This window comes from Pistacia vera, unplaced genomic scaffold (genome assembly GCF_008641045.1).
Source record: "Pistacia vera cultivar Batoury unplaced genomic scaffold, PisVer_v2 Contig587, whole genome shotgun sequence".
In the NCBI taxonomy this organism is placed as follows: domain Eukaryota; kingdom Viridiplantae; phylum Streptophyta; class Magnoliopsida; order Sapindales; family Anacardiaceae; genus Pistacia; species Pistacia vera.
The window spans coordinates 486010-558098 of NW_022196431.1; the positions used below are offsets into that span (position 1 = coordinate 486010).

The 72089-nt window shown below is 35.1% G+C and overlaps 2 protein-coding genes across 3 annotated transcripts; both read right to left on the minus strand.

Annotated features, from left to right (window-relative positions):
* Positions 1–4401: 4401 nt before the first annotated feature.
* Positions 4402–9897, minus strand: LOC116109668 (S-sulfo-L-cysteine synthase (O-acetyl-L-serine-dependent), chloroplastic-like). The gene is made up of 10 exons (XM_031395890.1): positions 9619–9897; positions 8838–8947; positions 8510–8567; positions 8080–8343; positions 7848–7985; positions 6659–6710; positions 6500–6549; positions 5492–5551; positions 5160–5240; positions 4402–4498 (listed from the first exon to the last, which is right to left on the minus strand). The coding sequence occupies exons 1-10, from the start codon at positions 9868–9870 to the stop codon at positions 4409–4411; spliced, it is 1155 nt and encodes a 384-aa protein (XP_031251750.1). The 5' UTR covers positions 9871–9897; the 3' UTR covers positions 4402–4408.
* Positions 9898–20842: 10945 nt separating this feature from the next.
* LOC116109667 (probable arabinosyltransferase ARAD1) lies at positions 20843–39891 on the minus strand. 2 transcript variants are annotated; one of them, XM_031395889.1, is made up of 3 exons: positions 39633–39891; positions 38553–38895; positions 20843–21671 (listed from the first exon to the last, which is right to left on the minus strand). In XM_031395889.1, the coding sequence occupies exons 1-3, from the start codon at positions 39659–39661 to the stop codon at positions 21117–21119; spliced, it is 927 nt and encodes a 308-aa protein (XP_031251749.1). In that variant the 5' UTR covers positions 39662–39891; the 3' UTR covers positions 20843–21116. The 2 variants fall into 2 exon arrangements, with proteins under 2 accessions (XP_031251749.1, XP_031251748.1); XM_031395888.1 differs by having other exon boundaries at positions 38553–39891.
* Positions 39892–72089: the final 32198 nt, after the last annotated feature.

Below are 72089 nucleotides of genomic sequence, written 5' to 3' on the forward strand. Positions count from 1 at the left end.
TTATTATTTACATTTAGTAATATTTGTAGTTGATCATTGTTTTGTAGATGATGAGGTGAAAGATGATTCGGATGATGATTGATGTGCCATGACTGATCTCGAGACCGTGGAATCAGAGACTCTATCACGCCACTGTGGAATAAACATTTTCTTTCTAAGAATGTTTTTTGTTGAATATGGATTATGTATTTGTTTATTTTAATTGGTATTTATAGTTTATTGACTTATTTGGTTTGTTTATGGGTAATTGTGTATTAGTGATTTTGTATTTGTTTGTTTGGTTGGTATTTGTATTTGTATATATGTTATGTTTGTTTATGTGTTATTTGTTTATTTTGGTTCATATTTGTTTATATTCTTAATTGAATTGAATTTAGAGTAGTTGATTTAGGGGGTGTAAATGTAAAAAATTAAAACTGCAGGAATTTTGGGGGTGTAATTGTCATAATTGAAAACTTTTAGGGTTGAAACTTTTAAAACTTAAATCTGGAGAGAGAAAAAACGGGTCCACCCGTACCCGTATAGGGTAGGGCACGGGTCCAAAATATTGGACCCGTATATATCGACCTGTATAAGGCCCGTACCCGTTTTACCCGTATCCGTTTTACCCGGCCCACCCACCCGTTTTGCCAGGTCTAACAGTGTTATGAAATTTTAGAGTTTAGAGGGTACAATTACCATAATGCCCTTAACCCTAAATTAATTAAAATTATGTTTTAACCCCTAAAATAGTAGAATTACAAAACTTACCATTTTATTTTCAAATTATATCAAAAACACCCTCGGTCACTATACACCCTCACCGGAAACAGCCCGATCTGGGCTGTTTTCGACGACGTCGAACCCCCTGGTCACCTCCATCACCTTCCCCATAGTCCGTCGTCCAAAACCCCTCTGGTTCCCAACTCATTTGCCCCTCCAATCGCCGACACCATTAGGCTTAGGGTTTCGGTGTTCTTCATCGGATTCTGGTCGATTCCGACGGTGAAAATCCAATTGGACACCACCAATGCAACCACCGTCTCCAAATCTATAAAACCCCTATGTCCCCAGCAACCGTTTCGTCGTCATTCGCAGGCCGAGAGTTCGTGTTCATCGGCCGTTTTTTGTTGCCGTGGCCGGAGATTGGCGAGTGATGAGGGGTTGTTAATGGTATGGTTTTGTAGAGGGGAGGATGGGGGTTCAAATGGTGGTGACTAGGGTGATTTTGGGTGGAAGAATCGCCGGAAAAGAGCGAAAAACGTCGGGAACGACGGCTGCTAACGTGCGCCGGAGGACTGTTAGAGGCGGTGGTCTGCTAACGTGCGTTGTACATGTAAAATGACCAATTTACCCCTTTACCGTTACATCAAACGTTTTTCCCTCACTTTAAGGGTGGGAATCTGGAATAAATAAAACCAGTGGTACTAACTTGGGATTTCGTCAAACCTTGGGTGGGAACATGTCGTTTACTCTTATTTAAAAGATTATACTATGTTTGGTACAATGTAGTATAAAACAAGATTATATATAAAATTGTTAAACTCAAATTTGACTAATTAATTTTTTTATTATTATTATAATACTTATGTTTCTTTTACTCGTATCTAATAGAATTTCTTTATGTAAAACATGTTTGGTTTAGATAAAGAGAATCATACAATTTTACCAAAGCATGTATCAAATTATGTAGTTTAATTTCTTTTTCTTTTTTTGTATTAATAATTTTTAATATATCTAAATTTTTACTAAATTATTTAATTAAAGATTCATTACTTATATGTGGGAAACTTTGAGTAAACCCCTATGTGTTTCATGATTTTAGTGAGCCCCAGCTAGTTTCACAAATAGGACCCTAGCCCCTATTTCATGCAAGTTTGTTAGGGAAAATCCATTAATCATTTGCCCCTTTTCAACCCCAACGAACCCCAAATAGTTAGAAAAATGACACTTTGGCCCTTGTTCAACCTAAACACCAAACTTTTATGGCATAGCCATTGTTGTCTTCATTGCCAGCGACTCTCTCAACCTTAAAGCAGTCGCTAGAGGCCTTGAGGGCCTTGCGGAAGCAGTCGGAGGCCACCAAAAGCCTTGCAGCTACCACAAAGGGCTTGAAGCTGGCATGGAAAGAGGTCATTATCTTGCCTCTCAACACCGGTAAAGGTCAACGAAAGGCCCAAGAGTTTTAGAATAGAATAATAAGATTCGTTAGCAATTAGCAGTGTCAATGACAAACACATTTATATTTCCAAAATTTAGAAAGAAAAAAAATTGGGTTTGTAGTAATTTTCATTTAAGAATCAGTGATTAATAATCAAATTAGATAGATTCATTACTTCTAACAAAGGACTTTTTCATTATCTCAAAAAAGAATATTACTTGATCACATATTAGAGTGGTGCTATTTAAGCCTCACTAATTTTCTTTCTAAGCCCCAATAATATTTTTTTAGAAAAATATAATTTTTTTTTTTAAGTAGTAATTACCATAAGTGTGTGTTTTTTTTTTTCTTTTAGTACACCCCTAAAATTAAAAAAAAAAAAAAAAAACTCTATCTTTCCAAACCCTAAATCCTCTCTCCTTTTTTTTTTTTTTTTTTTTTTTTTTTTTTTTTTTTTTTTTTTTTTTTTTCTAAAACATAGTTTGAAATTATAAAGAGGAGAAGATGGAATCAAACAATGAAAATAATACAGTGGAAATGTGTCTTATATTAGGGTTGCTTTAGAAATTCAATTTAAAACATCAAACTTTCTATATTTTTCTTACGTACGAGAACAATGAAAACAAGAAAGAAGAAAAAATATTTATCTAAAACTTCTCCATTGCCGATCGATGTCTGGTCACCGTCTTTATTTTTTAGTTCTCTTAGAAGTTGAAGTTAATTGGAATAAGATACTGATGTAAGAAATTGAAGAGAAAACAAACTGTTAATGATATTGAACGGAATAGATTATGTACAATGCAAGATTAGATTTTACCAAAAAAAAAAAAAAAAAAAAAAAGGATACTTAGATTTAAAGTAGATGAAAAACGGAGATGATGAGGTTACCAAGATATTAAGAAGAAAAGACGATATTAAAGAAGGATAATTTTGTAATTAAATAAAGAGTAGACGACTTTTTCTCACCCAAGGTTTGCCTTAATAACACTTTTCCACCTAAAGTTTATATTTCGTTAATACTCAAAATACACTTCACTTTCTTAAATGACATTAAGCGAGTTATCAAAAGCCAAGGTAAAAAAAGTTTCGTAGAGTAGAGGTCGATGAATCGAATAGTGGTAACTAATTGAATATTCGCTGTTAGAAACGGTTGAAAATCAACTAAGAACATAAAAGTTTAGCTTTGCGATAACCAATAATCAACAAAAAATTAAGTGTCGGAGTTAGAGAGACTTTGTAAAGAGGGGACCAGATATTCAAGGTGTGGTGACGAAAAGAACTTCCGCCATCAAAATCAGTTGGAATTGACTTTGAATAATAACGAAATATTAACTTTAGATCGAAAATGGTATTTTAAAATTTTTTGGATACGAAAGTGTCATGAAGCAAACCTTGGGGGGGGAAAAGTCATTTACTCTTAAATAAAATATATTTGTAAATTAAAAATTAAAAATTAAAAATAATTTATTATTATTAGGGTTTAGAAAGAGATTGAGACTCTAATTTGTATCTTAATTAATATCAGATTGAAAAATGAGTTAAAAGCTGTGAAAGAACCAGAGTTGCAGATAGCCCATTATATAAAAGAACAAGTGTGAGAAGGGAACAGTGTTATGAAAGGCCCATTAGATATCTAGTCGCATCAATAATAATTTGTGGGCAGCCCATTATGTTTCTTGAAGAGGTCCACAATTGCATCACACCATCACCATCATGTAGTATTCATCTACAAACAACAATGCTTAGTCCAAGGAACCATTATATTTGTATCCACATGAAGAGCATATAATAAGAAGAAACAAACACTAAATATTTGGTCAAAAAAATGTACATGAACCAACAAAATTCTTACAATTTGCAAGTAAACACCAAATTTTGCTAAACATTGACAACTTCTCCATCTTAATTAGTTTCTTAAGCTTCAAGATAAATTTACAAATGAAACAACACATTGCCTTTGACCTCCAAATATCGGACCTTAAAAGAATTATCAAGAAAAAATGAATGCCTAAACTAATGATTAAGTACAAAATCTCATAAAAACTAATTTTCTGCTAAAAAAATTCTGCAACTAGATGCAATCTGACCTCTGATATGAAAACTAGCACCTGGGACAAAAGATGAACAACTAATTCGGGAAGAGTGACTAAGGATTTGTCGAATTGGTTACCTACCTATATGTAACATGTAAATCCACTCTTTAGGGATGAAAGCAACTCAATTCTGCGGAAAACTTGATCGTCTCAAATGGAAGGAAATGAAATCACCCTATCTTTGTTGCACATTCTTGACCTCTTCGTATATGGAATTAAAAAGAACTGTGGGAATGTACCTCTCACCAAAGCTTGGAAATATAACCTTCAGTATTAACAACCATAAAACAGACAAGTTAGAAACTGCAATAATGTTTAGTACAATGTCCTGATAAGAAAGGGTCAAGTTTGGAACTTGCAATAAGAAGACAAGAGTAGTATTCTTAGGTACAATTCCCTACAATTCAAAGAGCAGAAAATGGTTATCATCAGTATCTTGTTCATAAAGATTCCCACAGAAGAACTTAAATTTTTGTTTAGTGTCTAGATATTTACACAATGCAGAAACAATAGGTCATCCATGTCTAACAGGTTTTATGTAAAACTGAATCACACCAAATCTTCATTAAAGATTGTGGATTTTAAATTTATTGACTAGCCCTAAATTACTCGTGAAACGGAATGACTGTTACTGTGTAGCATGACTGAATTGAAAAGTCAAGTAAAATGAATTGTCCATTTCTAAAACTGATTAATAAGTCGTTGTAGCACTCATTTGAAATATCATTCATTTACTTTTTCAGCTTCCGTGATTCCATCTTAGTCTGTATTTCCAATCATTATACCAGAAACCTGATCACTAGATTCCAAGTATGAGACATCAAAAACAGTCCAATATATTTTCACAAGAAGTTTCCCATAAGTTGGTTATGTTGCCAGTCAATCGTATTAAATATAACTGGGAACTTTAAAATAAGATTCCTCACCGAAATAAGTTTTCCAGCATTCTCAGGTCTTCTTGCTAAGCTGATTGCTGCAGCTGCAGCAGCTCCCGATGAAATTCCAACCTAAATACAAAGAGTGGACACTAAATTAGAGAAACTACCTCAAAAAAGGTTTCTTCCATCAAGTAACACAGCTATATCTAGAAATTGTCAAAATGGAAATGGAGTTGCTTTCATCCAAGATAATAATAGTTTTACAAAAGACAACTTCCTAGCTGAAGCTTTGATATTGAATTCCTAATGATAATGATAGACAAATAGGGGAAAGACAATAGAACTTTTGATTTCTATGTTGAAAATTATTTGTAAATTACCAGCAAACCTTCCTCACGTGCTAATCTCCTCGCCAGTTCAACAGCTTCTTCATTGGTAACCTGCAAATTTTATGACAGCCAATTTGATATTACAAGTTTGTCAAATCACAAGATCACGCAAAAAGTCATTAGAAACCTAGGAAGCAAAGTTTTACCAAATGCATTACTCTTCGAGCCTATTAAATAATAAAAGTTCATAGAGATCACAAGAAGCACACAAAAAGTTATTAGAGGAAGCAAATTTTGACCAAATGCCCATCCGAGAGAATTACTTATTCAAAAAATTAGCCCAAAATAGGATTCGACAATCAGGTAAAGGGAAACTAAATGGATCATTAACCTAGGAGCTGGAAACAGAACCACAAAAAACTGGAATTCATTTGGATATTGCAAAATTATCAATTTTCAGAAAAATACAGAACAATAGGAAATGAAAAAGAGCAAGATAGAACAGATTTGATACTCTAGTTTGGGAATACTATATAAATCACCCAATTGGAAATAATAAACCGTGGAATACACATTCTCATGCAATTTATGCATATGATAAGGAGATTTATGCTAATAAGCGGCTTGAAAGTAATAAACTGTATTTTGTGGAATAAAAAATTATTCAACTATTTATCTACACCCGGAAATTTATATATATATAACCTTACTATAGAGAAAAACCCATCAAGTAATATAGGAACCAGAGTTTCCAACTTATATGACAGATCTGTCTCCGATGAATCCCACTAGAGGTAAATTGGCCAATTACAGCAAAATTGACTCAAACACTTGGGCGGTTTACATTTAACAACTCAAAAGAGACTTACAAGAGAGAATAATTAAAATCACAATCTGAACTGCAGATATCTGATGCAAGCTAAACAATGCATATGAAACAGTTTTACGGGGAATAAAAGAGAGTTGGAACCTTAAAAGATTAACAAATCAAACAATTCTAAAATACTAGTAATTTTTGGAAAGAAATGGAAATGGAAGATAAGGTGAAATTTTCTTTACCTTGATAACCTCATCAAGCAGTTTAACATCCAAGATGCTTGGCACATAACCTGCATCAAAATGCTACAAACTCTAAGCAGATGTTATTGGAGCCAAGAAATTTCTTCAAGCAGAGTCAACATGAAAAAATTAAAGTAACCAAAATTAAATTGCTTTCACCTGGGTTTTCTCCAGATATCACACTCCTTTCTGCAGGTTCAACACCAACTACCTAAGTAAACAAAAGAAGACAAATTAGGAACTTAGCTGCTGTCGTCCAGAAAGGTTGACAATATTGATACAACACTGCAATGCAATCCAAAGATTGGCACACAGCACCATTGGTGGAGCTGAAGATAGACGAGTGCCCCAAAAATTTTCAGCAAAATGTCTACGTCATGTGTATAAGGTTTCAAAGTTACAAAAGAGAAATCATCCCTTCTCTTCCCTTTCGCTCCTTGTTCAACAAAAGTTTTAGTTCTCATTTGAGTAATGCTACACATCCCAAAATATATCCCCAAATTCACATCACTAGTGATGTGTCATCTTATTTGGCATTGCTATATCATTTACCAAATCACCATTCATTTAAATTTTAACACCACATAGGATTACACATCACTTGGGATAAGAATTTTGGGATGTGTAAAGCATTATTGTTCTAATTTCGCTTTTCTGAAATCTCAATCTCTTTGACTTAGTATAAACTAGTGTACAGATCTTAAGATTTAATTATACCTTAAAATGTCATCTTATTGTATCTAGAAGTATACATGTTGAGGTAGATTATTTGGTACAAGTAAAAAGTAAAATTTAATATTGTATACAAAGAAATAAAAGTATTATTGGATAAGATTTATACGAAATTATCATGATAATGCTTTCAAAATACAAAACACATTACTAACAGTATAAATAACTATTTAAATGAATATTAACATCTAAATTTTTATTAATTATTGTTTTAAAAAATAAATAAATTTTATTGTTGTTTGCATTTGCCACACCTATCTCAAATTCCTTGTTACGTCCATGAGCATAATGTCTTTAATGCCTGAACCCCACACATCCCTTTAGGGGCATGGAGTTAAAACAACTGAAATTTTAACTTAAAACTAATATATCATAATGTAACATATGCTGTCAATAACTTCGTAGGTTAGATAACAATTTTTTTCACTTACACTAGAAATAATATGTTCCACCTCATGGGAAAAGTGGCATACCAACTTTTCTACCCATTTTTGCTTACACGAGAAATCTAGGAATCTAAGCTCTAGGTAACATAACATAAATACACGAAAATTTTTGCAAAACTTAACATCTTGAAATGATTTGTTCAAGTTCTTCATCAAAATAAGATCTTTACCTTGATTTCTTTGTTCATCATTTTCAAGAATTTCCCAGTCCCAGTTACAGTACCACCAGTTCCAATTCCAGCAACAAATATGTCAACACAACCCAAAGTATCCTCCCATATTTCCGGTCCTGTAGTATCAAAATGGATCTGTATTCGTGGAATAAATATTAATAAATAATATTTTTAAGCATACAACCAACAGCCTTTATAAAATAAGATGTAGCATGACACAAAATGTAACCTTTACGTTAGCCATATTATCAAACTGCTGAAACATGAAGGCATTTGGTGTCCTCAGAACAATTTCTTCAGCTTTATCAACTGCTCCTTTCAGACCTTTCTCTGGGTCAGTCAGAACAATTTCTGCCCCAAATGCACGTAAAAGTATCCTTCTTTCAATGTTTATGGATGCAGGCATGGTGACTATAAGTTTGTATCTCCTGGCTGCTGCAACAAAAGCGATACCAAGTCCTGTATTCCCAGTAGTTGGTTCAACTAATACAGTCTGCAAACAAGGCACAACAGACATCATATATTACATAACTAAATTAAATATAGAATTCACAAAATAACAACACATTATCCAAAGAACTATTCTAAGAAGAATCAGATATTTAAGAGATATAAAGAGCATTTTCCTGACATAACTGTATGAAAACTTAGTGGCTAACCTTCCCCGGAGAAATCGCTCCACTTTCTTCAGCCTCAGATATCATACTATAACCAATTCTGGGTAGTTAAAAATTGATATACCATTAGTCACTTATAACATATCACTCAAAAAGCAGGACAGAAAATAAGTCGAAGCTTACAAAAAAACCAAGATGCTCCAGTCCTATTAATAAAGCCCGAATCATGTATCACAAAGGGCATTTACCATCATAAACTAATAAATACATGCTCCCTTTCCCAAAAGATAAAAAAAAGAGCAAAGATTGATAATGGGTTAAAGTTGATGAGAAATTCTACTTCTATCTATAGCAAAATGTAGGATGTTACCTATCCTTGACACTACGGCAAGGTTCCATAGATTCAAGTTTAGCGGCAACATTTGCGACACAACCCTCCGTAACTCTGTTGAGATATACCATTGGTGTTCTCCCAATCAACTAAATATCAATGTGTCACAACTGCTCAAATCAGTAAAGATTTCGAAATATAAGGATTGTTATTAAGAACTAAAGAAAAGTTACAAATAGAACACAATGACTTCCATCCAAATACAGCTGGCCTAAAATCAATACTGTAATTGGTGAATGTAATTCTCTTCTCCTCCCTACTCCCATAAAAGTGCTTTTACAAAAACATAAAAAAGCACTCTTTAAAAAACACACCCAAGTGCTTTTTTTATTGCATTATTAAAACTGGAAAATAAATACAAAAGCACTTTTTGGTAGGAAAGCACTTTTGGATATTTGAAAGCACTTCATAGAAAAACACTTCTCCTACAGGCATTCCTTTCTTTTATGCCTAAAGATGCTTTTATCTATCTACAGAATTAAAATAATAATAATAATAATAATAATAATAAAAGGAAGAAAAAAAAACGTTTGGGTATTTCAAAGTAATTTCAAAAAAACATTTTCCAGAAATCATCTATCAGTTCCTTCTCCAAATGCTGTTAATCAAGTCATCCAATTTCGCAAACATCACATAATCAATACAAAAACGCTTTGGGTACTCAAAAGCGCTTTGAAAAGCACTCCAAAACCACACCGTCAAATTACGAAACACACTATCAATCAATAAATTACGTCGGGTAAATGCGTAAAAGAAGAACCTGGGTTACGTCCTCCGCTATGTTGACACCATGGTGATATTCTTCCTGTTCTTGGATTTGTGTTGTTGTTGCCGTATAAAGCGAAGAAGAAGAAGCGGCTTTGGCCGAGACAGCCAAGGATGAAGCTCTTCTTCTAATGGAAAATGCGACATTAATAGATAAAGAGTTTGAAGCTCTGAAGGATGCAGAACGGTGAAGTTTCTGGGAAGTTATAATCAGGGGATGAGGAAGATGAAGAGTAGATAAAGTCATTTGATGAAGAGAGGTTTTTGGGAGGTTTTAGATAACATATGGAAGAAGCTGTAGCATGTTATATAGAAGGGATGAAATTGGTATTTCTTGAAAGTTTATGGGCTCAGTTAATGAGTTTATTGAAATATTGATAGAGAAAAGACAAAAATGTAAGGATTAATTTCTAAATCCCTATACAATTTTCTAAAAATACAAAAGCACCCCATCATTTCTAGGTAATTAAAAATCCCCTCATGTAAAATTATAAATAAATGGGCAATTATCACAAAACTACTCAGAGTTTTGCAAAATTTGGTACCTGCCAGATTTGGGGCTTTTCTCACACCGCACCTCATACTATTCCAAAAATATGTACAAACCACCCTTTATCCTAACTCCATACAAATGAAGCAACAACGTTTGGTAACAATTTAATTTCATATTCCCACTACACTCACAATGTAATAGTACATCCCCACTGTATTAGCTACCATTATCGCAATCAAACTCACCCACTACGTCATTATTGTTAGTTGTTACGAAATTTCACAACAATTAGAGATATCTAATTGACCTTGACAGAATTGGGTAGAATGGTGCATAATTATGAATAATCAACAAATGAAAATGAAACTAACGAAATTAAAATGCAAAAAAGGTTTTTAAAGTGGTTTGGCGAGCTAAATTTCAAGTCTACAACTCTACATCCACTATTATCTTATTAATGTATTTGATTACAAGATTAAGCTCTCTCCCTCTCTCTCTCTCTCTCTATAAAATTGCTAACCCCTTTACAATTAGCTTGAAGGGGTTTATATACTACTAAGTTGATAACGGTTACAAGAGTGATTCTTGGGATTATGGCTTGTGTTTTGGAAAGTTAATCTTATAATTTTCTGTGTAGTGATCATGTCAAGATTGTAGGGAGTCAATCTCGTGATCTTCTCCTTAATTTTAGGGGATAATGCATGTCTAAGGAGATAAGGCTCATCTACGATTTGAAAGATAACTGTTGAGTAGCTAGCTTTACTACTGATTGTAGCTCACTTCTATCTAATCATCGTCTCACAAATTACTCTGAACTACAATTCGCTCCAAGCTAATGCTTGCTCAAGTTGTCTACACATTCTCACAAAATATTTGCCTCTAGTTTTTGGAGGTCGTATCAAGCTTAAAAAACTATGAGCTTTTCCGAACATGCTGTCGATGTGGGAGTTACTACTGGATTAAACTTACTTGTGAATCTGGTCTAACCAAATATATCCGACGTGTATGTGCAAGCTTGTACCTAGCACCCTTTTGACGACCAACCAATGCATTGGGATTAGCTTTCCGTGTGCATCCAGCACGCTCCATCCAATCTAGGTACCAAAAACTTGGAAAAGTTTTGTGCTACTGGCTTTCATTTGAAAAATGCTTCCAAGGTCACATCCATGCATTTAATGCGGCGTCCAATGAATACACATGTCGGTTATGTAATTAATGCGGCTGCAAGTGAGTGGACGTGCCAGTTGAAACGATTGACTACGGCGTTTTGTTTTTCGAAACAGCGGTTACAATTTTTAGCTTGATCAACGCTACATGGCACAAATGAGCGGCCAAGATCGTTGGCAAAAATGGGCGATCAAGATTACTTGAAAAAATGGACAGTCAAATATTGAATCCCGCCCAAGGTAACTTGCCATAAAATGAATCCACAACTCACTTCAAGCTATTGTAGCTCGCTTCCGTCGGATCCTCATCTCACAAATTACTTCGAGCTACATCTCACTCCAAGCTATTGCTTGCTCTCAGCTACAGCTCATTCCAAACTATTACTTGTTCCAAATTGTCTGTACTATTTTTAGTAGTTTGCATTATTTTTAGTATACTGCTTGTAAATTTACAACTTATTTTTTATCTATTCCTTGTGAGAGGAGGAAATAAAAGTTTGGAGTGTAAGGTTACTGAGATTGACCCTACTAAGTACTACGTGGTTGCCCTAGATATTGAGATCTTTTGTGAAGCGAAGCCAATTAGAAGGGAGGATGAGAATAGATTTGATAGAGAAATAGACAGTGTGATGCTAGATGAAGTCGAGTGTGTTGAGGTTCTACATATTCAAACAAAGAACAAGCAGCTTTTTAACGAAGTAATGTCCAAACAATTTTTTTTTTTTCAATTTTCTACTTTCTAAAAATTGTCTCATGTAAATTTTGTGAAATGGTCTGGTTCGTACTATGCAAGTTAGTTTGGAAACAAATAGACAATGTCGATTGAGTTGTTTCATTATATAATGAAAATTTATTTTAGAAATTAATTTATTGTGCATTATAAAAATTAATGTCTTCCTCGATCTTTCAAATGAGTAACAAGTCGTTTATGTTTTAATTGAAGAAGAAATCATTACTGCAATTAGATAAGAAGAGGAAGGAGATAATCTTGAGGATGATAGTATGGAAATACAAAAAGTTTCATGCCAACAAACTTTAAACATGCCTGAGAACCGAGAAATATTTTGGCTTTAACAAAAAAGTGTCCACGCTGGTGAGTTATTTTGTACCTACAAGTTCAAAGATGTGATAATAACTCTAAAGCATAAATTATTGTCCCAAACAATTTTAGATAAATATTTTATTTCATCTTAAACCTTTAATGTAATATAACATATATTTTTTGTAATATATAGTAAAACTTCTCTATAGTGATATTATGTATAGGAATAACCTTTATGTAATCATAAAAAAATTCAGTCCCAACTTGGGATAGTTATAAATAAGAATAAACTCCACATTGTAATAAGTTATCATTTTTTTAATCCATGTCTTAAGAAAGTTGCTTCCATATAGTAATAATTGTATGTATATTGCAAAAAAACATATGACATGTTACATTAAAGGTTTAAGATGAAATAAAATATTTACCTAAAGTTGTTTGAGACAATGATTTATGTTTTAGAGATGTTATCTCATCTTTTAACTTATAGGGTATCTAATAACTCGCTAGCATGAACGCCTTCTTGTTGAAATCAAAATATTTCTAACTTTTCAAGCATGTTTAGAGATTTTTGGCACGGAACATTTTGTATTTTCATACTATGATCAGGATTATTTCATTTCTCTTATTGTCTAATTGCAGCAATGACTATTAAAACAATGACTTGAAATCTTAATGCATACTACTAAAACGTGAATTATAAAATAAGAAATCAAAACAATAATTTTTGTAACTACACTTCCATTAAGTTGTAATCTTTTTATAGTAATAAATTAGTTTGATCCCACCATTATAACTGTAGAGAGGTTTTACTATACAGATAATTATTACTATGTGAAAGCAAGTTCCTTAAAATGAGACCTAGAAAAATTATAACTTATTACAATATGAAGTTTATTTTTATTTATAACTAGCCCAAGTTGAGACTATAATTTTTTTTTTTTTTAATCACCACTAGAATTTTTTATATGAAAGTTATTCATATATAAAGTATCATTATAGATATGTCTATCAATCATAGTTTGATAAATGTCATAGAATCCATTTCATATTTTCATCACAGTTAGAAACTGTCATGAAATGCAATTTTTCTAGTAGTTACTAGTGTATGATTAATGTTGGTATTCTTTTAAGTCAGTCCAAGTATGCTTTGGATTTATTAGCCAATATAATAGTGTCAGGACCTAACCCTAGTTCATTTTCTATGGCTATTGGTTCTTGACGAAATATGGAATGCAACATTATTATTATTATTGATTTCCCTTGATCTTTGCTAGCTGAGATTAAGGAGTGATTAAGACTTCAATCAATCACCTTAATTTATGTGATTGATTGAATTACAGGGATTTGTATTTATTTCTTTCCTATTCTACATTTACAGAACTTGTACAAATTAGCCATTGTACATGCTTACAATACAATTTATAAAGAAATATATAGAAATTCTTCTCTCTTATTTTATCTCTTTGGCATACTCTGGCAATATCATTCTTTTGAACTGCTCCTCTTTGCCTCTCTTTCTTGATTCCTTACATGGTATTAGAGCCAGGTTGCTAAAAGCTTCCGCTTACAATTCAGCCTAGCCTCTCATTCTGTTCCTGAAACTAGACAAATACTTAGTTAGAGCCAATCACCTTAGCCTCTCCTTTGTCCTTGAAAATAAATAACAAACACTTCATTAGAAATCCAGAATGGAAATCAACCCAACAAATACAGAAAACGTAAAAGGCCCAACCAATACAAACAACACACGCAACTTAAGCTCAAATACTCAATCCAAGCCTGCTACAACCCATACAACTCAAACTAGGCCTGACCCAGCCCTTTACCCATATGGAATGCCGGGTTAAAACCCGGATTCTTTTCCCCAATCGGGTTTAGATCCAAATATGAATCCCTACCCATACCCTTTTCGCATTGTGCCAGCCACCGGCAACAGTCACCCTAGACTATGTGACATGCTCTTCTTACTAGTCTCCGATGGACTAGAATTGGTCCTCATCAAACAAATCCTTACAGGTTTTGATAACTATGCCTTCTAATCTCGCTATTTTCGGTGAGCCCTCATCACCAAAGACAAAGACCTTTTCCTCGATGGAGCCTTCCAACTGCCACCACAACCACACCTTCAATGCCATTAAAGCCATGCAATATGCTAGTTCTATCATGGATTAGCAATTGCCTCTCAATAGAGGTGGCGGCGAGGCTCCCACCGATAAAAATGGCCGTCAAGATTTGGGCCAACATCAAGGAGATGTATAGGTAGCTGGATCTCGCTAAAACATTCACCCTCTGATAACGCCTCATTGAACTCAAACAGGGAAACACCTCGGTCACAACTTATTTCAATCAGGTCTTTGTCATTTGGAATGAGTTGGACGCCGTCGAGGAAACACTTGAAGGGCCGTCGGAAACACTCCACCAGTACCAGAGAATCGAGATCCGATAAATTGTCGCATTTCTTGCTTAGTTTGAATGAAGGTTTTTTATCTTTCAAGATGCAAATCGTGGCCACGTCCCCACCACCCTCTCTCTGCCGGAGTTTTCAACTGGCAGTGTAAGATGAGAGCCAACGCCAATTCAACTCCAATCGGCCATCAATAAATTCAATAGCCCTTGCAAAGTTGAGAGAAACTGGAAAGAGATTGTGGCTAGGGCAAAATGAAGGTGAAAAATCCTCAAATTTATATGAAGAGATGGAGGGCTCAGATTCACTTTCTCGATCTGATGGCCAGAAACTCATCGCGTTTTTAAACACATCTAATTGCTCAAATCGTGTAACGTCATGGAATGGGCCAAATAGGTCAACCTCTTAGTCAAATGGGTCAAACGGGTCTGGAAATTCAAGATCCAATAGAAACCAATTATATTGTGACTATTGCAAGAGAAGAAACCATGATCGGGAACATTGCTGGAGATTACATGGTCATCCTGATTCCAACACCAAGGACAAAAATGGTAATTCTTCTTCTTTCCAAGTTGATTCTCTTCCTTCTAGAAATCAGTTAGCACCCACTCTCAATTTGGAACAATATAATAAGTTGCTCCAACTGCTAAACAATATCCCGACTGCTCCCACAACATCTTACGCAGGTATTTCTTACTGCTTAAATTTAATTACAACTGATATCTGGATTATTGATTTAGGGGCTAGTAATCACATAATTTGTCACCAATTTTTTTTACCACCATTTCCACTATCTCATCTACTTCCGTTTATATGCCAAATGGGAATACAATACCAGCCGGGACCGTCCAATTATCTGCAACTTTATCCCTTAAAAATGTGCTATGTGTCCCTACTTTTCATTTTAACCTCATTCAGTACCCAAAATATGTGAAGACAATAGTTGCACTATGACATTTTGTCCTAACATATGTGAATTTCAGGACCCTTCGACTAGGAAACTGATGGGCTTGGGTAAAGTTAATAGAGGTCTATACTATTGGGCACCTACTGAGTCTTCTAAAGTTTTTCCTACTTGTATTATAACCAATAAAATTTCCAATTGTATTACAATGATTAATGAAAATTCTTTTACTCTTCATCAAAGATTAGGTCACAATGCAACTATCCCTCAACCTCAGTGTCTTATATGTCCATTAGCTAAACGAACCCGAATTACTTTTCCACATAGCACTTCCACTATGAACCAACCATTTGTCCTGATCCATCTTGATATTTGGGGCCCATATCACACCCCAAATCATGATGGATCTAGATTTTTCCTCACTATTGTTGATGATTTTTTCGGGGTACATGGACATTCCTTATGCAATCCAAAACCCAAACACTTACCCACATTAAAATTTTTTTATCCATATTCACCACCCAATTTCATACTTCCGTCCAGAGGGTTAGAACCAACAATGCTAGAGATTTTTTCAATCATAATTCTTCATCTCTTGTTTTATAACTTGGCGTACTACATGAAAACTCTTACACATATACTCCACAACAGAATGGGGTTGTCAAAAGAAAACACCGTCATCTGCTTGAAATAGCCCATGCCCTCAAACACCAAGCCCATGTACCCATCTCCTTTTGGGGTGAATGTGTGATCACAACCACGTACCTAATCAACCGCATGCCAAACAGAGTTCTTCAAGGCAAGACTCCTTATGAGATATTATTCAAGAAACAACCAACTCTTGACCACCTCGAGTATCTGGCTGTCTTTGTTACGCTACCATTCTTGGCTCAGATGACAAGTTCAACACCCAGGCCACCCACTGTATTTTTATGGGATACCCTATACTTCAGAAGGGTTGTAGGCTATATGTTCCAGTTAAAAACAGGTCTCCAAAGATGTTGTGTTTTATGAAGACGTATTTCCATTTGCCACCAAAGATACTATTTCATCTACATCACCTAGGCTGGTTCCTGAAGTTGATACTCTATCGAATCCTCTTTTCACTATGATACATGCTCCTTCGGTTTCTCAACCCGACCCTCCTACCTTTGATTCTGACACAGTAGCCATTGATGATCCTCCAGCAAAATCACCTATTCAGATCCTTATTGATGTTTTCCTAACAGGATCCCATAATCCAATTCCAATTGTTCCTACACGCAGCAGCACTTGGCAGACTTGACCACCAATCTAGACAACAAACTAGGAGTGCCCCACCATTACAGATTATTTAGGTACACTATATCCTACCTCTAATTATGTAAGTTATGATCGTATCTCTCCTGTACACAGAGCTTGTATCAGTCACATCTCTGTCGACCGAGAACCACTAGTTACTTAGATGTCATTCAACACTCTCACTGGCATCAAGCAATGACAGATGAACTTATTGCTTTGACTTAGAATCATACCTAGGATCTAGTGCCTCGTCCCTCTTATAGAAAATCCATTGGCTGTAAATGGGTCTACAAAATCAAGCATCGTGCTGATGGCTCCATTGAATGTTACAAAGCTCGATTGGTAGCCAAGCGATTTACTTAGCGTAAGGGATTTGATTATTAGGAGACTTTCTCACCTGTAGCCAAACATGTCACTATTCGTGCTTTCCTTATAGTAACTTATGTTCATGATTGGCCTCTCCATCAAATAGATGTTCATAATATATTTCTTCATGATGATCTTCATGAGGAAATTTATATGGATCTTCCACTTGGAATTCGCAGACGAGGGGAGAACACAGTATGTCATCTAGGAAAATCCCTCTATGGCCTAAAACAAGCATCTAGGCAATGGAATGAGAAATTCAACAAAGCTCTCACTGGCATAGGATTTGTTCAGTCCAAACATGACTATGCATTATTTACCTGGCACAAAGGTAAAACTTTCATTGCTCTAATCATCTACGTCAATAATATTCTTATTATAGGAAATGATGAAGCAAACATCAAATCCTTGAAAGAGCATCTCAACAGATAGTTCCAAATAAAGGATTTGGGATAGCCAAAATATTTCCTAGGTATTGACATTGCAAGATCCTCGACAGGAATATCTCTCAGCCAACAGAAATATGTTCTGGAACTCATTTCTAATTATTTGCTATCAGGATGCAAGCTAAGTATTATTCTAGTAGAACAAAACACCAAATTGACTACTCAGGAATATGATAGTAAGATATCATCCTCTGAAGATGATCCACCTCTAGACAACCCCTCAAACTATCAAAGACTTGTTGGCCAATTGATCTACCTCACCATGACTCATCCAGACATCACTTATGCATACCACATTCTTAGTCAGTTCATGCATGGACCTAAACGATCTCACATGGATGCAACGTTAAAGGTTCTGAAATACTTAAAAGGGTGTCCTGGTTTAGGACTTCTCCTTCCTCTAGACAAAGGTTTGGATATCACAACTCACTGTGACTCAGACTAGGCTACATGTCCAACGAGAAGAAAATCACTTACAGGTTTCCGCATCAAGCTAGAAGGAGCTCTTATTTCTTGGAAAACAAAGAAATGATCAACAATATCTCTTTCTTCAGTAGAAGCCAAATATAGATGACGTGTGAGATCATCTGGATTGTGGGTTATTGGAAGATCTATAAGTAAAAGTAAGAAAACCTGTTCTTTTATACTGTGACAACAAGGCTACAAACGACATAGCAACAAATCAAGTATTCCATGAAATAACGAAACATATAGAAATTGATTGCCACTTTGTCAGGAGCAAAATTCAAGAAGGGATAATTAAGACTTTACACATTCGTACTTTAGAACAACCAACAAACATCTTCACAAAGCCATTATGTAGCAGACAATATTCATATCTACTTAGCAAGCTTGGAGTTTTTTATATTTACAAACCACAAGCTTGATGGGGAGTGACGAAATATGGAATGCAACATTATTATTATTGATTTCCCTTGATCTCTGCTGGCTAAGATTAAGGAGTGATTAAGGCTTCAATCAATCACCTTAATTTATGTGATTGATTGAATTACAGAGATTTGTATTTATTTCTTTCCTATTCTACATTTACAGAACTTGTATAAATTAGCCATTGTATAGGCTTACAATACAATATATACATAAATTCTTCTCTCTTCTTTTCTCTCTTCGGAATACTCTGGCAGTATCATTGTCTTGAACTACTCCTCTTTTCCTCTCTTTCTCAATTCCTTCCAGTTCTAAGTTGATAAAGTTAGAGTTACACTTGTGCTGATAAAGTTAGAATTAGTTTTCTAGCTATTGAAGATGAGTTGTATTTGAATTAAAAAGAAAAGGTGTTAGTTGTAGTTAAAAGAAAGAAATAGTGACTATTAGATGATAGAAAGCAATCAAAGCATAGTAGGTCGTACAAAATTTATTAAACAAAAAAATGCTTTCAAAATAATACGAAAACACATCAAGAATAGTTGCAAATTTATTAAAATAAATTAGGGTCGGAGCTACATGCAAGCTTCAGGTGGCCATGGCCACACCTAGGGGTGCAGTTGAACCGAGTAGCTCGTGAGCTACTCGGATTCCACTCATGACGAGCTCAGGCTCGACTCCTCGGAGAACGAGTATTTCACTTGTTCAAGCTCAACTTCAAGCTCGTGAAAAATGTCGAGCTTTTTGGGCTCGATTCGAACTGTTCGCGAGCTGTTCTAATCACTCGAGACGTCATTCGAGTAGGAGAGCTTGTGAGATCGATCGGTAAGGTTTCAGCTCGTCAGTCAAGGCCACTGACGCAGGTGCCACAGGAGAGGAGGTCGGAGGTAAAGCTGAGATCTGACGAGTTCGATGATGGTGGGGTGGACTCCGATGGTGGTGAGTAGTTTCCTCATGACATAGATCGACTAAAGATTATGACTGGGTGGAGATGAGGAGTTGGATTTTGGTCTCAGCAGATTCGACTGAGAAGTTAGTGGGAGGGGCGGTGGAAGAAGAAGAAGAAGAAGAAGAAGGAGAAGAGGGGTTCAAAACGACGTCGTTTTGTTAAATCCTTATAAATAGTCGAGCCGAGCTCGAGCTGTTTATTTTTTAAACGAGCCAAGCTCGAGCTCGTGCGCCAGAGCTCGTCAAGCTCGAGCCTGCTCCTAATACATTCGAGCCGAGCACGAGCCAGCCACTACTCGGCTTGACTTGGCTCATATGCACCCTTAGCCCCACCAAGTCTCATAATTTTTTTTTTTTTTAGTTTTAGATAAAAAAAAAAAAGTATCATTTTCATCCCTTTATATTAAGTTTTTACTCTGGCCACCCAATTTTTTGAAATTCACTCTAGCCCCCATAATGTATCTACCTAATTCCTCACTGATCCCTTCATTCTTTCAACATAACTTTTGCCTCCCAAAATAAATTTTCTGGCTTCGCCCCTATATAAAATAAAATAATTATAAATAATTATAAATTTTCTANACCCTGGCCACCCAATTTTTTGAAATTCACTCTAGCCCCCATAATGTATCTACCAAATTCCTCACTGATCCCTTCATTCTTTCAACACAACTTTTGCCTCCCAAAATAAATTTTCTGGCTTCGCCCCTGAATAAAATAAAATTATTATAAATAAATATAAATTTTCTACCTAATTACTTTTAACTCTTTCTTTCTTGTTTTCTTTTTTTCTTCTTACTCAATCATTGAATTAAAAGATTGACCTATTTGGTAGTAAGGTTTTTAAGTTAAAAATCTTAGTACAATATCCTTTATCCTTATGTAATTTTAATATCTTTTTATGTTTACTATTTTCTTTACGACAGCATCAAGATTATAATTTAAAAAAAAAAAAAAAAAATCCAAACTATATAATAATTTCTAAAAACTAATTTCAGAGTAAAAAAATCCCCCATTTACAGTTTAACATATTCCCTTGAATTTACATGTAAAATATTGATTAAACTGTGAACTATAGTCTTGCTGACAAAGTTAAGTCATCATAAATAATATATATGTAAAAATAAATAAATAAATAAATATATATAATAAATAAAATATTTATTTATCCCAGTTTTCAGATTTATATGAACAATGAAATGATAAAATAAGATGTGACATGATAATAATATATTAGTGTCAATATCACTTAGAATATAAAAGATAAATTTGAGATGCATATAATTACTAAAAATAATAACTGAGTAAACAAATATGATCTCTAATTATCTCTAGTCATACTCCCTGCTTCAAGAGGTTTGCCCAGAAAACGATGTTTCTAGCCATTTATGGAAGCTGAACAAATGAAAAAACCTTTTGTACAAGGGCATTGCAGTTTTAATCTAAAAAATTCTGCAGCATTTCTCACCTTCATGCACCTCCAAAAACTAATTGCTGTGCTTCCAATCAAAATGTATAAAAACTGCCATGCCCAAATGAATCAAAACTTCCCCTTTCACCAAAAATTGCGTGGCAATGATATCGATCTTAATCCTTTCTCTTTATCAGTAACAGTTTGAGAGAATCGCCTAGACTTGTGTATGTTCCTTCTAATGGAAGGGATCTTTCGAGCCACTGCCTGCCATATCATTTGGACAGCATCACCTTTCTTGGATGGGTATTGAAACTCAACAAATTGTTCAATCTCTTTTAATCTATCTCGCATACGCGTCCATTCTTCCTTTTTTATGCTCCTTATAAGGTTTATGAGAAATTTTTCTTTGACAGCATCTGATGTGCGAACAAATATACAGAACTCTGAGTAGTCAAGAATATCTTCATAAGGGAGCTCGATTTCATCACTAATGATTACAGGTACACAATGGCTAGCAATGGCGTCAAAGAGGCGATTTGATGAAGGGGTGTCACCAGCTATGTTGAGGCAGAATTTGGAAGAGTGCATTCCCCGGGAAGCTTCTGTGACTCCATTCTTTTGAACACTTCCAAACGTGAAATGTACATCTTTTTCATCTTTTAAAAGATAAAATAACTCTTGCCTCACAAAGCCACCCTGAGAAAGAGGAGCAAATAAATAAACATGTAAGACAAAAGTATACAAAACTAAAGTTACGTAGATAATATAAAAGAAAAGGAAACCTAAGGCAAATATAGAGAACTCTTGGTCCCCTGAACAATAAATGGCAATTCGGATTTTCAAAAACTATAACAAAACAGAGAAGGGGAAATAAAGGAGATCTATGTGAGAAGAAAGAGTATGTCAACAATTCTCGATGACATCAAACCCTTACATGATTATTTTGACACCAAATTATTAGGTGATACTTGCTCAAAAAATGCTATTGTGGAATACATGAACCCATTTCCTCAGAGCCACCAATATGATATTACGTCTACATAAATATATATTTGTATACATGTATGAGGAGCTAGTAGATACATACAAACATTCGGAAGATGCACGAAATAAGGAACATGCCATTCAGTGAAGCTGGTAACAAAACCAAAAGAACTTTGAGATTGGCTAATGCAGTTTAATCTCATCAGATCCATGCTAAACTTGTCAACATGGAAAGTGTTTGATTAAAAATAAAGGCCGTTTAATTCTCATCAGATCCATTCTCAACAGTATTTTGAAAGGAAAAATAAACTGTTTCCTTGGCTGGAACCATGATACATTTTACTTCTCTGTCAAAAAGAATTCAATGAGTATGGGCTATTTGAGAAGAAATATGAGATTATCTTTTTGTCACACAAGAAAAAAATGTATGTGAAAAAAGGCTAACTCGTTTGCAAAACAAATTGCATAGTTTGATGGGGCTAAGATACATATACAGTTTCCTTAAAACCATTGTACATTTACAAGAAGAAATAATCAACTAATTATTTGATTCAATGATTCTAAATCAGATGCACATAGGGAAAGCCCGAAAGGCAAGCATAATACTTGGCAAACATTCACTCTATATTTGATTTTTGCTTTCAAGGTCATGGGTAAACAAATTAAATACAAAAGGAGTGATAATTACCAAGTACACACAAATAAAGTCATAGATCATAGTCAACTAATTTAGCATTTTCTTCACAGAAGCTAAATTGTTTTTGGATCGCTCAAACCCTGTTAATTATCCGATTATTGTTCCAACATTAGAAATAACCTAGAATTAATCAAGAAAGTTATGTATTAAGGAATTTATGGTAAGCTATATCAATATCTAATAGTTTCTCTAACATTAACTTTCCATTTTTAATTGTAATTTCTCTGAGAGGTTTCTTAGCTCTGCTCTCGACAAGTATAATAATCAGCATAGACAAGTACACAGTACAGAATGCAAACACCAAATTAGCTATAAGAATTATCTCATAATTTACTTCTAATTCAAAAAATGCCTGAAAAAGAATTTGGGTGAAAATCTAAATAACATTTCCTCCCTTGAAATCCATCATACACAAGCAATGAACAAATCAATCAAATAGGAAAAAAAAAAAAAAAAAAAAAAAAAAAGGAGGAAACTTACATCTTTTCTGTATATGGCTCCTTGGAAATACAGCAAATTGGACGGCTTCAAACTCTGATGCATCATTGAAATGCGATTTGATCACATTTTTGTACGCAATCACATCTTTTTCAACATTTGCTATATTGGAGGATACCTCCCAAAATCTGCAAGAATGAACATTGCAGGCCACAGCTTCAACCTAGCATCTAACAGGCTATTAGGATGGTGAGCCACGACTATATGATCTTTTCCACCACTTCTCTTCCATTCCTCTTGACTAGTCAAAAACTTCACCAACTTCTCTTGCAACACCTTGTTCTGGCTCTTCTTTTCATTTGGATGCCTTTTTGAAAACCTTTGTAGCTCATGAAGAAAAGAATGGCACAAAAATTACATCAGCTTCACTCGAGTTGCGAACTCTTATCACACTACAAGCTCCCCTTATCATAAACCTCTGAAGCTAGAAGATCCAAGTAAGCCATATTCTATACTATGTTGCAAGTTCAACCCACCAGGATATGAGGGTATTTTGACTCTAATGTCAGGCCAAACACTACCCCCTTCTGGTTTCCATTTCAAGAGTCCGAAATGAAACTCCGGGTTCAAATCATACATATAAACCTTAAGCAACAATTCATTATCTTTACTGCATTTCGCGTCATATTTCTTTAAAAATCTTTTCTTCCTGTAAATTATTTCTGCTATTGTCTATTACAGTAAGGGCTTGGAATTGGTTAATGAACCAGCCTCAACAAGATGGGTGCCAGTGGAACGCAATACATAGAACCAAGACAATGAGAAAAAATGGTTGATATTAGGAACAAACTAAACAAACAGTTTCGAGAAATATCACAACGGAAGAAGAGCATTCCTCTCAGCCACTGCCATAATAGTCCAAAAGATCAACAATGAACAACTAAAAAAACATGAATTGATAGAACATTAAGAAAGATTTCCTAAAATGAATCATACATTATCCCCATAAGCCAAAGATTTGAAACAATCAAACAAGAATAACAATGTCCATCAATAATGTGCAAAACATTCAATTCCGAGAAGGCCAAAGAACCTCATAATTGTAGTGTATCTCTCTGCATTGTCCTGAACCAGAAAACCAGCCCTCAAAATATTGAAAACCCAATGAAATCCAATCGGGCTGACAACCCCGAAAGAAAAAGGCAAAAATGTGAGAAAATAATGAAAAAATTTAATGAACGGGAAAAGAAGAGTGGTAGTTAATGTTGTTGTGAATATTGTTTAGAGGAGGACGAAAAGAGAAGTCGTTTGTTGATGATGTAAGGGAAAAGTCTTTTGGTTCTGAGTCTTGTGGGTGGGCAGACCAAAGACAGAAGACCTTTGCGTGAGAATAGGGTGGATCGCTTGAACCGGCCTGACTAGCTCGCTCTACACTGACTTCTTTCTTTTAGTATTTTTCCATTTTTATTTTTCTGGTTTTTACTTAATTAATAATTGCATTTATAATTTTTTTAATAAAATAAGGAAGTTATTGGGAAATACATGCCAATTAATTATTTAATCCAGGATGAAGTACATTACATTATACCAAATATAAATATAAATAGGGGTCATTTTTTCCTACCAACATTTTAAATTGGGTTGGGTCCGGTCCATATCCATTCCATTGATACAAATACAATTAACTGATTAGGTCCACCAATTCATTATTTATATTCATGGCATCATCTTGATATAGGGAGAGTACGACTTTTTCCCACCAAATAATGTTTAATCACACGTTTCTAATTGTATACTTTAAAATATCATTTTACTATTTATATTTATATTTTGTGACATAGAGAGTAAATTCAGTTCAAGTTGTTGGATCTTGTGAAGAGGAAATGTCGTAAGTTTTTTGATGGTAGGTTGGATTTTAATGACTGGATTGATTGAAATTTGACTTGCAAGGTGGCTGCACAAACTCTAATCGCTCGTTTGCTGTTGATTTGCAGGTTGGCAAGAGTAAATTTGAGAGTTATGATGATGATGATCCAAAAAAGATAGTGATGGTGTAAGATTGTACCAATGATAAGATCAAAACGAATATAAATTTGGATAACAAAATGATATTTTAAAAGTCTGGTGGAAAAAGTGTCACTAAATCATTATTTGGTGAGAAAACGTTTACTATACTAGGAAGGTAAAACTGGCAGCACACACCAACTGCCTCATTTTTCTTTATCACAACAATATTTCAGTGTGAGATTTGCTGATGTATGATACATTAACATTATTATTTTTTATTTATTATCTTTCTACGTTTTACTAAAAAATTGCCGTAAATTCGATAAGATCGTTATAACTTTCACCATTACAACCTTTGAGATTATACAACCGAGTGATGATTTAAAAAAATCCTCGTAGTTGAGCAACGTATGAAATGTTGAGCAACAATTGGTTCATTTGAAGCGGCATGTGATTTGGAAGCCTATTGTGCATATTTATAATATCGAAAAAAAAGTATTTTTATCATGGATTGGGAAATTTTTGTTGCATTTAATTAGTAAGTTAAATGAGATGTAATAAATATTAATTATTGATCTAATCAATTACATGCCTCTTAAGAATAGCATGCTGAAACCGATTAATAAATACCTATTTATATATATATAAGTTACAAGTGCACGGCCGAAGACAAATTTGGATGGACCACTTGTTACCTCAATGTATTAAGTTTACCAAATCTTCATGTCTCATCATTAATGTTCTAACCTTCTCATCTTCCAAATTTGAATCATATTATTAAATTCCTTTTATATTTTTATTATCTATTAATTATAACTTACTCATTTTATAATTTTTATATCTATTAAACTTATTGATATTAAAATCAAAACTCATAACCAAAAAGTATTTTTAAATTTCAAAAATATTTTATTTTATTGTATAACTTTGATTTCATGTGATTTTCTATATTAAAGCCTTTTTTTTTTTGGTAAATAAATTTAGAATACTTTTTTTTTTTTTTTGTTTTTTACATTTTTCTAACCAAATATTACAAAAATTTTCACAAATTTTTTTTCATAATTTCATTCTAATATAAACACCGTATAATTCAACAAAGTATAATGCACCTTAGGCCATATTTGATTTATGAATTAGGAATCAATGAATAAAATATATGAAGGGAAATCAATAGAATGAAAGTATTATGGATGAAAGAACATCATTACCTTTAGCTTATATTAGAATGTTGATGGAATGGAAACTAATTTGTTACTTTTCGACGAAATACCCTTCATTTTATTTAATAATAAATTCATTGAATAAATATTATTTATTGAATAAATATATATATTTTTTATTTATATAAAATTACAAAATTCTAATTTACACTTTTCAAAATCCTTCAAAACGAGTTTGAAAAAATTTCGAATTTTTTCAAACCTATCAACCTCAGTCAAACTTGCCGGCCGACGAATTAGAGACCACACACCAATCTGTCCAACTAGTAGATCTCACCTCCAATAATTGTCATAAAGACGTTACCTGCAATAGTTGTTATCAACATTTTAAATTTACATATTAATTAGGAGTAAATGGAAAATTACAAGAGTAAATTTGATATTTTGACAACCAATACCATTCCTCCCAAATTTGGAAGGAATGTTACTACGCCGTTACGAATGAATAAGATTCATATCTTTAATTACTATATGAACAAACAAGGGATTAGAAATAAGATTCTTCGTCATATTAGTTACAAGTGATGATATTAAATGATACTTATCAATTAAGCTTTACGTTATGGTATTTTTTTTTCAAATAAAATCCAATAATCAATAATGTACTAGGCTGACACCTAGTATTGCTGTCTTCTAATTCTCTAAGATAAGATCCTAAAAACTTGGGTGGAGGATGAATAAATAAACATATCTCATTGAAGGTTGAATATTTGTACGTTGGAAATGGTTGGCATATCTTGGGATTGCTTCATTAATGTGAGGGATAAATATTTAATGTGGTTAGGTAAGCTCTACTTCGCGAAAGTTAATTTATCATTCTTTTTTGTTTTATTATTTTATTTTTACAGTAAATTTATATGATAAATGTCATTGATAGGGGTGAGCAGGGTAGCGGGTAGAATCAGAATGATAGGTAAACCAAAACTAGAACCAGAATCTACTCGAATCGACTTTCATAAGGTTAGTTTTAGTTCTAATTTTTCGGAATCGATACTGTGTGGATTCGATTCTTGCACATCAAGAACCAGAATTGGATTCAGAACCTAATGAAAACCAAGGTCGAGTACTTGGGATGAAACCTGTTTTAGAACTGAGATTGAAACAAATATCACTAAAGAATGGGAGATCTATTTTATTTGCATACACGTGGGTGACGTGTTGAAGTGGGTGGAGGCCCCCACTTGGTCAGTACTATATATAGTGGTTTTACTCTCTTTATATATATATATATTCACCCATAGAGTAAAACTCTCTATAGTCATAATAGTAGAATTAACTAATTTTATTACTATGAGGAGGTTATAACGTAATAGAGTTATAGTTACAAAATTCTATATTTTAGTATACAATATTAGCATTATCTTAGGAAAAATCGAATTGGGTATTTTGATTTTGTTGTTCTCTTCTGTCTCCTCTCTTATGTCATCATTCGTCGTCAAATCTGCCATCTACTCTGCCATTCTCTCTAGCGAAGGTAATAGCGAGGACCGACCGGTGTTGCTGGAACTTCACTACTACTGCTTCTCGGAGGGATACTTGCCGTTGAAGGTGTGTGGTTTGATGTTGGTAATACTATATTGTGTTAGTGTTTTTATATCTTCTAGCATGCGATACTCCTGATAATGATGATCTGAGTTTACTTTCGAGTGACATTCGATCGGACCACCGCCATACTCTCGAGTCTCGACAACGTGCACGGACCCAAAGGTTCTAATTTTATTGTTTTTTGGGTTTGTCTTTCAAAGTTTAATCATGCCTTTGTTAATAAAGCACAAAGCTTTAATTATAGATGAACACTTTATGAGTTGTTATGTTATTTGTTTATATGTTTTACTCCTTTTTGCTGTTTTATATCATTCTCATCATTTTCCCCTGCTGGTTTGCATTGTTTTCAATAGACATTCTGTTGAACACTAGCTTTAGATTATGTAAATTTGCTTATCTTATTCATTCTGTGTTTACTTAAATGTTAGACTTATCACGAATAAATCCTAATTAATTAAGATTATGAGTTAATCTCCTTACACTTATCATTCTTGTGTTTACTAAAGTTACTTACACTAGTTGTTTTTGTAAGTTTATTTGTAACTTATGATATAGTGGTGTAACACTAGTCATGGTATAACACTCACTTTGAATATTGCACAATCATTCTGTTTAAATTTCCAGTATGACTACCTCATGTTTAAGTTACCACATTCTCTTATGTTGTATCTGCTATATCGAGTGAGCACTTTGAGTCAAAGTGACTACATGTATCTGGCAGATTATTTGGTAACACGTGTTATGCTTCTAGAATGCATGAACTGTTTTATCCTTATGAGATATTGTGTGGTCCATAACACTGTCAATTTATATTCAATGTGCTGGAAAGTTTTATTCTCTTTGATAGGTGGCATCTTGATATTGGAATAAACTATTTTCTTTATAAGCTCCTCTCTAATGCAATTTTTCTCAAGCCTGATTATTCCTCTGATATAGCCTGAAAATTCCTTGAGGTCTTTTGTTTGAATCAGGTTTCATATGACTAGGTAGGCTTCAAATACCTTGATAAACTTTGTTTATTTGTTCATGGCTGGAACGTGGGTTGTCCATTGTGTTGCTTATGGGAATTCAAGCTTTGGATCTGAAGTGCGTCTTCGGTGTTGATACTTGAGAGGAGCTCAAACTGACTAGGTGGTCTCGTGAACATGGAGCTTGCTGTGGTAGTTCGAAGTTCGACCAAAGGGTGGAGTTTGAAACATTGCAAAACAGAGAGTGTTCTTGCATTGATGCTTAACTTTGGCTTTGTAATTGAAATATAAAGCTCGCCATAGTGGATTGGCTTCATTTGGACTGTACCATGGATGTAGGCATGTTGCCGAACTATGTAAAAACCCCTATTTTCTTTATTTATTGCATGGTTATTGTTTGACATGATGAGAAGAAATCACACTAAAATCAACTTAGCAACCCATTCCGCTTAGGTTTAATTCACTTGGTAAAGGAATTAAAACTTTCAGTTTTTATATCGTTGCTTGCCATTCCCCCTGCTAGTTTGCATGGTTTTGTGTGATTGCGTAGAATTCTGAAGGTGATTAATATCATAGTTGCATGAGTATTTTGAAATGCAAATAAAATAATTATGAATTTGAATGTTGTGGTGCCTAGCAGCTTGCAACTTGCTACAAAGAGAGAATTACTTTGAAATGAAATTAATTATTATTTTGTAAATGCATGCACATTTTTCGACCCAATGATTATGTTTGCCATAAGATTAATGGTAGTCTTATTAATACTAAAATTTATCCTTTCATTGTATACATGTTCTCAGCTGACTAAATCTCATTATTAATCTTAATCATATGATTAAGCTGGTTATTATGATAATTGTTAATAATTCTTTATATAGTTAAATAATTCTTTATATGTAATCTTTGCAGGAACAATGTCATCAACTAGAAAAAAACATTGAGCTTTAGGATGAGCCAACTATTGTGTAGAGTCAACTTCAATAGGCCTCCACAACCTAAGCCAAATGCCAAGTCCGAGGTGTGGCAACATTTTGAGAAGATTGTTAATGAGAGACCAGACAAAGTGCATGTATTGTGATAAGACCTTGATGTATAGTGTGGCTAATGGCACTTATTCGACGTGCAAGCACCTTCAAGTTGCAAAAAGTTTCCTCACAATGTAGATTGTTCATAGACACTCTCTTGCCTTTCAAGACCATACAGAGAAGCAGGGCATAGTAGTGAGGTTGGTACTTGGAGATTTAATATAGAGGAGTGTGGCCAGTTGCTTGCTGAAATGTTAATTATTATGGAAGATCTTTTAAAAAGGTTGAACATCCATCGTTTAGAAGATTCTAAGAGCAATGCAACCATTATGGACCATTTCACAGTGGCAAGGGATCGTTCAAAGATCTACAATTTTGAGAAAGTTTCATTCGAGAACAAGTTGTGGTTTTTCAACAAATTGCTTTGACAACCGATATATGGACGTCTATTCAGATTATAGCTACTTATTCTCACTAGTCATTTCATTGACGAGAAATGGGTTCTACATAAGAGAATATGAGTTTTGTGAGAATTATGTCACAAGGTAGGGAGACTGGGAGATAGTGAAGAAGTGTATTATTGACCAGGAATTGAAATAAAGTGTCCACTATAATGGTGGAATGCAATGCTATGATGTGGCAATGACTTGCTTGAGGGAAGATTGTGGATAGGAATGCTTTAATTCAAATGGTGACCATTTTCATTGAGATGTCATCAACTCATATTTTGAATTTGATTGTGAAGGATTGTCTTAGCGAGATTAAAGATTGTGTTAGCCAAATTCATAATTTGGTTAAATATGTGAGGAGTTCTCCCAGTAGAGCCCTAGCGTTTGAAAGATGTATCAAAGAAGGAAGGGTAGCTTGTAAAGGTACGGTGTGTCTTGATATTGCTACTTAATGTAACTTGACTTACCTCATGTTAGATTTGACAATAAAATTTAAAAATCTTTTAAAAGGCTGGAAGATGAAGACCCCAACTACAATATTGATTTGTCATATGATACTTTTTTAGATGAAGATTAGGAAAAAGCAATTGTGTTTGCCAAGTTCCTAAGGAAATTTTTTGAAGCTACAAACAGGATGTCAAGGTCCAACTATGTGACTTCTAACAATTATTTTCATGAAATTATAGGCATTGTCACTTCTTTAAAAGACTGGGAGAAAGACTTTAATCCTTGTCTTCACACAATGTCAAAGAGAATGAGGGAGAAATTTTAAAAGTATTTTGGGAGTCTTGACAAAGTCAACGTGATTTTGTTGATTGCAGCAGTGTTAGATCCTAGAAATAAAATGAAATATGTGAGTTGGTGCTACAAAAAAATATATGCCAATGACTTAGAAAATGCTGAAAGGATGTCTGAAATCGTGAGGCATGTGTTACAAGAATTTTATGAATTTTATGAAGGACTCCTATCAAATTTAGATGAAAGTCAAGCTTCTAGTTCCTGTCCACCAATTGGAAATGATTAGTCTTTACCTATTGGTAGTAGTGAGTGCGATGGTATTGCCTTCGAACCCCTAAGGGAGGCATATGTGGAGGAGATGCAGGTAGAGGTACATGATCTTACCAAGCTAGAGTTAGACCCATAACTTGATGATAAATGTGAATCCATAAGGTCTAAGTTGAATGTATTGGAATGGTGGAAAGTAAATGCATCAAAGTATACGATTCTCTCGTGTGTGGCCAAATATATCTTTGCAATCCTGGTGTCTATAGTTGCTTTCGAGTCAGCTTTTAGTACATCGAGTCATGTACTTGATCAATTTTGGAGTTCTCTCTACCGGTTGTTGAAGCATTGATCTGTACAAGTGATTGGTTGAGATCTACACAAACTCCAACTGAAGATGACTTGGAGGATGCAACGACTTATAAAGCGGGTATATTATTTATCTATTATATTCTTATCTCTTAAATTTATTGGTTAATAAATTTATTCAATGTTTTTACTTTTTAAGCTACTAATTGACTTTCCTATGTTTATTTTGTAGAAATGATTGGACTTCAGTCACTTGACGAAGGAACATCCATGGCTAATTCGGAGCATTAGATATGACGTTTAATTGTTTTATTGATTGTATTTCTGAAGTAATTGATGAAGGAATTATTTTGTTTTTTGTGTTATTTTGTTGTTATGTTATTTGACACGATGAATCTTATTTATAATTTTAAGTTTGGGAACAACTGTTGGTTGGTTGTAGTAGATGTGATGTTTTAAAATTGATTGTAGGGTGTATTTGTGAATTATGTGAACTGTCAAGGGTGAATTTCTAAATTTTTGGTACCCGGGCAAGTAATAGGAACCTGTATTTCAAGTTCTAGTTCCAAGAACTTAAGAACCAGAACCAACCAGTTTTGGTTCTGGTTCCAAATCTTAGGAATTGGTCGGTTTCGGTTCTGGTTCCTCCAAAAATTGTAGGGTACTCGAAACCACTCATGAACCAATTTGCTTTGTCTTTCCTACATTAGCCACAAATATTTTATTTTTATATCCAAATTATTAACAATGTCATTTTGATATTCATATTAGGTTATGTCTAATCGGATTTGGTTTTAAAAATTTCAAGACATGAGAGATTAAACTTCTAACCCTCATTTATGACTTCATATTTAATTAATACTTGACCTAAAACCTTCGGCTATAAAGTAAATTTGTACGATCTTACTATATTATTTTCAAAGTATAGATATATTTCTTCTTTTACAATTCATAGTTAAATATTACAAGTTCATAGATTGATTCAAATAAATGAGTGTACAAGATCGGTATCATGGAGGCATATGTGCACAATGTGTTGGCTGTTTATAAACATGGAAACTTATAACATGGAAACCTGGATCTTTTTGTTGAAAATCGGAGGAGTAAAAAAACATTAAAAATAAAGAACAACACATAATCCACATACAAAGGCACACTATATTGTATGTGGTTTGGCATAACTTGCCTACATCTACAAATGAGAGGGTTTTCAATATAATAAAATGAATATGATACAATTGTTTCATCACACCATTAACCTTTATCCTGAGTGATCGTTGGATCCTCTAATTCTTTAGTCGAACATCTTGTTCGTATGGTGTTTAATACCCCTTGGTATTTACCTTGATACCTAGAGCCCTCTACCCTATGGTACCCTTACATTAGAACCCCTTGTATCCTCACATTCTCTCTTTCTTTACTTCCCTCTCTTGTAACCTTGAATTGGTTCCAACTCCCCCATTTATAGGTAAAATAGGACATTTTTATTCTACTAGGACTCATATTCCTATTTCTAATAGAACTCCTCTAATTTAAATCATTCTTTTATTTTAACTTAAACAAACTCCTAAACCAATTCTTCTTTCCTAATACATCTCACAATGGAAAAGGAAAACAATTATTCTCAATTACAAATTCCTAAACTAGAAATTTGCCTAAAACTTAAATTCATTTTTTGGTTATATTGAGGAGCAGGCATGTGATTTGGAAGCCTATTTTGCATTATTATAAATATTCAAGAAAAAAATGTATTTTTATCATGGATTGGGAAATTTTTGTTGCATTTAATAGTAAGTTAAAATGAGAGTAATAAAATATTAATTTATTGATTAATCAATTACATGCCTCTTAAGAATAGCATTGCTGAAACCGATTAATAAATATACCTATTTAATATATATAAAGTTACAAGTGCAACGGCCGAAGACAAATTTGGATGGACCACTTGGTCACTCAATGTATTAAGTTTACCAAACTTCATGTCTTCATCATTAATGTTCTAACCTTCTCATCTTCCAAATTTGAATCATATATTAAATTCCTTTAATATTTTTATTATCTATTAATTATAAACTTACTCATTTATAACTTTTATTATCTATTAAACTTATTGATATTAAAATCAAAACTCATAACCAAAAAAGTATTTTTAAATTTCAAAATATTTTATTTTATTGTATAACTTTGATTTCATGTGATTTTTCATATAAAGCTTTTTTTTTTGGTAAATAAATATTAGAATACTTTTTTTTTTTGTTTTTTACATTTTTTAACCAAATAATTACAAAAATTTTCACAAATTTTTTTTCATAAATTTCTTCTAATTAAACAAACCGTACTAAATGCCCTTAGGCCATATTTGATTTATGAATTAGGAATCAATGAATAAAAAATTATGAAGGGAAATCAATAGAATGAAAGTATTATGGATGAATAGAACATCATTACCTTGTTAGCTATAATTAGAATGTTGATGGAATGGAAACTAATTGTACTTTTCGACGAAATACCCCATTTTATTAATAAATATAATTATTTTGAATAAATATTATTTATTGAATAAATATATATATTTTTATTTTAAATATAAAATTACAAAATTCTAAAATTTACACTATTTCAAAATCCTTCAAAACGAGTTTGAAAAATTTCGAATTTTTTCAAACCTATCAACCTCAGTCAAACTTGCCGGCCGACGAATTAGAGACCACCACCAATCGTCAACTAGGTAGATCTCAACCTCCAATAATTGTCATAAAGACGTTACCTGCAATAGTTGTTATCAACATTTTTAAATTTACATATTAATTTAGGAGTAAATGGAAAATTACAAGAGTAAATTTGATATTTGACAACCATACCATTCCTCCCAAATTGGAAGGAATGGTACTACGCCGTTACGAATGAATAAGATTCATATCTTTAATTACTACTATAGAATCAAACAAGGGATTAGAAATAAGATTCTTGTCATATTAGTTACAAGTGATGATAATTAAATGATACTTATCAATTAAGCGATTTACGTTATGGTATTTTTTTTCAAATAAAAATCAATAATTCAATTAATGTACTAGGCTGACACCTAGTATTGCTGTTCTCTAATTCTCTAAGATAAGATCCTAAAAACTTGGGTGGAGGATGAATAAAAACATATCTCATTGAAGGTTTGAATATTTGTACGTTGGAATGGTTTGGCATATCTTGGGATTGCTTCATTATGTGAGGGATAAATATTTAATGTGGTTAGGTAACGTCTACTTCGCGAAAGTTAATTTTCATTTTTTTGTTTATTATTTTAATTTTTACAGTAAATTTATATGATAAATGTCATTGATAGGGGTGAGCAGGGTAGCGGGTAGAATAGAATTGATAGGTAGAACCAAAACTAGAACCAGAATCTACTCGGAATCGACTTTCATAAGGTTAGTTTTAGTTTAATTTCGGAATCGATACTGTGTGGGATTCGATTCTTGACATGAAAAACCAGAATTGGATTCAGAACCTAATGAAAACCAAGGTCGAGTACTTGGGATGAAACCTGTTTTAGAACTGAGATTGAAACAATATCACTAAGAATGGGAGATCTATTTTAATTTTGCATACACGTGGGGTGACGTGTTGAAGTGGGTGGAGGCCCCCACTTGGTAGTACATATATTATAGTGTTTTATCTTTATATATATATATATATATACACACATAGAGTAAAACCTTTATAGTCATAATAGGAGATTAACTAATTTTAACTATGAGGAGGTTATAACGTAATAGAGTTATAGTTACAAAAATTCTATTTTTAGTGACAATATTAGCATTAATCTTAGGAAAAATCGAATTGGGTATTTTGATTTTGTGTTCTTCTTCTGTCTCCTCTCTATGTCATCATTCGTCGTCAAATCTGCCATCTACTCGCCATTCTCTCTAGCGAAGGTAAAGCGAGGGACCGACCGTGTTGCTGGAACTTCAACTATGCTTCTCGGAGGGATACTTGCCGTTGAAGTGTGTGGTTTGATGTTGGTAATACTATATTTGTGTTAGTGTTTTTATATACTTCTAGCAAGTCGAACTCCTGATAATGATGATCTGATGTTACTTTCGAGTGACATTCGATCGGACCACCGCCATTACTCTCGAGTCTCGACAACGTGACGGAACCAAAGGTTCTAATTTATTGTTTTATTGGGTTGTCTTTCAAAGTTTAATCATGCCTTTGTAAATAAAGCACAAAGCTTTAATTATGAGATGAACACTTATTGAGTTGTTAGTTATTTGTTTATATGTTTTACTCCTTTTGCTGTTTTTATACATTGCTTCATCATTTTCCCTGCTGGTTTTGCATTGTTTCAATAGACATTCTGTTGAACACTAGCTTTAGGATTTATGAAATTTGCTATACTTATTCATTTGTGTTACTTAAATGTTATGAACTTATCACGAATAAATCCTAATTAATTAAGATTATGAGTGTAATCTCCTTACACTTATTCATTGTGTTTACTAAAATGTTATTACACTAGTTGTTTTTGTAAGTTATTTGTTAACTTATGATTTAGTGGTGTAACACTAGTCATGGTAGAACACTTCACTTTGAATATTGCACAATCATTTTGTTTAAATTTCCAGTATGACTACCTCAGTTTAAGTTACCACATTCTCTTATGTGGTTATCTGCTATATCGAGTGAGCACTTTGAGCAAAGTGACTACATGTATCTGGCAGATTTATTGGGTAACACGGTTTGCTTCTAGAATGCATGAACTGTTTATCTCTTATGAGATATTTGTGTGGTCCATAACACTTGTCAAATTTATATTCAATGTGTGGAAAGTTTTATTCTCTTTGATAGGTGGCATCTTGATATGGAATAAACTATTTTTTATATAAGTCCTCTCTAATGCAATTTTTCTCAAGCCTGATTATTCCTCTGATATAAGCCTGAAATTCCTTGAGGTTTCTTTTGTTGAATCAGGTTTCATATGACCTAGGTAGGCTTACAAATACCTTTGATAAACTTTGTTTATGGTCATGGCTGGAACGTGGGTTTCCATTGGTGTTGCTTGATGGGAATTCAAGCTTTGGATCTGAAGTGCGTCTTCGGTGTTGATACTTGAGAGGAGCTCAAAACTGACTAGGTGGTCTCGTGAACATGGAGCTTGCTGTGGTGTTCGAAGTTCGACCAAAGGGTGGAGTTTGAAACATTGCAAAACACGAGAGTGTTCTTGCAATTGATGCTTAACTTTGGCTTTGTAATTGAAATAAAATGCTCGCCATAGTGGATTGGCTTCATTTGGACTTGGTACCTGGATGTAGGCATGTTGCCGAACTATGTAAAAACCCCTAGTGTTCTTTATTTTATTGCATGGTTAATTGTTTGACAATGATGAAGAATCAACACTAAAATCAACTTAGCAACCCATTCCGCTTAGGTTTAATTCACTTGGTAAAGGAATTAAAACTTTCAGTTTTTATATCGTTGCTTGGCCATTTCCCCCTGCTAGTTTGCATTGGTTTTGTGTGATTGCGTGAGATTCTGAAGAGTGATTAATATCATAGTTGCATGAGTATTTTGAAATGCAAATAAAATAATATGAATTTGAATGTTGTGGTGCCTAGCAGCTTGAACTGCTACAAAGAGAGAATTACTTTGAAATGAAATTAATTATTATTTGTAAATGCATGCACATTTTTTCGACCCTGATTATGTTTGCCATAAGATTAATGGTAGTCTTATTAATACTAAAATATATCCTTTCATTGTATACATGTTCTCAGCTGAAGTAAATCTCAATTATTAATCTTTAATCATATGATTAAGCTGGGTATTAGATAATTGTTAATTCTTTATATAGTTAAATAATTCTTTTATATGTAATCTTTGCAGGAACAATGTCCTCAACTAGAAAAAAACATTGAGCTTAGGATGAGCCAAACTAGTTGTGTAGAGTCAACTTCAAATAGGCCTCCACAACCTAAGCCAAATGCCAAGTCCGAGGTGTGGCAACATTTTGAGAAGATTGTTAATGAGAGAACCAGACAAAGTGCATGTATTGTGATAAGACCTTGATGTATAGTGTGGCTAATGGCAATTATTCGACGTGCAAGCACCTACAAGTTGCAAAAAGTTTCCTCACAATGTAGATGTCATAGACACTTCCTGCCTTTCAAGACAATAGAAGGAAGCAGGGCATAGTAGTGAGGTTGGTACTTGGAGATTTAATATAGAGGAGTGTGGCCACTTGCTTGCTGAAATGTTAATTATTATGGAAGATCCTTTAAAAATTGAACATCCATGTAGAAGATTTCTAAGAGCAATGCAACCATTATGGACCATTTCACAGTGGCAAGGGATCGTTCAAAGATCTACCTTTGAGAAAGTTTCATTCGAGAACAAGTTGTGGTTTTTCAAATCTAGAATTGCTTTGACAACCGATATATGGAGTCTATTCAGAATTATAGCTACTTATGTCTCACTAGTCATTTCATTGACGAGAAATGGGTTCTACATAAGAGAATATGAGTTTTGTGAGAATATAGTCACAAGGGTAGGGAGACTGGGAGATAGTGAAGAAGTGTATTATTGACCAGGAATTGAAAAAAGTGTCCAATATAATGGTGGATAATGCAATGCTAATGATGTGGCAATGACTTGCTTGAGGATTGGTGGATAGGAATGCTTTAATTCTAAATGGTGACCATTTTCATTGAGATGCCAAATCATATTTTGAATTTGATTGTGAAGGATGTCTTAGCGAGATTAAAGATTGTGTTAGCCAAATTCATAATTTGGTTAAATATGAGGAGTTCTCCCAGTAGAGCCCTAGGTTTGAAAGTGTATCAAAGAAGGAAGGGTAGCTTGTAAAGGTACGGTGTGTCTTGATATTGCTACTTATGTAACTTGACTTACCTCATGTTAGATGCGATGGAAACTTACATCTTTTCTGTATATGGCTCCTTGGAAATACAGCAAAATTGGACGGCTATCAAACTCTGATGCATCATTGAAATGCGATTTGATCACATGTTTGTAAGGCGCAATCACATCTTTTTCAACATTTGCTATATTGGGAGGATACCTCCCAAAATCTGCAAGAATGAACATTGCAGGCCACAGCTTCAACCTAGCATCTAACAGGCTATTAGGATGGTGAGCCACGACTATATGATCTTTTCCACCACTTCTCTTCCATTCCTCTTGACTAGTCAAAAACTTCACCAACTTCTCTTGCAACACCTTGTTCTGGCTCTTCTTTTCATTTGGATGCCTTTTTGAAAACCTGTTGTAGCTCAATGAAGAAAAGAATGGCACAAAAATTACATCAGCTTCACTCGAGTTGCGAACTCTTATCACACTACAAGCCTCCCGCTTATCATAAACCTCTGAAGCTAGAAGATCCAAGGTAAGCCAATATTCTATACTATGTTGCAAGTTCAACCCACCAGGATATGAGGGTATTTTGACTCTAATGTCAGGCCAAACACTACCCCCTTCTGGTTTCCAGTTCAAGAGTCCGAAATGAAACTCCGGGTTCAAATCATACATATAAACCTTAAGCAACAATTCATTATCTTTACTGCATTTCGCGTCATATTTCTTTCGAAATAACTCTTTTTCTTCCTGTAAATTATTTCTGCTATTGTCTATTACAGTAAGGGGCTTGGAATTGGTTAATGAACCAGCCTCAACAAGATGATGGGTGCCAGTGGAACGCAATACATAGAACCAAGACAATGAGAAAAAAATGGTTGATATTAGGAACAAACTAAACAAACAGTTTCGAGAAATAATCACAACGGAAGAAGAAGCATTCCTCTCAGCCACTGCCATAATGGTCCAAAAAGATCAACAATGAACAACTAAGAAAAACATGGAATTGATAGAACATTAAGAAAGATTCCTAAAATGAAATCATACATTATCCGCCATAAGCCAAAGATGTGAAACAATCAAACAAGAATAACAATGTCCATCAATAATGTGCAAAACATTCAATTCCGAGAAGGCCAAAAGAACCTCATAATTGTAGGTGTATCTCTCTGCATTGTCCTGAACCAGAAAACCAGCCCTCAAAATATTGAAAACCCAGATGAAATCCAATCTGGGCTGACAAACCCAGAAAGAAAAAGGCAAGAAAATGTGAGAAAATAATGAAGAAAATTTAAATGAATGGGAAAAGAAGAGTGGTAGTTAATGTTGTTGTGAATATTGTTTAGAGGGAAGACGGGAAAAGAGAAGTCGTTTGTTGATGATGTAAGGGAATAAGTCTTTTGGTTCTGAGTCTTGTGGGTGGGCAAAGAGCCAAAGACAGAAGAACCTTTGCGTGAGAATAGGGTGGATCGCTTGAACCGGCCTGACTAGCTCGCTCTACACTGACTTCTTTCTATTTAGTATTTTCCATTTTTATTTTTCTGGTTTTTACTTAATTAATAATTGCTATTTATAATTTTTTAAATAAAAATAAGGAAGTTATTGGGAAATACATGCAACAATTAATATTATTTAATCCAGGATGAAGTACATTACATTATACCAAATATAAAATAATAAATAGGGGTAACATTTTTTCCTACCAAACATTTTAAATTGGGTTGGGTCCATATCCATTCCATTGATACAAATACAATTAACTGAATTAGGTCCACCAATTCATTCATCTATATTCATGGCATCATCTTGAATAATAGGGAGAGTTAACGACTTTTTCCCACTCAAATAATAGTTTAATCACACGTTTCTAATTGTATACTTTTAAAATATCATTTTACTATTTATATTTATATTTTGGTGACGAATAGAGAGTAAATTCAGTTCAAGTTGTTGGATCTTGTGAAGAGGAAATGTCGATAAGTTTTTTGATGGTAGAAGGTTGGATTTTAATGACTGAGATTGATTGAAATTTGACTTGCAAAGGGTGGCTGCACAAACTCTAATCGCTCGATTGCTGGTGATTTGCAAGGTTGGCAAGAGTAAGATTTGAGGAGTTATGATGAGTGATGATCCAAAAAGAAAATAGTGATGGTGTAAGATTGTAACAATGATAGAATCAAAACCGAATATAAATTTGGATAACAAAATGATATTTTAAAAGTCTGTGGATAAAAAAGTGTCACTAAATCATTATTTGGGTGGAGAAAAGTACGTTTACTATACTAGGGAAGGTAAAACTGGACAGCACACACCCAACTGCCTCATTTTTCTTTATCACAACAATATTTCAGTGTGAGATTTGCTGATGTATGATACATTAACATTATTATTTTTTTATTTATTATTCTTTCTACGTTTTACTAAAAAATTGCCGTAAATTCGATAAGATCGTTATAACTTTCACCATTACAACCTTTGAGATTATACAACCGAGTGATGATTTAAAAAAATCCTCGTAAGTTGAGCAAGCGTATGAAATGTTGAGCAACAATTGGTTCATTTGAGGAGCAGGCATGTGATTTGGAAGCCTATTTTGCATTATTTATAAATATTCAAGAAAAAAATGTATTTTTATCATGGATTGGGAAATTTTTGTTGCATTTAATTAGTAAGTTAAAATGAGATGTAATAAAATATTAATTTATTGATCTAATCAGTTACATGCCTCTTAAGAATAGCATTACTGAAACTGATTAATAAAATGTACCTATTTATATATATATTATAAGTTACAAGTGCAACGCCCGAAGACAAATTTGGATGGACCACTTGTTACCTCAATGTATTAAGTTTACCAAATCTTCATGTCTTTATCATTAATGTTCTAACCTTCTCATCTTCCAAATTTGAATCATATTATTAAATTCCTTTTAATATTTTTATTATCTATTAATTATAAACTTACTCATTTTATAACTTTTTATTATCTATTAAACTTATTGATATTAAAATCAAAACTCATAACCAAAAAAGTATTTTTAAATTTCAAAAATATTTTTATTTTATTGTATAACTTTGATTTCATGTGATTTTTCTATATTAAAGCCTTTTTTTTTTGGTAAATAAATATTAGAATACTTTTTTTTTTTTTTTGTTTTTTACATTTTTCTAACCAAATAATTACAAAAATTTTCACAAATTTTTTTTCATAAATTTCATTCTAATTAAACAAACCGTACTAAATGCACCCTTAGGCCATATTTGATTTATGAATTAGGAATCAATGAATAAAAATATTATGAAGGGAAATCAATAGAATGAAAGTATTATGGATGAATAGAACATCATTACCTTGTTAGCTTATAATTAGAATGTTGATGGAATGGAAACTAATTTGTTACTTTTCGACGAAAATACCCTTCATTTTTATTTAATAAATATTAATTCTATTGAATAAATATTATTTTATTGAATAAATATATATATTTTTTATTTAAATATAAAATTACAAAATTCTAAAATTTACACTATTTCAAAATCCTTCAAAACGAGTTTGAAAAAATTTCGAATTTTTTCAAACCTATCAACCTCAGTCAAACTTGCCGGCCGACGAATTAGAGACCACCACCAATCTGTCCAACTAGGTAGATCTCAACCGCCAATAATTGTCATAAAGACGTTACCTGCAATAGTTGTTATCAACATTTTTAAATTTACATATATTAATTTAGGAGTAAATGGAAAATTACAAGAGTAAATTTGATATTTTTGACATCCACTACCATTCCTCCCAAATTTGGAAGGAATGTTACTACGCCGTTTACGAATGAATAAGATTCATATTCTTTATATTACTACTATATGAATCAAACAAGGGATTAGAAATAAGATTCTTGGTCATATTAGTTACAAGTGATGATAATTAAATGATACTTATCAATTAAGCGATTTACGTTATGGTATTTTTTTTTTAAATAAAAATCTAATAATTCAATTAAGAGTAATGCTACATTTACACCACCTATTACATCATTTTCATTACACCATCACCATTTTACTAATAATTATTTTATTATAATATTAAAAATTCAAAATAATTAAAAATTTGTGTGGATGTGGGATATGCCACATCATGGTGTAATGAAAATGGTGTAATGGATGGTGTAAATGTAACATTACTCTTCAATTAATGTACTAGGCTGACACCTAGTACTGCTGTTCTTCTAATTCTCTAAGATAAGATCCTAAAAACTTGGGTGGAGGATGAATAAATAAACATATCTCATTGAAGGTTTGAATATTTGTACGTTGGAAATGGTTTGGCATATCTTGGGATTGCTTCATTAATGTGAGGGATAAATATTTAATGTGGTTAGGTAAGCTCTACTTCGTGAAACTTAATTTATCATTCTTTTTTGTTTTATTTATTTTAATTTTTACAGTAAATTTATATGATAAATGTCATTGATAGGGGTGAGCAGGGTAGCGGGTAGAATCAGAATTGATAGGTAGAACCAAAACTAGAACCAGAATCTACTCGGAATCGACTTTCATAAGGTTAGTTTTAGTTCTAATTTTTCGGAATCGATACTGTGTGGATTCGATTCTTGCACATGCAAGAACCAGAATTGGATTCAGAACCTAATGAAAACCAAGGTCGAGTACTTGGGATGAAACCTGTTTTAGAACTGAGATTGAAACAAATATCACTAAAGAATGGGAGATCTATTTTAATTTTGCATACACGTGGGTGACGTGTTGAAGTGGGTGGAGGCCCCCACTTGGTCAGTACATTATATATAGAGGTTTTACTCTCTTTATATATATATACACACACAGAGTAAAACTTCTCTATACTCATAATAGTAGAATTAACTAATTTTAGTAGAATTAACTAATTTTATTACTATGAGGAGGTTATAACTTAATAGAGTTATAGTTACAAAAATTTCATATTTTAGTACTACAATATTAGGATTAATCTTTGGGAAAAATCGAATTGGGTATTTTGATTTTGTCGTTCTCTTCTGTCTCCTCTCTTATGTCATCATTCGTCGTCAAATTTGCCGTCTATACATTTTAGCTACGAATTTTTTTGTTGCTAAAATCCTAGAAATTGTTGCGGTATACATTTAGCGACGAAAGAAAATCGTCGCCATGATCGTCGCAGTAGGCATGTCGCGCTTGATTTTAGGTGACAATTTGTTAAAATTCGTCGCTAAATCTGGCGACAAACCAAAACATTGTCGCCTATACCGTTTTCGTCGCTAAATCTAATTACCGGTGAAATATTAAATGTTGTCGCCTAAAGTTAATAGCGGCGTACTCTCTATTGTGTCGCCTACTTTATACCGCAACGAGATATGTGTTTTTGTCGCTTAACGTATACCACGACAAAATGTGAATTTTGCTCGCCTATAATATACTGCGACGAAATGTGCATTTTTGTTGCATAAAGTTAATAACGACATTATAATTTTATGCGTCGCTTAAAATATACAACGACAAAATGTGTACGTTTTGTTTCCTAACATGTAGTGCGATAAAATATAGTTGTGTCACCTAAAGTTAATACGACGTAATCTCTATATGCGTCGTTTAAAAGTATACATGACGGTACTTTATATTGTCACTTGAAACTATTAGCGATGAAACGTAAGTCATCAACAAACACTTTTCAACTTTGAATGTATTTCATGCTAAAAGTCTACAACGTCAAATATAATTGTGGTCGCCCATTTATATATAAATTTATCTTGACATTTAAATTTATTGTAAAACTAAAACATCTTTTGTAAATGTAATTATTCAAATCACAAATATATCAAACCAAGTATATTATAGAACTATAATATGTTTGTTTTTAAATAAAACCTTAAAAATATATAATTTGACTAATTTTCAATGTTCAACAAAAAGTGACAAATAAAAACTCAATTGTTGCAGGTGGTGGAGATCCGGTGGAAATGGCCTGAAAATATTTGTGAGCCATTAGATACAGAACCCATTTCTTGAGATGAACTGCTGCATCTTCTCCATCGTTTGCCTATATGGGTGAAATTCTTCCCTTATGCCTCATAGTTCTTGCACCTCTCTGCAAGTGTGTGAGTTCCTCTAAAACATCTTGATCGCTCGCCTTCTAGTCTTCGAGATGCAGGTGGTTTTGGACATAACCTAATCCACGATAATAACCGTTTTTTCCTAAAACCTGTTGAGTGATCTTCTAATTGAGTAGGTGGCTGAGAACCTTCTTCAGGCTCCTGATTGAGAATGTTCTCCATTTGTTCCTACAAAAAAATATATATGTGCATAAGCACGTATATAAATAAAACACATTTAATTTTATAAATTTAAAAATAAAAGGTATTAGGTTATAATATAAAATATAATACTTTTATACAAAAGAAAATAAATAAATACACTACATAATACTTACATATTGAACCTTATCTCATCATTATCCAAATATTTCTTTTACTACTAAAGAGTGTCAGGAATAAATGCACCTCCCTTGGAGCTGGCCTTCAGGAAGATCCTAATATTCAAAAAATAACAAATAAATAACAATTACAAATACATTTTAAATATAAAATTACTCAAAATAAATATTTCAAACCTCTGAATTTTTTGTTCAGTGTAGAAGTATTCATGCTCGATGTCGATTTTTTTACCCTTGATCCTATTCTTATTGAACATCTACATGGATATAATTAATATCAAAGTTTTGGCTAGCTATCATGCGTGGATAGTTTTATAAAGCTAAACTAGTTAGTCTAATACTTGAAAAATTGTGTTCATGATATTTAACATAATTGTGAGAGGCAAGTGTAGCTAGAAAAAATGCCCTGTTTCGGGGACTACTTACTAATAGATTCAGATTTCCCAACCATGAAAGGGAGCCAATCTCTATCTCTATATAGGTTCCGGCCTAGAAACAATACTAAAAAAATGCTCAATCTAGTGGAAAGTGGATAACCTAGGTTTGCAAAACTTATGTTGCAAGTGAGTCACCAATAATAAAAAACAAAAATCAACCTAATGAATACGTTTCTGACTTCTAATTTCTCCAATCAAGAATCAAGTTTATACTCTATCAAATTCTAGCTACTATAGTGAAATCAAATTACAAAACTACAATACAATGAATTTAATCCATAAAATGGAAATTAAAATGCACAATTTTCTTAAAATAAATTACAAATCCCTAATTCAATTACAAAATAACAAATCATCAAAAAGATTTTAGCTACAAAAATCAATCAATTACAAACACCATGTTGAAACTATGGATTGAATCCAGCAGGAAAAAAAAAATTGAAGAATTAAAATTCCAGATTTTTTTGAAACGAAAATAAATGTATGTTTAACCTTAATTTGCTGTGTTTCCCTACCAACCTTGACAATGCAGATTGGTGCCTTAATGAATTGAAGTGCCACCGAGAGAGAGAGAAAGGGAGAGTCTGACATAAAATATGTAGATTGAAGCGCCACAAGAGAAGAGAGAGGAGGGAGAGTTTGAGATAAAATATGTGGGAGGGAAAAAATTGGAGGAAGAATAATATTATAATGGCGCTAGTACTTGTAACTTCCCTTTTAAATTTTATAAAGAGATCATGATCTATATAGGCGGCAGGTTTATGGGCATTGTGATTTGTTTGCTGCTGTTAAAAATATCATGTTACCTAAACTGAAAAATAATAATAATAATACTAAGATATCAATTGAAGATGGTGGCGGGTTTATTGTTTTTACTTGTTTTGTGGTAGGTTTATTATATTAACCTAAACCTAAATAATATTAATAATATTATTGAGATATCAATTGCGCGCGGGTTTATAGTTTTTATCCTTTTTTATTATCACTAGTATATCTTCATATAGTAGACCTAATTTACATTATGGAGTAATAGAAATGTTGATATTACCCATGCTAGAATCCAGCCGTGACTATTGATAATTGTCAAGGTTTAAAACCCGACCCAAGGACTGACTCTGGTTCGCTCATTGGGTTGGTCAGTCGAATCGGTTTATGCGATGTCAGCGTGATTGTCATTCTAACGTCCATGACATATAAAATGACGCGCGAGTTAGCATAAATAGACAAGGGTAGCACTCGACCACACCTTTAGAACTAATAGACAAGTCTCAATCCAAAAACTTAAACTATGAAATCTAAAGAAATCTAAATAATGCATTGAATGGTCTCCAAAACAAAATTAAGTTTTATAGGGTGACATCAACCCTAATAAGACTCCTAATAACAAAGGAAACAAAAATAAATCAATTAAACAAAGAAAATCCGAAATAAATTGAAAAAAACATGCAAATAACTAAAAACCCATCCAAACACACACCAAATGGTGGATTTTGACCTTAAAAATGCCCTCCGACCAGCTAAAGCTGGTTCCCACGATGACGGGCTCGAAATAACTTTCCAACGGTATCTTACAGGCCCCGTAACTCTTCTCGGATCAAGTTATGGCCTTTTGAATGGCATGTTCATTTAACTCTTTGGGCTTTACGCATGGACTCTGACGTTCACCATTCTCCATGAATTCATCCACTAGACATTCTATATCATAAAAAAATAAAATAATAAAATCAAGATGTTCAATTGCCGGGTTGAACCGGGTTCGTAACAAAAAATTTAGTCCAACCGCAGTTCAAACTGGGTCATTTAATATTTCCATTTTTTTAGTCGAATCGACTCCGCTTGATCACCGATTCTCGATTCAACTGGTTGACCCGACCGACCGTCTAGGCCGTGTTTTTAAAACTTGACAATTGCAGCTGGATTTTCGATGGATGTGTCCAATTGAAAGGACTTTAAGAACTTATAAATCTTATGTAAAGATTAAGTAAGACTTGAAGCTCTATTGCCAAGCTACATTGTTAATGAGTTGATATTTGTTCAATGTATCTTTATATATTGGACCGAATTCAACCGACCGAGTGTAATTCAGATGAATTTAGTTTTGTATTGATGCGGAAGTTAATGAACAAGATCAAAGAACTTCGTAGAGTGGATATGGAACTAGACGTTGTTCAATTTGTTGAGCCCAGCAGTAAGTTAGTGATGATGATATGCATTTCATAAATGATGATAGTACATGAGTGATAAATTGTACCACTGAAAGTGAAGATGTATAAGTTGAAGATGATATGATAATTAATTATTTATTATTGTCATCCAAATTTAATTTTTATAATTGTGATAATCACTACAAGAATATATTATATTGTGATAAAATTAATTTTTCAAATTTTATTTTGTTACGAGTAATATAGGCATTAGATAAATTGCAATAGCTTTAAAATAGTGTTACATATATTGAAATACAATAATTATTTAAAAAAATAGTTCTTATATAATTTTAAAAATGTATAAATACAATAGTTTTTAAATTATTATATATCTTGTATTTTGGTTGGATCAAAATAAATCATTTTCCTAATCTAAATAAATAACGGTTTTCTTAATGAATCCACTTGGCATTTACAAAACATGCTACTACACTGTTTTGGGGCAAAAAACCAGTCAAGCTTTCCTTTGCTAATAACCCTTCTTCCGCTAAAACCCTTTTGCTAAACCTTTTGCTTATACGCCTCTCTCCCAGTGTATGAATTGCTTTGTCATTAACGCAAAAAACTTCTCAATCTCTTCTCTGCAGCAGTGCTACTACACTGTTTTGGGGCAAATAAAAAATAATACTAACAATAAGCTATAATATAATTTAATATAAATATAATGATTCTAAACAGCAACAAAAAGTGCCAAGCTTAAGCTGCCAACAGTGGAAACCTGAAAAACAATTTACCACATGGTGCTTTCGTATTTACAAAAATAATAATATAATATATTTTGATTTCTTTTTAATTACTTTTAGTTTTATGTTTCAATTATTGTCATATAAATATAAAATTATATTAAAAATTAAAATCTAACAAACTAATGGCAATGATTTTAAGAAAATTGACACCAAAATTTTTCACGACAATACGTTTTTGGCATTGTTTTTTATATTTGCGTTGCCATAAATGTTTCTCGATGAACATTTGTTGCGTCGTGTTTTAATTTTCATCGCCAAAACACATTCCTAATAAATAATTTTGCGTAGCCAGATGGATTTTGCGTCATTTTTTATATTTTCGCGCCAAAAACCATTTCTGCCGCACAATTGTTGCGTAGCTAGGTGGATTTTACATCGTTGTTTATATTTTCGTCGCCTAACTATGTTTCCTGACAACATTTGTTGCGTAGCCATATGGATTTTGCTTCATTTTTATATTTCGTTGCCAAAAACCATTCCTGACGCACAATTTGTTGCGTAGCTAGATGGATTTTACATCGTTGTTTATATTTTTGTCGCCAAACACATTTCCCGACACACCATTTGTTGCGTAGCCAATGGATTTTGCATCATTTTTTATATTTTTGTTGCCAAAAACGTTTCCCGATGCCCAATTTGTTCATAGCCAAATATATCTGCTTTGTTTTTTATATTTTCATCGCCAAAAAGGTATTACGTGGGCATTTTGTTGCGTAGCTAAACTTCGTTGGTGTCGCTTTATATTGTCGTCGCCAAAAACATTTTATGGCGCCATGCATTGGCGTTGCTAAATACTTTTGGCTATGTTTTGTTTATTTTCGTCTTTTAAAATATCCACGGCGACATATAGTTACGTCGCGAAAAAACTTGGGCATCGCTTTTTTTATTTCGTCGGCAAAACATTGTAAGACGAATTATGTCGTCGCTAAGTCCGTCGCCAATTTGCTTCCCGCCATCTCATGCGAGGATTAGAATTCCGCGAAACTATTGGCAACCAATTTCATATTTCGTCGCTATAGTTTTGGCTGTTGGACGAATTTGAATCGTCGCTAACAAATTGTAGCTAAAGCCCTTTTTGTGTAGTTACTCTGCATTCTCTCTAGCGAAGGTAATACGCAGGACCGACCGTGTTGCTGGAACTTCAACTGCTGCTCGGAGGGATACTGCCGTTGAAGGTGTGTGTTTGATGTTGGTAATACTTATATTTGTGTTAGTGTTTTTTAATACTTCTAGCAATGTCGTACTCCTGATAATGATGATCTGATGTTTACTTTCGAGTGACATTCCCGGACCACCGCCATTACTCTCGAGTCTCGACAACGTGCACGACCCAAAGGTTCTAATTTTATTGTTTTATTGGGTTTGTCTTTCAAAGTTTATTCATGCCTTTGTTAAATAAAGCACAAAGCTTTAATTATGAGATGAACACTTTATGGAGTTGTTATTATTTGTTTATATGTTTTACTCCTTTTGCTGTTTTTATATCTTGCTTCATCATTTTCCCCTGGTTTTGCATTGTTTTCAATAGACAGTCTGTTGAACACTAGCTTTAGGATTATGTAAATTTGCTTATACTTATTCATTCTTGTGTTTACTTAAATGTTATGAACTTATCACAGATAAATCCTAATTAATTAAGATTATGAGTTAATCTGCTTACACTTATTCTTCTGTGTTTACTAAAATGTTACTTACACTAGTTGTTTTTGTAATTTATTGTGTTAACTTATATTTAGGGTGTAACACTAGTCATGGTATGAACACTTTACTTTGAATATTGCACAATCATTCTTGTTTAAATTTCCAGTATGACCACCTCATGTTTAAAGTTACCACATTCTCTTATGTTGGTTATCTGCTATATCGAGTGAGCACTTCTGAGTCAAAGTGATTACAATGTATCTAGCAGATTTATTTGGGTAACACGTGTTATGCTTCTAGAATGCATGAACTATTTTATTCTCTTATGAGATATTTGTGTGGTCTATAACACTTGTCAAATTTATATTCAATGTGCTGGAAAGTTTTATTCTCTTTGATAGGTGGCATCTTGATATTGGAATAAACTGTTTTCTTATATAAGCTCCTCTCTAATGCAATTTTTCTCAAGCCTGATTATTCCTCTGATATAAGCCTGAAAATTCCTTGAGGTTTCTTTTGTTTGAATTAGGTTTCATATGACTTAGGTAGGCTTACAAATACCTTTGATAAACTTTGTTTATTTGTTCATGGTTGGAACGTGGGTTTCCATTGGTGTTGCTTGATGGGAATTCAAGCTTTTGGAGCTGAAGTGAGTCTTCGGTGTTGATACTTGAGAGGAGCTCAAGACTGATTAGGTGGTCTCGTGAACATGGAGCTTGCTGTGGTAGTTCGAAGTTCGACCAAAGGATGGAGTTTGAAACATTGCAAAACAGAGAGTGTTCTTGCAATTGATGCTTAACTTTGGCTTTGTAATTGAACTATAAATGTTTGCCATAGTGGATTGGCTTCATTTGGACTTGGTACCATGGATGTAGACATGTTGCCGAACCATGTAAAAACCCCTAGTGTTCTTTACTTTATTGCATGGTTAATTGTTTGGGAATGATGAAGAATCAACACTAAAATCAACTTAGCAACCCATTCCGCTTAGGTTTAATTCACTTGGTAAAGGAATTAAAACTTTTAGTTTTTATATCGTTGCTTGGCCATTTCCCCTTGCTAGTTTTGCATTGGTTTTGTGTGATTGCGTAGAATTCTGAAGAGTGATTAATATCATAGTTGCATGAGTATTTTGAAATGCAAATAAAATAATTATGAATCTGAATGTTGTGGTGTCTAGCAGCTTGCAACTGCTACAAAGAGAGAATTACTTTGAAATGAAATTAATTATTATTTTGTAAATGCATGCACATTTTTTCGACCCAATGATTATGTTTGCCATAAGATTAATGGTAGTCTTATTAATACTAAAATATTATCCTTTCATTGTATACATGTTCTCAGCTGAAGTAAATCTCAATTATTAATCTTTAATCATATGATTAAGCTGGTTATTATGATAATTGTTAAATAATTCTTTATATAGTTAAATAATTCTTTATATATGTAATCTTTGCAGGAACAATGTCATCAACTAGAAAAAAACATTGAGCTTTAGGATGAGCCAACTATTGTTGTAGAGTCAACTTCAAATAGGCCTCCACAACCTAAGCCAAATGCCAAGTCCGAGGTGTGGCAACATTTTGAGAAGATTGTTAATGAGAGAACCGGACAAAGTGCATGTATTGTGATAAGACCTTGATGTACAGTGTGGCTAATGGCACTTCTTCGATGTGCAAGCACTTTACAAGTTGCAAAAAGTTTCCTCACAATGTAGATAGTTCGTAGACACTTCTCTTGCCTTTCAAGACCATATAGAAGGAAGGAGGGCATAGTAGTGAGGTTGGTACTTGGAGATTTAATATAGAGGAGTGTGGCCAGTTGCTTGCTGAAATGTTAATTATTATGGAAGATCCTTTCAAAAAGGTTGAGCATCTATCGTTTAGAAGATTTCTAAGAGCAATGCAACCATTATGGACCATTTCATAGTGGCAAGGGATTGTTCAAAGATCTACAATTTTGAGAAAGTTTAATTCGAGAACAAGTTGTGGTTTTTCAAATCTAGAATTGCTTTGACAACCGATGTATGGACGTCTATTCAGAATTATAGCTACTTATGTCTCACTAGTCATTTCATTGACGAGAAATGGGTTCTACATAAGAGAATTATGAGTTTTGTGAGAATTATAGTCACAAGGGTAGGGAGACTGGGAGATGGTGAAGAAGTGGATTATTGACCGAGGAATTGAAAATAAAGTGTCCACTATAATGGTGGATAATGCAACGCTAATGATGTGGCAATGACTTACTTGCGGGACAGATTGGTGGATAGGAATGCTTTAATTCTAAATGGTGACCATTTTCATTTGAGATGCACAACTCATATTTTGAATTTGATTGTGAAGGATTGTCTTAGCGAGATTAAGGATTGTGTTAGCCAAATTCATAATTTGGTTAAATATGTGAGGAGTTCTCCCAGTAGAGCCCTAGCGTTTGAAAGATGTATCAAAAAAGAAAGGGTAGCTTGTAAAGGTACGGTGTGTCTTGATATTGCTACTTAATGGAACTTGACTTACCTCATGTTAGATTTGACAATAAAATTTAAAAAAGCTTTTAAAAGGTTGGAAGATAAAGACCCTAACTACAATATTGATTTGTCATATGATACTCTTTTAGATGAAGATTAGGAAAAAGCAATTGTGTTTACCAAGTTCCTCAGGAAATTTTTTGAAGCTACAAACAGGATGTCAAGGTCCAACTATGTGACTTCTAACAATTATTTTCATGAAATTATAGGCATTGTCACTTCTTTAAAAGACTAGGAGAAAGACTTTAATCCTGGTCTTCACACAATGTCAAAGAGAATGAGGGAGAAATTTTAAAAGTATTTTGGGAGTCTTGACAAAGTCAACGTGATTGTGTTGATTGCAGTGGTGTTAGATCTTAGAAATAAAATGAAATATGTCAGTTGGTGCTACAAAAAAATATATGCCGATAACTTAGAAAAGGCTGAAAGGATGTCCGAAATCGTGAGGCATGTGTTACAAGAATTTTATGAATTTTATGAAGGACTCCATCAAATTTAGATGAAAGTCAAGCTTCTAGTTCCTGTCCACCAATTGAAAATGATTAGACTTTACCTACTGGTAGTAGTGAGTGCAATGGTATTGCCTTCGAACCCCTAAGGGAGGCATATGCGAAGGAGATGCAGGTAAAGGTACATGATCTTACCAAGCCAGAGTTAGACCCATAACTTGATGATAAATGTGAATCCATAAGGTCTAAGTTGGATGTATTGGAATGGAGGAAAGTAAATGCATCAAAGTATACGATTCTCTCGTGTGTGGCCAAATATATCTTTGCAATCCTGGTGTCTACAATTGCTTCTGAGTCAGCTTTTAGTACATCGGGTCATGTACTTGATCAATTTTGGAGTTCTTTATATCTACCGGTTGTTGAAGCATTGATCTGTACAAGTGATTGGTTGAGATCTACACAAACTCCGACTGAAGATGACTTGGAGGATGCAACGACTTATAAAGCGGGTATAGTATTTATCTATTATATTCTTATCTCTTAAATTTACTGGTTAATAAATTTATTCAATGTTTTTACTTTTTAAGCTACTAACTGACTTTCCTATGTTTATTTTGTAGAAATGATTGGACTTCAGTCACTTGACGAAGGAACATCCATGGCTAATTCGGAGCATTAGACATGACGTTTAATTGTTTTATTGATTGTATTTCTGAAGTAATTGATGAAGGAATTGTTGTGTTTTTTGTGTTATTTTGTTGTTATGTTATTTGACATGATGAATCTTATTTATAATTTTAAGTTTGGGAACAACTGTTGGTTGGTTGTAGTAGATGTGATGTTTTAAAATTGATTGTAGGGTGTATTTGTGAATTATGTGAACTGTCAGGGGTGAATTTAAATTTTTGGTACCCGGGCAAGGAATAGGAACCTGTATTTCAGGTTCTAGTTCCAAGAACTTAAGAACCAGAACCAACCAGTTCTGGTTTTGGTTCCAAATCTTAGGAATTGGTCGGTTTTGGTTCTGGTTCCTCCAAAAATTGCAAGGTACCCGAAACCACCACTCATAACTAATTTGCTTTGTCTTACCTACATTAGCCACAAATATTTTATTTTTATATCCAAATTATTAACAATGTCATTTTGATATTCATATTAAGTTATGTCTAACCGGATTTGGTTTTAAAAATTTCAAGACATGAGAGATTAAACTTCTAACCCTCATTTATGATTTCATATTTAATTAACACTTGACCTAAAACCTTCGGCTATCAAGTAAATTTGTACGATCTTACTATATTATTTTCAAAGTATAGATATATTTCTTCTTTTACAATTCATAGTTAAATATTACAAGTTCGTAGATTGATTCAAATAAATGAGTGTGCTAGATCGGTATCATGGAGGCATATGTGCACAATGTGTTGGCAGTTTATAAACATGGAAACTTATCACATGGAAACCTGGATCTTTTTGTTGAAAATCGGAGGAGTAAAAAAACATTAAAAATAAAGAACAGCACATAATCCACATACAAAGGCACACGATATTGTACGTGGTTTGGCATAACTGGCCTACATCAACAAATGAGAGGGTTTTCAATATAATAAAATGAATATGATACAAGTGTTTCAACACACCATTAACCTTTATCCTGAGTGATCGTTGGATCCTCTAATTCTTTAGTCGAACATCTTGTTCGTATGGTGTTTAATACCCCTTGGTATTTACCTTGATACCTAGAGCCCTCTACCCTATGGTACCCTTACATTAGAACCCCTTGTATTCTCACATTCTCTCTTTTTTTACTTCCCTCTCTTGTAACCTTGAATTGGTTCTAACTCCCCCATTTATAGGTAAAATAGGACATTCTTATTCTACTAGGACTCATATTCCTATTTCTAATAGAACTCCTCTAATTTAAATCATTCTCCTATTTTAACTTAAACAAACTCCTAAACCAATTCTTCTTTCCTAATACATCTCACAATGGAAAAGGAAAACAATTATTCTCAATTACAAATTCCTAAACTAGAAATTTGCCTAAAACTTAAATTCATTTTTTTTCTTGTTTGCCTTTTCTTCTTGCTTACCTTTTCTTCTTGATTGCCTTTCCTTCATCAATTACCAAAAAGTGTTCACAGTCCAACACTTTTGACCCTAACTTACCTTGTTTGAGCAAAAATCTTATTCTTTTTATCAGCATTCAAGTCACTTTAATTTTAAATTTTTCATATATTTATTATGTTTTTTGTTGGGGCAAAAGTTAACCTAACCCAAATATAACTTCAATAAGACTACTCTCACGATAGCTTCTTACAATCTTCTTATTGATGCGAAAATCTACACTGACCAAGATATCGATACAAGAATCCACACCAATTGAAGATACGTGGTTGACCGTGGGAGAATCTAGCAAGATGGGTGCGCGACTTCGGGAAGCTAGCCTGTGATACTCAATCGACCTCAGTTGAATTGAGAAAGATAGGAGCGTGATTAGTAACAATCAGCAAGAGATTAATGAAAGCCAAAATAATTAGGATTAGTAGCAAAAAATATATAAAAATGAAAGCGAAAAAGGGATAGATCTGGATGGGATCAAGCCAGATGGCCGCGCGATTACATATAATCTTAAGGAGAAAGATTAGAAAAATAATGCAAGAGAGGATTTTTGAAGTGGTTCGGTGATGTGAAATTGAGCCTACGTCCACTGTTATGTTATTTCTTTGGGTGTTTTTCTCTTTGATTATGGATTACAAAGAGGTGTTCTCCTCTCTTAATGAGATATCTGTGTAGAAGAAAAGAGACTTTTACTATCCTGATGGCTTACATGAATGAGAAAAGAGAGACTAAGCCATAAGCCCTTTGGGTAAACAAAAATCAGTTTATATACTATTTTTGCATGTGTGTGTGGTTTGCATGGTTGACATGTGGAGAGAAAAATCCAAAAAATATGCTAGTTTGCATGTGAAGGGCTTACCATGTGGAGAGAGATCTACCAAATATGCTGAAAAGTCAGTCTGCATGTGAAGGGCTTGCTAGGGAAGATAACCCCACTTTACAAGTTATCCCAGAAAGCTGTGACATGTGGCAGTCTGAAGACCCTTGAGAATTTATTGCACAACAGTTCTCTCACAATCCTATGTGGTAGCTAACATGGCTGTTGCTAGCTCAATTGCCATTTCAAACAAATGCCACATCGGATTCCCTCCAAAATTCAAATAAAAAAAAAAAAAAAAAACAAATTGGAAACCCTAAAATCTGAATTTTGATTGCTCCCTTACATTCATTTTGGGGGTTTCCCCAATTCATTTGAACTCTAATTCATATCATCTTTTTGCTCTAATCCCTTTGAACCCTAAAAATTTAAATCTGTCAATTTCAATTTGTGAAAACCGTAGAAACCACCACCCCGAAGTATTAACCACAACAATTGAGGCAGAGGGCTTCGTTGATGGCCACCACTCGAGGAGTTGACCACCAATTTTTCGGCAACCTTCCAACCTCAACCTATTAGGATGTAATCAAAGAAATAGGCAGTGGAAAACAAAAATTTACCGATTAAAACCCTAGAAGCCCCAAAAATCCATATATGAGAGTTATGTTGTTTACATGTTATAGATGATCAGAAACCCATACAAGGTTTTAAATTCTTACCCGCGTTGATGGCTTCCCCGCTTGATCATTGAAAAACGCTCACACTCCAAGGATAGGAGTGAATCCATGATATCCACTCAAAGGCAAGAATCAACGCACAATCATTGTACTAGTTTGATTTGTGAGGTTTAAAGAAGAAGTGTGTGAGGAAAGAAAGGGAGAAATTTTTCTCTTTTGTTTTTCTCTTGGGCGGCCAAATGAGCTCTTTAGGAAAATTTGGGGAAAAGTGCTCTTTAATAGGCACACCCTAATTTCCCTTATTTGGTATATAACCAATATACCCTGCCACTAAAAGAATAATTAGTTTCCATGATTTCCAAACAAAATCACAATCTGTGTATTAGGTTATTATTTTTTATTCATCTAATATTGATCTTTCTGTATTTAAAACATATATACACCAATTACATTTAAATAATGACATTTTGTTTATTTACAATATATATATGACAATATACATATTTAAATAAATAACCAATCTTACATATTAAATCCAATGCAGGATTGGATCCATGCAAAAACCTTTCTAGCAAATTTAATTACTTCATAAAATTTACCAAAATACCCCTTCGTCAATAAATGACTAAGATGCCCCTCACTCGTTATCTTCTTTAAATTGCCTTTTAAGTGTGTGATCCGTAGGCTCCTCATCATGTCGTAGTGAGTAATATCGTGATCAAACCCTATTAATTGTCTCATTGCACACATACCAAAATTTGCCTCTAGCAAGGCATCATGGCCACCCGATAGCTTCAGATTTAGCATATTCGCTACTTGTCAATAGTATGGTTATTGTGCAATCAAATCATTTCATCATCTATTATCTTATCAAGGTTTAAAGCATAGAAATAATTTCAGCTTCAAGTACAAACCATCTTAACATATTCAGATTTATTTATCGGACCAATCGACCAATCAAGCACCAACTCAATTTCGCTATGGCCACAAATTCAAGGTTGTTGTATCTTACTGAAAATCTCACCGAGATAATTTCTCTTGCACCCAGGAGTGACGAATCCTTTGTCAATCCACCATAGTCACGATGTACTTTTCAATGCAGCCAATCACCAGCATACTGATAACCCTAACTAAGATTACATTTGGCTAGTGTCAAACTACACCAATAGTTACACATAACGCTCCAGTGATCTCAAGTCTAAGGACCACATACACCATCATCTGTTAGAGGATGTATCCCATGGACATTGGCGTTACCATCTATATGGAATCCTCTGATGGGCCAATCCGGTGAACTCGTGAATAACAATCACCCATGCGTCACACCAAGTTGTTACCAAACAACCTTGACATGTGAGATCTATCACTTTCGTCCAATAGGGTCGTTCAATGCTGTGATAGTCTTACTGTATTATCTGTGCCCTAGGTCAGGATAATACTGGGGCTACAGATGTTTCTAGAATGACCACCATAAGTGATTATAGGGATCTCATAATCAAGACTTATCGCTGCTTGATTCCCTCATCATGCCTCAACCACTTTAAGGGCATATATTAATACATACATATGGAATATGCTTTATATAATATAAACAATGCCTTTTATATATTGAATAATCATGATCCATAGAGTCAATATACAACAATATGATTGGATCTAGGGCATCTACTCTAACAATCTCCCACTTGCACCTATAGCAAATCATTTAAGTAGTTAATACCAAATGAAGGCAATTGCCCATCATGCTTCCACAGCACAGAGCTTTTGTAAGCGGATCTGAGATGTTATCATCGATAGGTACTTTGCTTATTTGCACATCTCCCTTCTAAACAATTTCCCTGATCAGGTGGAAACGTCTAAGTTGTTAGAGTGGGTGCCCTAGAGCCAATCAATTATTATAGAATTGACTCTTTGTAATAATGTTCATTGATCAATAAAAAGATATTTTTATTCTATATCGCGTAAATCATTATTGTATGTATTGATATATGTCCTTAAAATGGTAGAACCGTGACAAGGGTATCAAGTGTTTCAAATCTTGATAGTGAGAACCCTATGAGCTTATATGGTGGTCATTCTAGAAACATCCGTAGCCCTAGTATTATTCTAAAATAAGGGCACAGATAATACGGTAAAGCTATCATAGTGTTGAACGACTCTATTGAAAGGCAGTGACTGATCTCACTTGTCAAGGTTGTTTATTGACAACCTGGTGCAAAACATAAGTGCTTGTTGTAGGCAAGTTCAGTGGACTGACCCACCAGAGGATTCCATATGGATGGTAACCCCAGTGTCTATAGAACAAATCCTCTAACGAATGGTGGTGCATGTGATCCTTAGACTTGAGATCACCGGAGTGCCTTGTGCATCGATTGGTGCAGTTTGACTCTAGCCCAATGCAGTTCTATTTAGAGCTATCAATACTGTAGTGATTGGCTGCATCAAAGAGTGTATCAAGACTATGGTGGATCGACAGAGGATTCATCACTCCCGGGTACGGGAGAAGTTATCTCACGGCGCAATTCAGTCAATAGCAATGGCACTAAAACTATGGCTACAGTGGGATTGAGTTATTGCTCTATCTAGATTATTATTCCAGTCGTTGGTCCAGTTATTGCATACATACATATCGAGAGTAACTGAGGTTGACACTATTTTTATGCCTCGGTCTCGTTGAGATAACAGATGATGAAAGGATTGGATTGTACGGTAACCATATTGTTGACAGGTAGCTACTTCGCTGAATCCGAATCTATCGAGTGGCCATGATGCCTTGCTAGGGGCCAATCTTGGTTTGTGTATAGTGAGATGATTAATTGGTGTTAATCGCGATACTACACACTACCGGTACGATAAGGAGCCTACGGGTCACACACATAGAAGATAATTTAAGAACCAGTTTATAAGAAGTGTGTTTTCGTCTTTTTAGGCAAAATGGTATTTTGGTAATCTCACAGTGCAATTAAATTTGCTGAGGTCGTAGCCTTTATTTAATTTGATATTAAAAATTAAATAAGTGAGATTATATTTAAATATGTGTTCTCATATATTTAAATGAATTATTGTTATTATTAAATGTTAATATATGATATATATATATTAATTTAATTTAATTGAAATAATAATAATAATAATTAAAATATCTAAATGGGGCTGTATGGACATAGGGGTTGTTTGGGTTGGTTCCCAAGCCTATTCCATGAGGGAATAGGGCATTGTGTGCACTATATAAGTGCCAATTTTTTGTGAAATTTAATAATATTTTATTCAATCATTAAGATTAAAAATTCCAGCCCCCTTTTCTCTCTTCCCACGCCAGATTGGTTTCGTGTTGAATCAAAATATTATTGATTTTGTTCTTGGTTCTTAAGGCTAAAGAGGCTCTAGCAAATCTCTCTTTAGTTTCTTGGGGTTATCCTCATGTGGACTACCGCTAGTTCGATCCTATCATTGGATCGGTAGTGAAACCCATTCAGAGACAAGTTGGAGGAGCCTTCAAACGTGCGTATGATTTCTTAACTCTGAACTGATTTTTTCTGCAGATTCTAATATAATGTATAAACTGTAAATTTGTGCTCTGATCTTGGTTTTAAGGAACAATCCATGTTGTAAATAATTTTTGTTTTCCGCTGCCATGACTTGATTGTTTAACATAAGTATGTGTTTGGATTTTTGATGAGACCTTGGTTCCTTGGCCTAAGCAATGACCCTATTGTTATCACTAAATATCTGTATAGGATCAACAATGCTTGGAACCACACCAAGTTTAGTAATGAACTTCCTGATCCAAACTGCCTCTTTGGCTACATCTAACAATGTAATGTACTCAGCCTCCATTGTAGATCAGCTACAGTACTCCGCTTTAAGCTTTTCCAGCTCACTGTAGCTCCATTGAGACAAAAGACAAAACTTTATTGCTATCAAAAATCATCTTTGTCAATTTGAAAACTGGCATCAATGTATCCTTTTATAGTGAGTTCATCATCTCCTCCATAAACCAAGAACATATCCTTAGTTCTCTTCAAGTACCTAAGAATGTTCTTGACCGTTATGCAGTGATGCTCACCTGAATCCAATTGATATCTGCTACAAATGCTTAAAGTATATGAGACATCAATTTGAGTACATAACATGGCATACATGATTGATCCAATAACGGAGGCATATGTTCATCTTATCTCTCTCCTTGGATGATTTTGGACACATGTCCTCTGGGAGATAAACACCATGTGACATAGGACGGACAGCCTCACGAATGATAGAATTTACTTTCAGCCACAATTCGCCATGGGAAAACGTTATTTTCCGGGGCTCTTCCGTCAAACACGGTGGACAGGACAAAGGGATCGAAGGTACCTGAGGACCAGTCTTGTTGTGATGGGGAGTTTAGATCAGGTCCTGAGGAGGTGAGAATGACGTCGGAAATGAGCAGGATCCTGTGGAAGATGAAGAGGGCGACGGCAATAGTTCGGGATTCCGGCGATTTTTCGCTGGGGGGGAAGCAAGGGATGGTAGAGACGGCCGTGGGGAAGTGAGACAAGTCCGGGGAGCTCAATCGTCGTCGAAAAATGGCCAAAACTGGCTGGAATGCGAAGCGTCGCGGTGGGAGCATGAAGCATCACGTTCGATGGAAGGGGTGTTTCCTGGTGGTAAGAATGCAGGAGTATGTGAAGGACGACAAGGGAAGCCGGAAATGTCACCGGTAAACATGAGATGGAGGGTCGACGGGCTTGATCTGGGAGAAGGTGAAGGTTGTGGCGTGGGCTTGCCCCGAAAGACGCACTGCGATTATAGCAGTACGGTGCATTGGGACGTTTTATTACAAAATTGATTGGGCAAATTTCCTTGGTCCCGCATGATTGAAACAGTGAAGAATCAGCCCTATGAACCATGATCAGTTTTAACCCTCCTAACGACGCATAGAATGGACCAAATTCACCTTAATCCAAATCCAACAACCCTAATATCAATACTCATATACTTTCAAATTCATTCCAAACACGTAATTCATAAGACAAAACCCCCATTAAGTATATTAGTCCGAGTTGCCTTCCATCACCATGGTTTAATTAACCCACCTATCGTTGGAACCCTTGTTCGCCAAAGCGAATGGTACACTTTTACCAGTAGGAGGTTAAATATTGGGGTTTCCTTAATGGTGAGGGTCGACTTAAAATGACGGCTTTACTTGTTCGGCAAAGTAGAGTATAATCACGCATAGGCATAGTAAAGAAGTACACATGTTGTGTGTACATGGTGACATGTAGTGTCCACTCTACCGTAACTGAGAAACATGAGGACGGATGGTTGGGGCCATTGGATGTGGTGTGATTGGCTGTGGCTCTCCCATTTTGAGGTTGATAGTAGAAAAAACTGGCATCGTGGCAGTGAATTAAGTGTTGGCACCTAACCCTCCACACCCATTGGCTTGTTCACACAAAGCGAAGGTTTGAAACTGGGCTAGATGGGATCTCAGTCCACTAGGAAATCAACGGGTTCCAGCGTTAATAGTGGGGCTATTCTGAACTTGCAGGAACTACTGTGTGGACCCCGGCAACGTGTCCCCCTGAATATATCATTAGATAGAACGACTAAGTTTGCGGCACATTCATAGAAATGACCTACTATACTGAAACTGCCCTCTATAGCGTAACTGTAAATCTGACTTTGGACTGGCGTAACATCGTGAGCTTCACCAAATATAGAACATTGTATGTATGACACTGCGGACGATAATCGTCGCGAAGACCCAACGCCGCTTGCTGCTGGGCGTCCCCTATATAGTTCCCCTCACGCATCTCTCCTCTTCGCATCTCTCCTCCCCGCTCGCCAATAACGCATTGTAGCTCACCCTGAACTAGCACATACATGGCTCACGCTCTCACACACCTGTCGTCTCCCATGATGCCACTCCAGCGTCTTACATTTAGTCGCCTTCGACACAGTATGTGCTTGCATGATGTTGTGGCGTTGCCTATACGCATGCCGTCAGCCCACTTCCTTTCCTTGTTAGTTCACACAGTAGACTGATATTAGTCTCGACACATAGAAGCCTAGACATGAGTCACTATGGTTCCGCTCGATGCCCCTTACTGTTACACGTTCACCACCCCGAGTTTACTACCTTAGTGGCTTACCCGCCACGGAAAATGCCTCGACTGAGAGGTCATTCGGTATCCAATAAGCCCTGTGTATCCTGTATTGTTTCTCCGCGTTTCCCTGAAGGTGAGTGCCCTACGCTGGGTCGCTATACTGGCCTCATAGCACTGACCCCTCGAGCAAATAGACGGCTTCAGGATCTATTGGGCAGACCCCCGTTACGATTGCATTGAGATTTACTATACATTCCGGAGATTTCGCTTCTCCTATATTTCCTGCTGAGCTCTTATGCATTTTAAATGACCTCCATTGATATGAACACATGGTGAAAACTTGTCAAAAGTTTTTTGAACATGCGGAGGACTACATGTTTATTGTCTTTATGAGTCATTCTTGAAGAAGTCCACGCTGTGTGATGTGTTGTGCCAGTATAGAAGGGTAATGTCAAGGGTAAGGCCAGCCAACTCATAGCCCCTGCCCAGCAAAGGCCGAGTGCTCTCGGCCTGAGTTCGTGGCATAGGCCGGGCAGGAATAAGTAGTCTACGTGTATTATTGTGTGTGCCAGCTGGCATATGTGCGGACACTAGTATGTACGTTGTTTTCCGCTATAGCAATGTCAGAAGCGCGAACGCTGACTCTTGCCATCCGCGCTCTATTCAGTGGCTCGCTGTGAGATTACACCCGTCTGCCGTTCTCCTCCCTCCTTCTGCCGTCCGCCAGCACATGACCCATTAGTCAGCGTACGACTCTTCTCCTACCTGCTTGTGTCCTCATTGGGTCAAGGCCGGCATAGACTACAGCATGCTGCCTCGATCAGCAGAGCGACGGGGCCCTACGAGTGCCCTGTGCCCCCAGCCCCATCGGCTGAGCTAGCATTTTGGGCCTCGTATGATGTCTTCCCTGTATGGTTTTTATCCTTGACCTAAGGGTGAGGTTGTGAACTAATCGTCGCACCCACCCTACAGTAGTGATTGTCCCTTCGGATCCTCCGAGAATATGTGCACTTTGTCGCACCTGAGCTGTACCGCTTAGTAGACAACTAAATTACTGAGGGTATGTGATATAGACCAGACTATACTGTAAGCTGGCGACTTGGCCCTTTATAGTAGTTAAATGAGTTCTATTTGTGCACTTCTGTTTATTGTATATTCCACACGGTTCTATTAACCCCTGTGCCCGTAATATGATCCGATCTTAGTCTCTGATCTGCACTAACCACTATAGGACAGTCTATCAATATTATGGCAACAAGCACTACAGGACGCAACCCATAGCACAAGACACAACTAAACCAGATATCTGCCACCTATGACTTGCCTAGCATTGGGTCATGTTAATAAAACCCACATTGAAAACATTCAAAGGGATGGAGTTTTGGACCCTTTTGACTTTCAGTCATAGAGGTATGCGAGTCATGCTGCTAGGCAGATGCCAAGTCTCATTTCACAGGACAGTGAAAGGGCTACTAAGTTGTTAGGCATCATCCATAGTGATTATGTGGTCCACTAACGTTAAGGCTAGAGGGGGATATTCATACTTCATCACATTTACTGATGATTTCAAGATATGGTTATGTTACTTATGAGACATAAATCTGAAACCTTTGATAAATTCCAGGAATTCAGAGGATGAAGTACAATATGTTGGGCAAAATATTAAAGCTTCGGTCGGATCGAGGAAGGTGAATACTTAGCTCAGGGTTTTCTGAATACCTGAAGGATGTGGGATAGTATCACAACTCACCCCTCGTTACACCCAGCACATGGGTGTCTGAAAGGAGGAATATGACCTTACTTGGCATGGTTAGGTCTGTGAGAGTTTTAGTGATCTACCTATATCATTCTGGGGTTATGCCCTAGACTACGAATCATGTTTAAAACCATGTGTCGTCAAAGTCTATAGATAAGACTCTATGAACTATGGAATGGGCGAAAGCCCAACTTGTCTTATCTAAGAATTTGGGGTTGTGAAGCTTATGTTAAGAAATTGACTTCGAACAAGCTGGGCCCAAAATCCTGTAAAGTATATTTGTGGGGTATCCAAAGGAGACCAAAGGATACTATTTCTACCGCCCAGAAGAGCACAAATCTTTGTTGCTCGTTTTTGGTGTTTCCTAGAAAAAGAATTTTTTCTAAGAAGTACTGGGGAGAAAAGTAGAACTCGATGAAGTTCTAGAACACAAATATACTAGACGAAGGACGGGAGAGTGCCACAGGAAGTGGTTGAACATTAAGAAGAGGTTACTCCACAAGTTGTGGATCAAAGTGAACCACCTCAGGTAGCACAAGAGCTATGTAGATCTGGGAGAGTATGCCATGAGCCTGAGAGATACGGTTATCTCGTGACTCAACATGGTGATGTACTAGTACCAAGACGATGAACTAGAACCTACGAAGATGCTATATCAGATCCAGATTCCGTTAAATGGCTTGAAGCCATGAAATCTGAGATGGACTCTATGTACTAGAACCAAGTATGGTCTCTGGTGGAATAACCTGAAGGGGTAAAACCCATAAGGTATAAATGGGTCTTCAGAAGAAGACGACGTGGATGGCAAGGTGCATAATTATAAGGCATGATGGTTGCCAGAGGTTTCAAACAAATTCATGGTATTGACTATGAAGAAACCTTTTCGTCGTTGCATGATAAATCCACCCGGATTATGCTGATTGCTGTCATGACAGATATGAGATGGCAATGATGTCAAAACAACTTTCCTAAACTGAAACCTGAAGAGAATAGTATGATATGACACAACCGACGTTTCGTCTTGATGGCAAGCTAGGGGTGATGCAAGTTGCAGAGATCCATTTATGGACTCAAGCAAGTTCAAGGAGTTGGAACATTTGTTTGATGAAGCCATAAAAGAATTCAGTTTTATAAGAACGAAGTAAAGCCTGTGTTTACAAGAAAGTGAGGTGGGAGCGCAGTGGCATTCCTAGTTGTATGTCGATGAGACACTTTGATCGAGAATGATATACTGAACTTGCAGTCGGTAAAGACTTGGTTATCAAGTGCTTCCCATGAAGAACTTAGGGGAAACAGCCACTAATTGGAATAAGATCTATCGTGATAGATCGCATAGGTTGCTTGGCCTAAGTCAGAGTAACATAAATTGACAAAGTACTGAAAGGATTCACTATGGAAGAATCCAAGAAAGGATTTCTTCCATGTCACATGGTGTTTATCTCTCTAAGGAAATGTGTCATAAGACACAAGATGAGAGAGATAGGATGAAGAGGATCCCAATATGCATCAGTAATTGGATCCATCATGTATTCCATGCTATGTACTCGGATTGATGTCTCAGTGCTTTGAGCACTGTGTAGTATCAATCAGATCCAGGTGAGTGTCACTGGATGGCTGTCATGAACATTCTAAGTACCTGAAGAGGACTAGGATATGTTCTTGGTTATGGGGGGATGAGCTCACTGTAGAGATACCATAATGCTAGTTTCAAATGAAAACAAGACGATTATCGATCACAATCTGGGTTTGTATTTTGTCTCAAAGGGGGTGCAGTGACTGGAAGAGCTCCAAGCAAAGTATTGTAGCGGACTCTACATGGAGGCTGAGTATATTGCATTTTCAGATGCGGCCAAGGAGGTAGTCTAGATTAAGAAGTTCGTCACTGAACTTGGTGTGGTTCCCGAGATTATTGATCTAACATATATCTATTGTGACAACATGGAGCAATCGCTCAAGCCAAGGAACCACGATCTCATTAGAAGTCCAGACACTACTTAGACGATTTCATCTCATCAGAGAATAGTTGAGAGGAAAGATGTGCATATCAGTAAAGTGCATACTGACGACAATCTCGCAGATCCATTGACAAAGCCTCTGTCGTAGCAGAAGCATGAAAGGCATTGAGATCATTTGGTAATAAATACATGAACGACCTGTCGAAAGACAGAACTGATTTTTTCTGCAGATTCTAATATAATGTATAAACTGTAAATTTGTGCCCTGATCTTGGTTTTAAGGAACGATCTATGTTGTAAATAATTTCTGTTTTCTGCTACCATGACTTGATCGTTTCCTAACAGTGGTATCATAGCCTAGGGTACCAGATTTTACAGTTTTATGTATGGTTGATTACATGTATTTGATTGATAACATGTTGCCTTGATGAATCTGCACAAAATCTGCCTTGAAAGCATGTTTTAAGAAATCAATTTTATTGATTAATTTAGTTTGTTGATGATCTGCAAGTTTGGTATATTGGGTTATGGATTTTTGTTGAAATCAACAGTTTAGATTGATTGCAAAATCCATTTGGCGTATTTTTAGTGGCTAGTTGAACTGATCAAATGCTACAGATCAGTGTACGCTCACCGCAGAGATCTAACTCATCGCCGCGGCGATCGTTGTTTAGCGTACTCGTTGATTGAAAAATCAGCGCTTGCCGCGGTGATGTAACCCATCGCCATAGAGATCGTGCTTAGCGCGATCATTGATTGAATATCAGCCCTCACAGCGGTGATATAACTCATCGCCGCTGCAATGGCAATCTAAGTTGCACGTTGACGAAAATTAGCACTCGCCGCGATGATATAACCCATCGCCGTGGCGATCGCATGTGGTGCATGTGCATGACGCAAATCAGTGCACGCTGCTGTGATCTAATCCATCGTCGCAGTGAGCGCACTTTCGAGTGCATAGGGGCCAAAGTGAAAAGTTTCAAAACTTTTGGACCAAATGTAGATTTGCAAATTGTCAAGGGTAATTAATAATTCACCCACCCAATTCAAAAATTGATTGTTTTTGAAATGTATGCCATGTACTTGTTTGTATATTGCATGATGCCCGGTACATGAGCCTTAGACCTATGGTGAATGTTTTAAAAATTTTGGGTACGTATGGTTGTAATTTATTAAATAGGCCCTGCGTGTCCTGCCTTTCTCCCCTTCTCGATGTACATTCTTTTCTCATCTTATTCCCCTAGAATGTAAATCGAGGTTTCTAAATTCATTGATGTAAAGAAGTTTGTATAATTATACTTATTGTAAATTTAGAATGATGTTTTTTGTAATGTACTTGAAGACGGATCAAGGAAGAGACAATCATACTTGAAGACTCAAGATTTTATTGCAGGACCCCTAGGTGACCTAAACATGCAAACATCACACAAACGATTAACAAGAACTAAAAAGAACTAAAGCTAAAAAGATTAGAAAATATCACAATCGGGTCACGCTTAAACTTTGATGCACATGACACACTGCAACGTTTCCCCAATTGCGATCTTCCTGCAAAATAAAAACAAACACAAATGAAACTATCCTAATGAAAATTAAAGAACGTAGAAAAATTAGACTTAAAGTATTTACAAACCCAAATACACACAAAGTCAAAAGCACATTGCTCCCCGGCAACGGCGCCAAAATTTTGTTGAACTGGTTGTCACGATCACAAAATTAAACCTAAATACCGTAGTTAGCGGTAAGCATGGTCGAATCCATAGAGAGCAAGACTAACAACCTAATGTATATTTGAGTTAACGAAAGAGAAATTGGCAAAATAATTGATTAAAACTAAGGAAACTAATTACTTGCAGGAAATTGAAAGCATTAAATAAATTGCTAACCAAAACACAATATTAAAAGCGTTGTCGCTACGGGTTCGATTTGACTCAAGATCAACTCTCACAATTCCTCTCCTCGCTCTTCAATTTCCTAATCCTACAAGGCTAGGCAAATCAATAGAAATATCTCTCGGCAATCTAGGCATAATCTATCCTGTCTCCCCGTCGTCTTAGTTACAGATCGATTGGTTAAAGACTATCATTGACTAACCGAAAAATGCTAAACCCTTAAACACCACTAGTTGGTACAACGTTAACAAGTACAACCTATCAACCTGTATCATCCAATCAACTAATTACACAATAAATGCATTCCTAGTAGAAATGTTATTAAACGCTACTACAACTTGATTGCAATTAGTACCGAAGCAATTTAAAGTCATAATCAACATTCAATAATCTCAAACCGACATTCAATTATGCGAAAAGTTATATATCAATAAACGTTCTCAATGGACATTATCAATTCAACAAGTCGAGCATCAGAATAATATTAAAGCATCGCAAACAATCTGAAACGAAAACAAATATAATCTGAATACAAGAAACTTAACCAAATATCCAACATTCGGGCTCATCCAACTAGTCGAGAGCTGATGAGGAGATCAATGGAGTAAATCTCGATCTCGCCTACACCGTAACAGATAACCGAGAACTCAGCCGCTCATGATGGTGATGATGGAGGCTGAAACAGTGGAAACGGAGCTGATCATGGTGGAGAGGAGGTAACCGACAGTAATATGATGCGAAGAAGGGGCGAAAACGACCAACGGACAGCTCGAAATATGAACAGCCACACTTCGCCAGAAAACGTTAATTTTCCGGCGGCTCTTCCCGAAAACGGTGGCAGAAATGGGATCCGAAGGTACCGATGGAAAGCTCTGGTGATGGGGAGTTTAGATCAGGTCCTGGGGAGGTGAGAAGTCGTCGGAAATGAGCAGGATCTGGCCTGGAAGATGAAGAGGCGCGACGGCAAAGTTGCGGATTCCGGCGATTTTCGCGGTGGCTGAAGCAAGGGATGTGTAGATCCGGCCGTGGGGAAGTGAGATCAAGTCCTGGGGAGTCCAATCGTCGTCGAAAAATGGCCAAAACTGGCTGAGAATGCGAAGCGTCGCGGTGGGAGATGAAGCATCACGGTGGAAGGTGTGTTTCACGGTGGTGATGACGGAGTAATGGTGACCGGAGCAAGGGGAAGCCGAAACGTCACCGGAAATGAAGATGGAGGGTCGTCGGAGCTTGATCGGAGAAGGTGAAGAGTTTTGGTGGGCGGCAACCACCGTTTATGCGAACTTGCATTGGAGTTTTATACAAAATTTGGCAAATTTCCATTTGGTCCCTGCATGATTGAAACATGACAGAATCAGCCCCTTGAAACATGACATTTTACCCCCTAAACAGCATAGATGAGACAAAATCACCCTTAATCCATAAACCACAACCTAATATCAACTCATATACTTTCCAAATTCATTCCAAACACGTTAAATTCATAAGAAAAACCCCTCAATTAAAGTATATTAAGTCACGTATGCCTTCCATCACCATGGTTTTAATTAAACCACTATTCGTTGGAACCTTGTTCGCCAAAGCGAATGGTACACTTTTACCAGTAGGAGGTTAAAATTCATTGGGGTTTTCCTTAATGGTGATGGGTCGACTTAAAATGACGGCTTTACTTGTTCGCCAAAGTGAATGTTAATAAACGCGTCATAGGCATAGTAAAGAAGTACACATGTTGTGTGTACATGGTGACATGTAGTGTCCACTCTACTGAAACTGAGAATCACACTTGAGGACGATGGTTGGGGCCATTGGATTGTGTGATTGGCTTGTTGGCTTCTTCCCATTTGAGGTTGATAGTAGAAACTATCAACTGGTGTGAATTAAGTTTGTTGGCCAACCTAATCAACCCATTTTGGCTTGTTCACCAAAGCGAAGGTTTGAAATGGGCTAGATGGGATCTCAGTCCACTAGGAAAGTCAACGGGCTTTCCAGAGTTAATAGTGAGGGCTATTGACTTGAGGAAAATAGTGGGAGCGTCGTTTAATAAAAGACCATATTAAATAATAATGAACTTTATAATGGCTTTATTTTTTCTACAATTGTAGATTCACCAAAATGAACATTATGAACCTGCGACCGATAATCGAGAAAGAAAACAGGTTGGATGGATCCAATTTCTCACACTAGTATCATAATCTTCGAATTATACTCAAGTCGAAAAAGAAATTGTATATCCTTGAAAAGCCATACATGGCTAAGCCTTATCCTGATGCCACTTAAGAAGTAAAGGACACTTATCAAAAGTTTCTTGATGATGTTGATGGCGTTCAATGCTTGATGTTAGCATCGATGACACTAGTGCTGCAAAAGCAGCATGAGAATATGGACGCTGTTGCCATTATTCTACACCTCAAGGAGCTTTTCGAAGGAAATGCTCGACATGAGAGGTACAAGGTATCAAAAGCACTGTTTGGAAGTCGTCTGACTGAGGGAGCCCAAGTTGGTCCTCATGTGCTCAAGATGATCGAGCACATAAAAAGGCTTAGGACTTTGGGATTTGAGTTAGATGCAGAATTACAAATGGATTTGATTCTACAATCCTTGCCTGACTCTTATGCACTGTTCATAATGAACTTCAATATGAACACAATGGTGAAAACCTTGTCAAAGTTTTTGAACATGCTGAGGACTACAGAGCAGTACTTGAAGAAGTCCAAGCCTGTTTTATTGGTTGCTGCCAGTAAAGGAAAGGGTAATGGCAAGGGTAAGGCCAATGCCAAACCCAAGCCCAAGCCCAAGCCCAAAGGGCCGAGTGCTCTTGGGCCTGAGAGTGGCATAGGGAAGGGCAGGAAAGTAGTCTACTTCTATTGTGGCAAGCCTGGCCACTGGAGGAAACACTGTAAGGTTTTCCTCGCAAGCAAGAAGAAGTCAAATGCTTTGACTTCAGGTATATTTACGATTGAGATTAACTTCTCTCCCTCAACATCTTGGGTCATTGACACATGATGTGGTACTCACATTTATACTGATGTGCAGGGGCTAAGGCAGAGTAGAGTGCTCGTCAAGAGAGAGGTGGACCTACGAGTTGAAAATGGAGCACCTGTGGCTGCATTGGCTGTAGGGACTTACTGTTTATCTTTGCCTACGGGCTTGTTGTTGAAACTACATAATTGTTATTATGTACCTTCTATTTCTAGAAATATTATTTCAGTATCCGCTTTGGATAATATAGGGTATCATTTTGAGATATCTAATGGATTGTTGTCCTTTAGTTTAAATGATATTATATTTGGAATTGCAAGGTTATATAACGGGTTATGTGTTCTTGATTTAAACAATAAGGATATTCTCAATTTTGAAACCAAGAAAGCTAAACATAGCAATCAAAACTAGACATACCTTTGGCACTATAGATTGGGTCATGTTAATAAAACCCACATTGAAAAACTTCAAAGGGATGGAGTTTTGGACCCTTTTGACTTTCAGTCATTAGAGGTATGCGAGTCATGCCTGCTAGGCAAGATGACCAAGTCTCATTTCACAGGACAAGGTGAAAGGGCTACTAAGTTGTTAGGCATCATCCATAGTGATGTATGTGGTCCACTAACAGTTAAGGCTAGAGGTGGATATTCATACTTCATCACATTTACTGATGATTTCAATAGATATGGTTATGTCTACCTTATGAGACATAAATCTGAAACCTTTGATAAATTCCAGGAATTCAGGAATGAAGTACAGAATATGTTGGGCAAAATTATTAAAGCTCTTCGGTCGGATCGGGAAGGTGAATACTTAAGCTCAGGGTTTTCTGAATACCTGAAGGAATGTGGGATAGTATCACAACTCACCC

Coding starts and splice junctions, on each gene's coding strand:
- LOC116109668 (XM_031395890.1), bottom strand. CDS start 9,870: ATGACTTTATCTACTCTTCATCTTCCTCATCCCCTGATTATAACTTCC. Junction 7,986..8,079: donor ATAATATGGCTAACGTAAAG/GTTACATTTTGT, acceptor CCACGAATACAG/ATCCATTTTGATACTACAGG. Junction 4,499..5,159: donor ATGCTGGAAAACTTATTTCG/GTGAGGAATCTT, acceptor TTAATACTGAAG/GTTATATTTCCAAGCTTTGG.
- LOC116109667 (XM_031395888.1), bottom strand. CDS start 39,446: ATGGCAGTGGCTGAGAGGAATGCTTCTTCTTCCGTTGTGATTATTTCT. Junction 21,672..38,552: donor GAGCCATATACAGAAAAGAT/GTAAGTTTCCAT, acceptor CCTCTTTCTCAG/GGTGGCTTTGTGAGGCAAGA.